Source organism: Brachyhypopomus gauderio, chromosome 10, assembly GCF_052324685.1.
Source record: "Brachyhypopomus gauderio isolate BG-103 chromosome 10, BGAUD_0.2, whole genome shotgun sequence".
Lineage (NCBI taxonomy): Eukaryota > Metazoa > Chordata > Actinopteri > Gymnotiformes > Hypopomidae > Brachyhypopomus > Brachyhypopomus gauderio.
In genome coordinates this window covers 25,191,647-25,260,884 of record NC_135220.1, presented here as the reverse complement: position 1 = coordinate 25,260,884, position 69,238 = coordinate 25,191,647, and the positions used below count along the sequence as shown (strand labels likewise).

Here is a 69,238-nt window from a genome sequence, read left to right as displayed (position 1 = left end):
CAGATCCTTATGAGCATTCATTATTTTCAAGTACAAATTGGTAATGATCGTTCAGGTAGGATTTGAACCAGGACAGTGATTGACCTCAGACCTCTTTATCTGAGAATATTAAGAGATTGTTAACTACTTTAGACGGTTTCAGTGCCGTGGTGGGTCTAAGCACGTTAGGTCTTGCAGTGCCTACAGCCATGTAGCCAGGTCAGATGGGAGACAGTAGGAAGCATGAGTGTAGTTCCTATTAGATGTTCTGCTCCGCTGTGCTGTAGGAGGTGAGTGAGCTGGAGAAGCTGAGGGAGACGGTCCAGAAGGACCACACGCTCCTGAGAAAGAAGGAGGAGAGACTCGGCCAGCTGGAGACCTCACTGGCAGAGGAGGTAACACACACACACACACACACGTATGCCTGCACCCACACACTTACGTACAAACCCACATTAATACCTACCTGGGCTTTACAATGTTTTTCTCAGCTGTCATGTGATGAAGGCGAGCGGCTGGTGGGAGATCGGAGAGTCTCATTTGATGTCAGAGACTCAGAGACGAGCAGAGACGAGTATGGCCAAGAGGAGACGAGTGAGAGACACACTCCATGTGCATGCACAAAACACACACACGGGCAGACATTTTGAGAAGGCACTAATTTTGGTTTTCACAAAGTCATTCCCTGTCATGAAAATGATTTTCTCACAAAAATTACTGCATTCCAGCTTCTCCATTTCAGCCCTACAAAGAGGCATAAGATAATTTCAGTGTTGATCTCGTTAGTTCAGGAGAAAAAAGTTAATGAGGATAAGACAGCTTGACATCAATCTGTCATGATGATTAGAAGAGAAGACTGGTTGCTTTAAAAGGGTAGTGGTGCTTTTACGTTTTCTCCTATTAACTATGGTCACCTCCAAGGAAACACGTTCAGTCATCATTGCATCAAAAGGGTTTCACAGGCAAGGACAGTGTGGCCTTGTACGATGCACCCAAATCAACCATTTATCCAGTCACTAAGGACTTTGGGGAGAGTGCTTCAGTTGCATGAAGGAGGCTTCAGGGAGCATCTCCTACAGGAGTGTCTCCTACAGAGGAGGCTGCTATGAGCCTCCTCACACCATCAAAGTGTGGGGTCACTCCCAATGTTGCCTAAGCAAAGCACAGCCATGAATAAGGGAAGGTATCAAAACATCCTTCCAGAACAACTTCTCCCAACGATTCAGGAGCAGTTTAGTAATTTTAATTTTAAAAATTTAACTGCAGTTTAGCAGTTAATAATTGTACTTCATTATATCACATAAACATTTGACAAAAGTTTCTTAAAAAAATAAACTGAGGAAGCAAACTGTGAAAACTAAAAATTTGCCCACAACTGTAAGCAGCTCTAGAGTCCACTCTGGTCTTGTTGGTTCATAGTTGTCTGATGTTTTTATCTCTCTAGCAGTAATACACCCAAACCCTGGTCTTCCTCTCTGTTTCAGCACATGCAGTGCCAGTGAAAGTGCAGCAGTTAGCAGAGTCCCTGCAGCAGATCTCTGGCCAGCTGAACACGGTGCTGGGTGCACTGGGATCTCTCACTGGGAGGACCGTCCAGCCCCTCCCTCAGCCACCTCCGTCCTCCTCCTTCCCTCCTGCCCCGTCCTGGGCATGGACACCAAGCCCCGCCTCCTCTTCATTGGCCAATCAGAACAGTTTCTTACACTGTTCTGTCCCAAAAACACACGGGTCTGACCTTCATTTGAACTCCCACTGGAGCAAACTCTTCCCTGGTACGTAGAGACAGACACACCCCAAACATTAGCAGTGATGAGCAGTGGTCACCTCAGTGGGCTGCAGTGATTTTCACTAATGCTTCATTTCTTCATCACTCGTAAAACCTTTGAATACAAATAGAAACTTCTGCCTCTCCCTCAAGCACAAACCAGTCACTGCTGGATTTATAGCCTTTTTTGCATAGTTGATGACCTCCATTGATTTTCTGTGCTAGGATAATGCCGATCTTTTCCAGTGCAAGTGTGGTGCAGTGTAGAGACCTGCTGTGTCAAATTAGCTTCAGAAATCTAAACCGCACTACCTGTATTAAGACTGCTCTGATTTTAGGAGTTTCCATGGATGCCAGTGCCCGCTATCCCATGAGGGCTACCAGAGCATATAGTGGATACACTCCAGCAAGGTGACTACACACACTTGCACACCTGTGCAGGCTCGGTCACAATCTCTCACTCTCACTCACAGGATCAGTACTGCTGTTGATTTTGAAAGGAAAATTGATGAACTCATACAGTGCTTTTCCATTATGTGTGTGTGTGTGGGTGTGTAGTCACTCCTCTGAGCTAGATGGCCAGAGGCTGCAGAGACTGATTGAAGACAACAAAAGGTGGCTGGAATCACAACGCAAAGACCCAAATGTGTATCCTTTCACAATCTCTCTCTCCCCCTCAGCTTATACACATGTACGTATCACACACAAACCAGTACGGGAACAGAATGCATCATATTTTCACACACACTCTCTTGCACCCTTGTACTCTCCTGAACCTCTGCCCAGGCCTCTCTTCACACGCTACCCAGCTGCCCCACCCACCAATGGGCTGGTCCAGCTCGGCCTGGACGAGAACAATCAGATCAAGGTCTACCATTACCGAAGAGGCACAACCCACTGATGTCCATGTATGTCCAGTGCAAACATCAGTGGATAGACAGAATACAAACATGCCATCAGCATGTACACATTACAGGTGATGTTGCTGACAAAGTCAAGTCAGATTTAGCATAGTACTTTGAAATTCCTTTTTGATAAAAACATTATCTAATTGAAATTCAGATGGTATATCTAACTGTAATTAGTGATTAAGGTATTTCCGCCTACATAACACATTGCAGTGGAGGATTATACTTATTACGATGGCGGTGGCAGTGTTGGATGTGACTAAAACGAGCTTGAACGTCGTCTTTCCTGCAGGTGCTGAACCTGCGCTCTGGCGTGTCCCGCATGGCGGTGGTGTCCTTGAGGGAGTTGTACTCCAGCCTGCAGAAAGGGATGGACCAGGAAGTGGAGGTTACAGCTAAGGTCCTCCTCCACAAAGCAGCGGAGTCCAATGGCTTCATCAGGCAGGACGTGGACACAGCTCTGGACAGCACGGTGCAGAACTGCACCCCCATTCGGAGCATGAACGCCCTTCTCGCTGGAGGACTCTGGTCAGTTAGCCTGCAGTGAGCTTTAAACTGTGGCTTTCAGATAGCAACAACAGTCACAAGAAGCTAACACAGCACTAATTTTGGCTGCTGTTTTTTGCTGCTGTTTTTACCTCTTCATTGTTCTTTCAAAATATTGCCCTGGCCTATATCAATATTTTTAGTTATTTATCCTCTTATATATTATTTTTATTGCGTTCCATCTCCGCTCTGCTGATCCAAACTGCCCTTCACAATGCTTAAAAAATAGGCTAGTTAGCTAGCTCACAGAGGACATACAAACATTTTCTGTTTAAAAAATACAGGATGTACACTAACTGGTGCAAACTAAGCAATCGAATAGAATATGATCATTTTATTGTGCACTTAGATCATACATAAGGGTATTAAGTTTCTTTATAGAAGCTAAAAGTTGTACTGTATACATTGATTGGATGGATTAATAGTTATTACCTTATTTTTTTGAATGCCCTAATTTTTTTCCTTCTGTTTTCCTTAAAAGTCTGAATGCTGCAGTAAGAAAGTGTACTGCTCGGCACTTGGCTACTTTGGTAGAGAAGATTGGTGCTGGCCAGTTATTGTCTGGGGCGAAAGACGTCACACCGCGAATTATTCCTGTCAGTCTCCAAGTTGGCACAGGACTCTTCACAAGAAACCAGGTTAGTACTGGGATCAGAACGAGAATTCTACAAAGCTTATTCAGTTTCCCAGATAGTAATCTTTTACTGATTCTTTTAGTCTCCTAGTGTGATACTCTGAAGTCAGCAAATGCTGCTAAATTGTAGAGTAATAGAAGCACTATCGTGTCTTCTAGACACAGACAGCTTTGTAAAATTGTGCCCTGGTAAGATAAATGGTTGGTGTGCTGTGAGTTACGGGTCTCTCACTCTCGGTTCTCTCCTGTTTTGGGGTCTGTTCCTCGTCTCAGGCGCTTGGGCCGGCGTATCCTGCTGTTCCTGTCCTCCCACCATGACTTTGATAAGATGGTGGAAAAGTACATCCCTGCCAAAGACCTGGCAACCATCAGGGACACTGTCCACACTCTGAAATCCAAGGTAGCGATTCATGTTTGGATACATGATGAGGATTTTTTATCCCATCCACTATGCCCCATGTTTACTCACTAAACAAACTTATTCACAAAACTTTTAGGTGAAACAGACTGCAATAAAAAACCATCTAAACTGTGATGGTAGACATATATTGTAAACAAATACTCGAGTACAGGGCAGTGTGTGGCACCACACATTGTATTTACAGTAGGGCATGCACAGTGTAGTCCCAGACCCAGTAGTTAAAGGACAGAGCATGGTTCAAAATGAACCGGCTTGAATTTCAAATACATTTATCAAAAAACTATTCTTTCAGAAAGTCATTCCACTGATATGCTAAGAGATGCCAGAGATAAAAAAGATAAAAGATTTACCAGAAATACTATAATTCCTATATTAATTAATAATATTTATAATATTGATAATAATCATTCCAGAGAGTTACCATAGTTACCAAATATTGTCACTTTAATTGAATGAAATCTTTCTAGGTTAAGAAAATGCTTCTGTAATAACCCAGTGCTGTCCAGGGTTGATTTATTGATCATTGTTCCTTTTAAATGTTCTTTTTATAGAGCTGGTTAGGGAACTCTACCCCCGCAAGCCACAACTGGTTGAGCAGAAGGTGCTCCCTCTGCTCTGGTAGCTCCTGGGGACCTCCAGCAACAGTGGTACGGTCCACGGGAGGGGTGGAATGTGAGGGGGCCACTGTCCACCTGTGCCAAGCCCTTCATGCCCACATGGGCCCGGCGCTGCTGGACTGCGCTGCTTCCCAACCTTCCAATATCCGCAAGAGACTAAGAGAGTTTGTGAAGAACCTCCCGATCACCTGAGAGCTGCCAGCCAGACCTCCAGACCAAAATAAAGCCCAACATGGATTCTACTTGAAGATGGAGATGTTTGTGCATTTCTTACTGTGCCTGCACTCTAAATGAAAGAGAGAGGAAGAAAGTCAAACGTTTTTAACATTTTGAATTAGCAGAAAGCTAAATCCTTAAACTCAGAAGTCCTTTTAAATAAGGAGCACAGATTTTAGTGAATCACATCAGGTTTAACACGCCTAGGAGCTCTGCTCTGTTTGCACTTTGAAATACTAACACTTATCATGATAACTGTTGTCATGGTGACTATAGATATATATTGTTCTATGATTGTTATTTTCTGTTGACATATCCTGAGGTAACTGTGCAGAATGTAATTTATCACATGCACAAGGAACAAGGATCTATAGTCTTTTTGTTTGGTATGCGCAATGTGACTTTTCAATGAAGAGTCTTAAATGGTTGTTTTTAAAAAAGAAAAAGCTATGATTCACAGAATTACTTTTGTACTGTATTGCTAATAAGTGTAATGGCACAGTATTAGCTTAATATATGCTGTATGATGTTGCAGTATGTAATGTACATTTTGCAGATAGATGAACACTCCTTTAATGAGGTACTAACTAATTGATTATGGTCTATGTTATAAGTGGGACCTGTCCTAGACTTTTGCATGACCAGGTATATTGGTGGAGTAAACAGAATATGTTTGTACTTTAGATGTATTTTCATGCACAGATGTTTGAATAACTTTGCATGTAAAACAGATGTATTTTTGGTGAATTGTAACAAACAAAACATTTGCTGAAATCTAGCATCACACTAACATACAGTAAATAGTAAATAAAGTCATGCCCAGAGCTGTAATTCTCATTCCGTATTGTGCCAGTCTTAGCTATTTCCATATCTAATGTTCAGTTATATGGAATGTTTTTCAAGAAGGGGTAAGACAGAGATTGATTTTATATATATAATACAATGTTTATTTCTGTAAGCTCTAATGATTACATTTGAACACACACATACACAAGAAGATTCCAGGTGTGTAACAAGTGTACTAAAGAAAGATATAGAGACTAATAAAAACCTTCACTACCTAAATTGCAGTGAAGTACTCAAGGCTTTCCAGAGTGTTCAACAAATCAATAAGTAAGCCTTCTCTCAATAATCTCTTGCAAGTAATATAGGATCCTGCATGAGTAACAGTGTGTAGTAAAAGAAAGTTCTGATTTCTCTGTTTGAGAAAAGTTCAGATTTTTTATTTCATAAATTTGTGAGCAACATCTAGAGCGTTTGCAGTGCCAGTAATTTTCCAAATGATCATTTATCTCATGCATAATGAGCATATCTTTGATGGTTTTGTCTCATCTTAGTGGAGGATTCTTGATGAGGCGTGTGGTCTCTGTATCATCCTGGAGAGTTCTCAAGTGTTCAGTATTAGCCACTTTTATTTCTAGGATGGCAAAAGAGAGCCAAAGGAATTCTTGTTGTTTGAACAGGTCAAACGAGCAAAATCATGTATAACTTCCTTATGAATTCTGTTCCCATACTTAAGGAATTTTTAAGTGCATAAGTCTTAATGACTGGTTAAGGATGTTTTTCAGGTCTTCATATTAAAAGTTGTGCTGTAAATAAGTGAGTCTGCAGGTATTTGATGATTAGTATTTAGTATTTACACATGTCTCTATGTTCAACAGGGGCTGCATTAGTAAGGAGCGTATAATTTTGGCAGTACTGTTACAACGCCTGCTGAAATCCTACCCCCTCATGATCTCAGGTTTGCAATGTCTGACTGACATGACTGACATGTCTTTTGTTTTGGTGACTTATCTAGATATGTAGCTTGTAAAGCACATGTCTCTTTTCAGACAACCAAAATATTTTATATAACCAAAATATAATTTTCTTCCGAAACATTTTTTTCAAGCTATGATGAATGAAGCAACAGTTGCAAATGCAAATATAGCTGCAAGCGGCGATTGGCGGGTTCACACACGACTAGGCATTTTGGCCTCAATAGGCAAAAAGAAGCCCAAAAGGTCCTTTAGACCCAAAAGTGAAAAGAAGCTGTTTCAGTGGAAAAAATGCTTAAATAAATCAATGTGCAAAAAAAGATTCCATTGATGCACTAAAGGCCCAAAAGTTTCAAAATTATTTTTGTATTGGCAAAATGATTTAGATCACAGAACTAAATCACATGCTGAGATCGGCTTTGTGGTGTGTTTGTGTGGTATTTCATGTGAGCAATAGTTTTCAGTCAGTTCTGGAATTTGGCCACTAGATGGAGCCCAAGTACAACCATACTGATATCTCATTAATCTCAGAAATGAAATAGGACATTTTGGTGAATTAAAAGGTTCATTTCTGGTCAGGCAGTGCACTTTTTGTTATGAGATGTAATTTCAATGTTATAGAACTCATTGATCTGAATCATACATGACCCATTACTTGTCTGTATTCTGCATAACAAGATTGCAGCATGAGTTTAAATGATTTCTAAGGTTTTTGGGTACTGTAGCGCCCCCGATAGGCCAATTTGAAACAGACTTGGCATACCTCACAAGGACCTCAGGCTATAAAAGGCTTTCAAATTGGGAGTTGATCGCTTACATGGTTTATGAGTTCTAGCAATATAGGTCATATATGGCATGGCCACAATGATATAGTGGGAAACTTTAGAGTCTACAGTTTATGCTCATACCATAATTGGATAACATTCCTAGGAGTTCCTGATTCCTGAGTTCAAACTCCTCCAAACCACCCCTGATACAACATCTACAAAGAAGAAACCAGGAGCTGAAGTGACATTAACACAGTTGTTCTGTAGACGTGTTTCTCCACTTTTTTTCCCCATCTGCGTTTACGAGCACAGTGTGCGCGTTGCATCATCTCCTCCACCCGTCTAACTACACTTCTCCATCCCGGTGGTGGAGCTCACAGTGTTGGTCAGGGCGGAGTGTCTGATGGTGCAGGTGTAGCTGTGTGCAGAATTCCAGCGTTCGGCGCTGAGATTCAGGAAGCTGCTCCGTGAGAACGTGCCATCGGTCTGGCGCCGAGACGCCGTCTGGACCTCAGGACCCGCCATGGTGGTGGCGTCCTCGGACCAGGACAGGGTGGCGTCGCCACGCCCCCAGAGGGTAGAGCCTGGGAGGGAGCCAGGACCAATAGGGACGGGGGAGACGCGGGACGAGCTGGAGAAAAGGATGAGTGAGTGAGACAGGGAGAGAGATGAGAGAGAGAGAGAGATTAGAGAGGGAGATGAGAGAGGGTTTGAAATAAAATGAACCTTTATTGTCATTACACACTGTACGTGTACATTTGCGCAACGAAATTGGCTTACAGCCCCTCCCCCCTCGGTGCAAATAGAAAAGTTTTAAATATAAACAGTTTAAATAACAGATTAAGAGCTATGATTAACTATACAGGGCATGAGCATAAATTATCTAAGCTCTCCTGTATACACACTAAGCTCTGCTATTAACATTTGCAGCATCAATTATTGCACATTGTATTTTAGCAGCATCGGTTATTGCACTTGTCCCTGTAGGCAGACAAAACATCTGCCTACCGATGAACTCTATAGTGTTTGTTTAATAGGGATATGGCCCTGTTATAAAAACTCTATAGTGTTTGTTTAATAGGGATATGGCCCTGTTATAAAAACTCTCTCAAACCGTTTGTTCTTGTTTTGAGGTGTAACGTCTGTCCGAGGGCAGCAGTTCAAACATCTTATGTCCTGGTACTGTACTTGATCATTTGGGTTTGGGTTTTTGGCCGCTATCATATTTTACTCTTAGTTCAGGAGCAACCACAACTCTAAATAAACAAGTAATTTATCATGATTTATTAGCTCTCAATAAAGTCACTTTATTGTTGTGAAGATTTAATATGTTTTGCTTTAAGCTGTTTAAACATTTGCTGATTACAGTTATGATTTTATGTTGACAGTTGTGACGTCGGGTGCAGCGTGAAGGACGAGACACAAATCCTTGCTTGACAACAGGCGGCACGTTTAATGGACAACAGATGGCGCTGTATGCGCACGTACAAACTCAACTGGCATTGAATCACGTAATGTCATCTGAGATACACAAGAGGCAAAATTTAATATCTTGAAAAGAAGACTTCAGCAATGTCAATAGGCGCAATATCTGTCCCATCATGTTGTTAGTGGTGAATGTCACTTGTCCATTGTCTCATGTAACGTTTGTGCTGTTTTGCATCACTCTTAAAACACTTGGCTATACTGTCTTTCTATTCTACAGTGCTGTGCATGGTTCAATCTACTAGTTCACTGAGCAACTATAAACTGAATATATTTTAGATTTAAACTTCATTTTCACTCCAGATGAAATGCTTACACATAGGAGTGAAACAGGCCTACTTATATTTATATTATGTTGTTGTTTCCACCACCAACAACAGAACAGTGCAGGTTTTACTTCAACTGCTTCTTGAAGAGTGTTATCAGAATATCTTAATAGGTGTAAGTGTTGCAGCCATATGTTAATAAAGAAGTTAAGATGAAAGATTTGAAAGACAGGTTGACAGATTTTAGAAAATGCAGTTTGAAGAATAGCTGAGGTGGACTATATTCTGCTTTTGAGTCATAGAGGTAGATAACAATAGCTCGAACTGTAAAATAAACTCCCATTTGTTTACTATAGGCAAAACAGACTGCTAATGATTCCCACTCAGCTACTCTGCATTTGGCTACCATTGTAAGCTTTGAAAACCAATGCCTATGGTTATCACAGCTTACGTGAAGTAAGAGCAAGGATAAAAGATTGAACTTGTGCTGAACTAACTTTTGAACTTGTTCAACAGAACTTTGAACGTGACACTGAACAGAACTCGTGTCATTTTAACCAGTCCTACTCTCAGCTGGTGTGGCGTATCTGTTTTCTTCATAGATCTGTAGCAGTGAGCCCTCACTGTTATCTCGTTAGCCTTACTTTTGCCTGATACTTCCATCAGAAATACAAACATGTTTTTAAAAGGCATTTCTAGTACTAGGACAGGTTGGTTCGTTACTAAAAACATCACTTCATTAGACTGCCACCTCAGGCTAGCTAGCTAACTAGCGTCAGCCACTTACCTTCAAAATTGCAGAGGTAGGATGAAACGTAGAACTTGAAACCCTTTTCAAGTTTACTCTGTGGCGTTGTACTTACGACAATACGACAATACGACGCACATCGTTGACGGGAACTCCAAGAGGCACCTTGTCAATTTAGGCTCGGCCATAGGCTTCCGCATACCAACCGGAAATATAGTAACATCCCTACACCAAACAGTTTCAAATGACAGTAAAATTGACCAATCATATCTTCCCTCTTAGTGGGCGGGCTTAACTGTATGATCATTTCCGCCCGCTGTGGTGACGCTAGCCGACATTAGCTGACGTGCGCGTTGTTTACAAGGACGAACAAGGAGTTGTGGACCTTATTTTGTTGGAACCTTATTTTGCTTAAAAAGTTATCTAGTACATATATTATTGTTTATTGCGTTTCTAAAGCTGTACTGTCTCAGTTTTTTTATTTTTTATTTATTGCAGTTAATTAGGAAAGGGGTGTGGGGGAGCGGGCCCACTTTTAATGGTCACGGTTCGCTACTGATATATTATATATATGGTCTCTGGTATGAACCCTTTGGGTACAAGCCAGGCTGCATCAGGTTATTGTAGCAGCCTGGCTGATTTGGTGTTTTGGTTTTAAAAAATAGGAAATTGTGATATGACTTGCTACTCAACTTTGGAACGTTTGGATTAGAATGTTTGGTTGGGAAGGTGGAATGTTTGGATTCAGTTTTGATGCTGAAAAGCTCAGAACAAGTCGCAAGACATTTTGCTCTGTGGATTACTATCAATACAAAACTAACAAATCTCTCTATTTTTTCTAGATCTTTCTCTCTTTCTATTCTTTCTATTTTTCAGGTGGAGAATGAGTTTTTACTCTAGGAGAACCGACCAGCCTAGGCCTAGGCAGGAACAGAACCACTTCATAGACACACCAGGTTTTACCACTCATGGTGAGAAAAATACATTTTCATATACTGTACATAATTTTATACTTCTATGTAAGACAGTATATTAGTTATTATGAGTATGGATTCCATAGGCTTATTCATAATAATTAAAAGTTAAATATACACATTTATATAGTAGGTTTCTAAGGTTCAGAAAAATAACATGTATATTTATTCTACTGATGACTGTCAAGCTCTGTATTTCATGTGTACATGATAATATAATTAATGGAGCATGGGTTACTTCTTTGATTTCTTTGACTCAGCACAATTTTCATAAATCTTAACATTGTCCATGTGGCCATGGAAAAAGCAAATAAAAATAAACACTTTTAAAAAGAAACAGATTTCTAACATGACATCACAAATTCTTAAACATTCTCCCCACATTCTAATGACATCACATGGCACCATAGCCCTTGTTATAATCACTTGTTCATTGGGAAACACGTACAAGGCATTTGAGCCTCACTGGGAGGCGTGCTGGGTTTCACTTTACCTACTGTGGGATTTTCAGGTGTGCCCTACAACCCCCAAGAGACAGTGATCCACGCGGATCCCTGTGGACCAGCACCCTTCCCTCACAGAAGGACGGCGGGACCCTCAGATGTCGGCCATGTTAACATCCCTGTAGAAGGACCACTCCACACTGGTACTGTGTAACACTGAAGATTACATGCGTATTCAACAAACCAAATAACCATGCATGATGAAGTAGAAAAAAAACATTTATTACATTTGTTTGTAAGGTCTGGCAGAGGTGCAGAACCATCAGCTTTCTGCACATGACCTGACCAGTTTTATCAGAAAATATGACATGACATATTCTTCAACATTGTAATGAATTCAAATGGCACTGTAGCCCTTCTTATAGACCTGATGATCTTAACAGTACACATTCCTCTGTGCCCTGGGTTGGTGTTTTGCATTTAGGCCCTGACATGGAGAGGCAGAGACACCTTGCTCAGCCCCATGTTCAAGGCGAGGTCCTGAAACAGATGGATCCAGTCAACCTCCAGCCTGCTGGTGGGTATTTGCGTATTTTGGGTATAACGTTGCTTTGTGTGGAATGCTACGGTTGCTATGGACGCTATTATTGCTATGGAATTCTATTATCGGCTAGTTAGTTAGGTTAGCCTAGCGAAAGGTACCACGGAGAGTTTAGAGACAATATGGCGAGGTGATCTGTCTACTGCACTGTTATTCGTATAGTACATAATCTTTTTCTTAATGTTCATTCAACATGACAGCAGATGCCCTTCGGGGACCAGTTGGAGAGCAGTTGATCCTGGAAGAGGATTGCGATGAGAATTATATCCCATCTGAACAAGGTACATTAGCTGTCGCATACTACCTGTTACAGTTTAGGACCCCGGATAAAACTTTACCAGAGCCGGAGTGGCTAATCGGGAGATTCGGGAGGATTCTCGATGGGCCGGCTCATGTCAATCTCTAGTTTGGGCCGATTGGGATGGAAAAATAATTTTGGGCCGGATTTGGGCATGAAACTCCCGGGCTGAAAAAGTGGCCCACTCCGGCCCTGAACTTTAATATATGTTACTGAAATGGTATAATTTAATATCCACCATTGATAAAGTCTACAAGCTACAACAGTTCCATCATTTAAAAACTAAATTATAACACTGACATAATAACTTAATAATATATAATAATATTATAATATATAATAATTATTATATTAACAACACAGTTCCAGTTGGGACTCCTGTATGTTCGTCCAAGCTATAGCTACACTTTATAACATAGATTCAATCTCCATGCATTATGGACTTAAATATTTGAATTTGTGGGATTTTGTCTTGATTTGAAAATATCATACTTCTTGTCGGTATATTCTTCTTATCTGTATTGCTCCTCAGATATCCATGATTTTGCCAGACAAATTGGCATTGACCCTGAGAGGGAGCCAGAGCTCCTATGGCTGGCCAGAGAGGTGGCTGTAGCCCCACTACCTCCTGAATGGAAACCCTGGTAGGACAAGCTCATTCTCATACAGTCACCCATAATGAAACAGTTTTCTTATCCTTACACACAGAGCAGTGAGCGTTGGTGTGAGTGTTGGTTCCTTTTAGAAAAATCCAAGCATACTCTAATGTGCCCTTAATTGAGGAATGGCTTCCATTCCAAGAACTCTACGTCTCATTCATGCTGGCTCGTTCATTCAGGTTCTTGATTACCTGACGTACCAAGGCCCTTTGTCCCCTATAACTCAGTTATAATTTTAAGTACCATTTATAAAAGTAGGATGCATCAGGACTTTATTGTGAGTGTCATAATGTCACACTGACTCTCTGGAAGCTTGCAAGAAGTGGGCATTAAATCACTTATGACCTAGGTGATTAGATGAGCAAATTAGACAGCCCAACTTTTTTTTAAAGACCATGGAACTGCAAGTCTGGAGAAGACTGAATAATTTGACTGGGAAATAAGATTGGGCAAGAGAAAATATAACAGGCAGAAGAGGATTGTTTTTGAAGTTGGGGAGTTTGATGTGACATGAAAGATCAGACACATTTTAACATATGAAATCATTTTTGGATTCTGTATTCAAATGGTTTGGGGGAAAGTATGTTATAACCTTATTGTCAGGTGTAATAGTGGTGTTTTTATATGAGTCAGTACCTTTATAGATAAAACACACAAAGACAAGATCCAGGAGATATTTAATGTTAGTTGTCCCCGAAACTAACAATTGCAAAGTATATAATTAATATTTCATCACTCTATGCAGCAGATTTGCTTGTAGACTTGCCTTCTGGCACTATTAATCTGAGCAATGAGACCCAGAGCACCACTCAGTGTTTCAGATGTTGTCCTGTTGACACCTTTGTGGACAGTCCTGTGCTGGAGAACCTGGGCTTGTCTACATGTCATGTGTTTTTATGTGTGTTTATCTGATGAGCTTGTCTCCCTTTCCTACTCCAGTCAGGATGTGACTGGAGAAGTTTATTACTTCAACTTCTCCACGGGCCAGTCCACCTGGGAACACCCCTGTGATGAGCACTACCGCCAGCTAGTGGCCCAGGAGCGGGAGCGTGCTCACCACGGCCGGACTGCCTCTGCCATCTCAGGCTCCGCCTCCACAGGAACCAGAAAGAACAAGGAGAAGAAGAAGAAGAAGAAAGAGAAGAAGGAGAAAAAAAAGAAGGAACCAGAGGGACTGAAGGCCCCAAGAGTGAGTTTGGATCTGTGTACCCTAAAATGTATTTTGTCACACAGCAGTTATATTTGTCACACTTTCTCTTCCATTCTACACATTCTTGACTGCTGTGTTTCTAATAACACTGAAATGAATTGAACAATTATTTGCTCATCGAAGTATATCAAAAGATTTAGGATAGCAGTCGCCTAAAGTTGAGCAGAAAGGAAAAAGAAAGCTAATTTGTGTGTGCCATTCTGCTAAAGCTCTCTCTCTCTCTCTCTCTCTCACTCACACACACACACTCACTCACTCACTCTATCACTGTCTCTCAGCTGCTGGCTCCTCTGGCTCCACTGAGAGGAATGTGTGACCTTTCAGTTCCAGGACTGCGAGGTTCCCTGGGCAACTTCACAGACCTTCATCCTTTAAAGTCCTCACTAGGGGTAAATGTACTGTCTATATCCTCTAGTAGGGGTGAACATGTACAGTCTATATCCTCTAGTAGGGGAATGAAACCTCATTGTATACTTTTATAAGGTGGTGTAAGAACAAACCCTACATACGTCACTGGAAGTAAAAGAACACGTCACTCCTCTGCAAAGTTTAGCTTTTACCAAATTGACTTTGAAGTGATGGAGGTCTGAGTTCATGGCAGAGGTGTAGAGCGTATGATGATCTGTATCTTAGGATGTATCCGGAGCAAATTTGCATTCGCTAAGAGGACGACAGCTGGAGAGTCTGGCTCCGCCCATATTTAATTCAGATCTGGAGGTGGATGAAGAGGAGGAGGAGGAAGAGCAGAAGAAGGCGTCTGTCCATGAGGTGAAAACACCCGCTAGAATATAATGCTCTGATTTTTAGCTCACTGTCACCTTTGTAGTCTTTACACTGCAGTAAAGTATGAGGAATGATTTTCTGTATCCGTGTTGCGGTGTGTGTTTGTGTGTACGTAGAGTCTGCTAGAGTCATCAGACCTGTTGCAGAACCTACACGTGGACCTGGACGTCCTGAAAGGGGGACTGCAGTATGAGGTGGCCACGATGTTCTTCATTCTCCCTCACTCACACATTATGTTCCCAGCTTTTCACACACATTTAAACAGCGCCACTAACATCACTGTGTGTGCTCACGTGATCTTGGTGTTACTGTAGCACCTTGCTCTACCTTTCACAAACACACACACACACACACACACACACACACACACACACACACACATTATGATCTTGTGAATGTCTGTACATGCATGTTCATGCATATGTGTTTGCATGTGTTGGTGTGTTTGTCTGTGTATGAGCAGGACAGTGAAGTCAGTGGCAGTGCTCCTGTGGAGGAGAGATCCGAACCAGAACGCCAAGATCTCGCTCCGTTAAGAGACCACAGCCCTGACCCACCCTTGCAGGTACTCATTAACACTCACACTGCCTCTCTTCCTATATGTCTCTCCCTCCCTCCCTCCCTCCCTCTCTCTGTCTGTCTGTCTGTCTTTCTCTACAAACACTATAGCAGTGGTATAAGTGAGGGGACCTCAAAGTTTATTTGAGGTTAGGGTTTTATTTGAGGTCATGCGCCAGTGTTTTTCTTTCAGTGTTTCTTTTTGTCTTCTTCCTTTCCGTCCATCCATCCATTTATCCATTCGTCTGTTAGTCATATACATCCACACATCCTCTTGTTTATCCATCCATCTGTCTATCCATCTATATATGTCATTTCCATTACCTCATTCATTTGTATTGTGCACTAGGCCCCTGGCTCTCTGAGGGTCATGCACACTTCATACAGAAAAGACGAACCATATGTGGGTTCTATAAAACACCCTTTGGTTTCAGTTAAGGTGATGGCAATAAATTAAAGACTAAATAAATAAATTAAAGGCAGGGAGAATTCATTTACTCACAGCTCAGTGATCACCTAAGAGGCCGAGCCAATGTGTGTTCATCACACGGTGTGTGTGCAGGAGAGCGTGGAGAGGGAGCGCTTGTTGAGGGCTCATCTGGAGGAGAGAGAGAGGATGCAGGCTTCACACACATCCCAGCTGGAGCAGCTCAGATTACAGCTCGACTCTCAGCTCCAAGACACCCACAAAATACACAAGCAGAAAGTAAGATCCCACACCCACACGATACGCACACGCAAAAATGCCTCTTCTGCCGTACCCAGTCGGGTGTTTATGTGTATAAAGATGGTGAGAGTTGTTTGTATTTGTTTGTTTTTCTTGTGTGTGTGTTTAGGAGTTAGAAGTGCAGAAGATGATGGAGCAACTGGACATGAAATCCAAAGAGCTCAAAACTCAGGAACTGCTACTCCAAACTCAGGTACTTTACCTGCGTTATTTGAGTGTGTGTGGGTGTGTGTGTGTGTGTGTGTGTGTGTGTGGGTGTGTGTGTGTGTGGGTGTGCTACTCCAAACTCAGGTACTTTACCTGCGTTATTTGAGTGTGTGTGTGGTTGTGTGTGTGTGTGTGTGCTACTCCAAACTCAGGTATTTTACCTGCTTTATTTGAGTGTGTGTGTGGGTGTGTGTGTGTGTATGTGGGTGTGCTACTCCAAACTCAGGTACTTTACCTGCGTTATTTGAGTGTGTGGGTGTGTGTGTGTATGTAGGTGTGCTACTCCATGCTCAGGTACTTTACCTGCTTTATTTGAGTGTGTGTAGGTGTGTGTGTGCTACTCCGTGCTCAGGTACTTTACCTGCTTTATTTGAGTGTGTGTAGGTGTGTGTGTGCTACTCCAAACTCAGGTACTTTAGCTGCTTTATTTGAGTGTGTGTAGGTGTGTGTGTGCTACTCCAAACTCAGGTACTTTACCTGCTTTATTTGAGTGTGTGTAGGTGTGTGTGTGCTACTCCGTGCTCAGGTACTTTACCTGCTTTATTTGAGTGTGTGTAGGTGTGTGTGTGCTACTCCAAACTCAGGTACTTTACCTGCTTTATTTGAGTGTGTGTAGGTGTGCGTGTGCTACTCCAAACTCAGGTACTTTAGCTGCTTTATTTGAGTGTGTGTAGGTGTGTGTGTGCTACTCCAAACTCAGGTACTTTAGCTACTTTGAGCGTGTATGTGCAAATGGTACACTGAGCTCCATTGTATTAGGTGCCCTTATAGCTTTACTTATAAGTTACTAATCATTCGTCAGTCAGTTCTTTGTGCTGAGAAGTTAACTGAGTCAATGACCTGTTTTGAAGGAAAAAAATGAATAGGTCATGTCTGGAGTGTGCGTGTGCGTGCATGCATGTGTGTGTATCTTCAGTCCAGTCACTCAACTGCCTGATAAAATGATCTGTGTGTGTTCGTACTGTTGGTCTGTAGGCTGCAGATTTGAAGAAGAGGAGACAACAGCTGAGTGACGAAGAAGATGAAGTTGAGAAGGGGATAGAGGTGCGTGTGAGTGTGTGTGTGACCAGGTGTATGTGTGTGTGTGTGCGTGTGTATCTGAGAGTGTGTGGCCAGGTGTGTGTGTGTGTGTGTATCTGAGAGTGTATGACCAGGTGTGTGTGTGTGTGTGTGTGTGTGTGTGTGTGTGTGTGTGTGTTTGTCATTGTGAACTGTTATGCTAGGTTGTGTGTGTCCCCCAGGTGTGTGTGTGTGTGTGTGTGTGTGTGTGTGTGTCATTGTGAACTATTATGCTAGGTTGTGTGTGTCCCCCAGGGGTGTGTGTGTGTGTGTGTGTGTGTGTGTGTGTGTGTGTGTGTGTGTGTCATTGTGAACTGTTATACTAGGTTGTGTGTCTGTGTGTCCCCCAGGCTCTCTCACGTGTCCTGAGAGAACGGGACAGTCTGCGTGCGGAGCTGGACAGACTAAGAGATGAGAGGAGGAGAGAAAGGGAGGAGCTGGAAAAAGAGAGAGAGGGAAGGAGGAGGGAGAGGGAGGAGAGCAGAAGGATGATGGAGGAGAGAGAGAAGCTACTGAGCAATACAGTGCTTCTACAGGATAGATGTGATGAACTCCACAGAAGGCTCAGGTAATACACACACACACACACACACACACACACACCCCCACACCCCCATATACACACAAACATGCTATAATACACATCCTGAAGACTTGGGTAATGTATACGTATACCAACTTCTGTCGATGTGCTGGAGGTTTAGATAATATATACACGCATACGCATGTGCGGGCACACACACACACACACACACACACCCCTGGGGGACACACACAACCTAGCATAATAGTTCACAATGACACACACACACACACACACACACACACACACACACACACACACACACACACACACACACACCCCTGGGGGACACACACAACCTAGCATAACAGTTCACAATGACAAACACACACACACATTAGCTTTGACAGAGTCAGTACTGGTCTCTGGTGACACAAATGCACGGTACACAGAGTGTGTACAATGTACAGATCTGTGTTGGTGTGGTTTGTGTCTGTCAGCGAGGTGGAGCAGAGAGAGCATGGAGACGATAACCTGGAGAGAAAGAAACAGGAGGAGGGCAAGGAGAAGAGCAGAGAGAAGGAGGGCTCCCTCGGAGTGGAGGAAATGGAACCTCCTCTCTCCCCTGTGCCCACCTCCCACAACAACCACAGCAGCATAGACGAGTATGTGGGGGGTGTGTGTGTGGGTGGGGAGGGAGGCTGTCCGATTGTATGTATTTATCATATGTTTATATACTCGTTTGTAATCTCCTCTCTCTCTCTCTCTCTCTCTAGCTTGCGGGAGTATATCTCGTGTGAAGGTGTCTCTCTGCAGAGAGCACGACGGTTCTTGGAGAAAGAGACCCGCTGTCTGAGAGCGAGACAGGCAGCACTAAGGACGGCCCACCCCAGCCCGCAGAGGTCCGCTGCAAGAGGTTCTGCTCAGCCTCTCTGCCAGGTCCGTCAAGTCTAGTCAGTTTTATTTATAAAGCGCTTTTTACAAAACATGGTGTCACAAAGCAGCTTCACGAGCGCATGGGTCCAGATCCCTAATGAGCAAGACGGGGGCGAGTGTGGCAGAGACAAACTCCCTAGGTGGATTAGGAAGAAACCTTGGGAGGACCAAGACCCCAAAGGGAAGCCATGCTCCATTGGCCCAGCAACTTTAAGTTCATATTTATAGTCCTGTGTCTATCTGAGCAGTCACAGTCTCTCCAATAGGGATGCTGGGCCTCAGGTAGGATGCTGGCCGTATTGGCACATGCATCCACGGCATCAGCACATCCACTGGCAACCCAGAGCATCTTCTAGCTGCTTTATGGAATTGTCTTTGTAGAAACATGTAGTCAAGATACAGAATGCAGGTTAAATATGTAAAATCAAATTAAACTTCCATATATATAGTACACGTGCCAGTGATTTAGCATGTGGCTCCAGCAGGCTTATCCCTAGCAGTATAACTAAAGGGAGGGGCCTGGAGGTGACCACAGGCATGAGGGTACTGAGACATTACTCTGCCTTCGGCTGTAATCTTGTCGTTTTCGGAGCTGAGCGCAATCCTGCGCTTTGAGAGAGCAGCAGGTGAGATGGATTATGGTATGCAGTGAGTTCACTCGGATATTGTGGAGGACTATTTAATGCTTTATAGGCCAACAGAAGAATTTTAAAATCAGTTTGATATTTAACCAGGAGCCAGTGCAACGCTGAGAGAGTAGGACTAATGTGATGCACTTCTCAAGGCCTAGTTAGGACTCTGGCTCTTGGATTCAAGTTGGAATGCAGCAAGTTGGACTTTCTTTAGGGACTGTTTAGAGCATCCAGTTAAAAGACAGTTACAGTAGTCCAATCTTGATGAGAGAGTGGGCCAGTTTCTCTGCATCTGATACCGAACGTACATGTCTCAGCTTGGCAATATTACATGAAGTTGCAAAGGCAGCATTAGTGACATTGCATATGTGTGTGAAAAATGAAAGATGCAAATCACTAGAGACACCTAAACTTTTAGCAGGAGATTCAGGTGTTACTGAAAAGCCATCTAGTGTAATAAGAAGATTTGACCAATTGCTTCTTGCAATCCAAGAAGTAACACCTCAGTCTTATCAGAATTTAGAAGAAGAAAATTAGACACCATCCAGTTCTTTATTTCTTGGATGCAGTTCTCAGTTTTGGTAGTAGTATTGACATCATCCAAATTAGAAGATATATATAACTGAGTATCATCTGCATAGCAATGGAAGCTAATACCATGACTACAAATCCTTGCTAGCATATATAATAGAATAACATGGGACCCAATACAGATCCTTATGAGCATTCATTATTTTCAAGTACAAATTGGTAACGATCGTTCAGGTAGGATTTGAACCAGGACAGTGATTGACCTCAGACCTCTTTATCTGAGAATATTAAGAGATTGTTAACTACTTTAGACGGTTTCAGTGCCGTGGTGGGTCTAAGCACATTAGGTCTTGCAGTGCCTACAGCCATGTAGCCAGGTCAGATAGGAGACAGTAGGAAGCATGAGTGTAGTTCCTATTAGATGTTCTGCTCCGCTGTGCTGTAGGAGGTGAGTGAGCTGGAGAAGCTGAGGGAGACGGTCCAGAAGGACCACACGCTCCTGAGAAAGAAGGAGGAGAGACTCGGCCAGCTGGAGACCTCACTGGCAGAGGAGGTAACACACACACACACACACACACACGTATGCCTGCACCCACACACTTACGTACAAACCCACATTAATACCTACCTGGGCTTTACAATGTTTTTCTCAGCTGTCATGTGATGAAGGCGAGCGGCTGGTGGGAGATCGGAGAGTCTCATTTGATGTCAGAGACTCAGAGACGAGCAGAGACGAGTATGGCCAAGAGGAGACGAGTGAGAGACACACTCCATGTGCATGCACAAAACACACACACGGGCAGACATTTTGAGAAGGCACTAATTTTGGTTTTCACAAAGTTTACTACCACAGTTTTTTTATGGTGGCAATGTGTATTGATTCTAGATTGTGATTAGATGAATTGCAATTAATTGCAAAGTCATTCCCTGTGATGAAAATGACTTTCTCACAAAAATTACTGCATTCCAGCTTCTCCATTTCAGCCCTACAAAATGGCATAAGATAATTTCAGTGTTGATCTCGTTAGTTCAGGAGAAAAAAAGTTAATGAGGATAAGACAGCTTGACATCAATCTGTCATGATGATTAGAAGAGAAGACTGGTTGCTTTAAAAGGGTAGTGGTGCTTTTACGTTTTCTCCTGTGAACTATGGTCACCTCCAAGGAAACACGTTCAGTCATCATTGCATCAAAAGTGTTTCACAGGCAAGGACAGTGTGGCCTTGTACGATGCACCCCAATCAACCATTTATCCAGTCACTAAGGACTTTGGGGAGAGTGCTTCAGTTGCATGAAGGAGGCTTCAGGGAGCGTCTCCTACAGTAGTGTCTCCTACAGTAGTGTCTCCTACAGGAGCGTCTCCTACAGAGGAGGCAGCTATGAGCCTCCTCACACCATCAAAGTGTGGGGTCACTCCCAATGTTGCCTAAGCAAAGCACAGCCATGAATAAGGGAAGGTATCAAAACATCCTTCCAGAACAACTTCTCCCAACGATTCAGGAGCAGTTTAGCAGCAATTAACAATTATGGACTGTTAATAATTGTACTTCATTATATCACATAAACATTTGACAAAAGGTTCTTAAAAAAATAAACTGAGGAAGCAAACTGTGAAAACTAAAAATTTGCCCACAACTGTAAGCAGCTCTAGAGTCCACTCTGGTCTTGTTGGTTCATAGTTGTCTGATGTTTTTATCTCTCTAGCAGTAATACACCCAAACCCTGGTCTTCCTCTCTGTTTCAGCACATGCAGTGCCAGTGAAAGTGCAGCAGTTAGCAGAGTCCCTGCAGCTGATCTCTGGCCAGCTGAACACGGTGCTGGGTGCACTGGGATCTCTCACTGGGAGGACCGTCCAGCCCCTCCCTCAGCCACCTCCGTCCTCCTCCTTCCCTCCTGCCCCGTCCTGGGCATGGACACCAAGCCCCGCCTCCTCTTCATTGGCCAATCAGAACAGTTTCTTACACTGTTCTGTCCCAAAAACACACGGGTCTGACCTTCATTTGAACTCCCACTGGAGCAAACTCTTCCCTGGTACGTAGAGACAGACACACCCCAAACATTAGCAGTGATGAGCAGTGGTCACCTCAGTGGGCTGCAGTGATTTTCACTAATGCTTCATTTCTTCATCACTCGTAAAACCTTTGAATACAAATAGAAACTTCTGCCTCTCCCTCAAGCACAAACCAGTCACTGCTGGAGTTATAGCCTTTTTTGCATAGTTGATGACCTCCATTGATTTTCTGTGCTTGGATAATGCCGATCTTTTCCAGTGCAAGTGTGGTGCAGTGTAGAGACCTGCTGTGTCAAATTAGCTTCAGAAATCTAAATCGCACTACCTGTATTAAGACTGCTCTGATTTTAGGAGTTTCCATGGATACCAGTGCCCGCTATCCCATGAGGGCTACCAGAGCATATTGTGGATACACTCCAGCAAGGTGACTACACACACTTGCACACCAGTGCAGGCTCGGTCACAATCTCTCACTCTCACTCACAGGGTCAGTGCTGCTGTTGATTTTGAAAGGAAAATTGATGAACTCATACAGTGCTTTTCCATTATGTGTGTGTGTGTGGGTGTGTAGTCACTCCTCTGAGCTAGATGGCCAGAGGCTGCAGAGACTGATTGAAGACAACAAAAGGTGGCTGGAATCACAACGCAAAGACCCAAATGTGTATCCTTTCACAATCTCTCTCTCCCCCTCAGCTTATACACATGTATGTATCACACACAAACCAGTACGGGAACAGAATGCATCATATTTTCACACACACTCTCTTGCACCCTTGTACTCTCCTGAACCTCTGCCCAGGCCTCTCTTCACACGCTACCCAGCTGCCCCACCCACCAATGGGCTGGTCCAGCTCGGCCTGGACGAGAACAATCAGATCAAGGTCTACCATTACCGAAGAGGCACAACCCACTGATGTCCATGTATGTCCAGTGCAAACATCAGTGGATAGACAGAATACAAACATGCCATCAGCATGTACACATTACAGGTGATGTTGCTGACAAAGTCAAGTCAGATTTAGCATAGTACTTTGAAATTCCTTTTTGATAAAAACATTATCTAATTGAAATTCAGATGGTATATCTAACTGTAATTAGTGATTAAGGTATTTCCGCCTACATAACACATTGCAGTGGAGGATTATACTTATTACGATGGCGGTGGCAGTGTTGGATGTGACTAAAACGAGCTTGAACGTCGTCTTTCCTGCAGGTGCTGAACCTGCGCTCTGGCGTGTCCCGCATGGCGGTGGTGTCCTTGAGGGAGTTGTACTCCAACCTGCAGAAAGGGATGGACCAGGAAGTGGAGGTTACAGCTAAGGTCCTCCTCCACAAAGCAGCGGAGTCCAATGGCTTCATCAGGCAGGACGTGGACACAGCTCTGGACAGCATGGTGCAGAACTGCACCCCCATTCGGAGCATGAACGCCCTTCTCGCTGGAGGACTCTGGTCAGTTAGTCTGCAGTGAGCTTTAAACTGTGGCTTTCAGATAGCAACAACAGTCACAAGAAGCTAACACAGCACTAATTTTGGCTGCTGTTTTTTGCTGCTGTTTTTACCTCTTCATTGTTCTTTCAAAATATTGCCCTGGCCTATATCAATATTTTTAGTTATTTATCCTCTTATATATTATTTTTATTGCGTTCCATCTCCGCTCTGCTGATCCAAACTGCCCTTCACAATGCTTAAAAAATAGGCTAGTTAGCTAGCTCACAGAGGACATACAAACATTTTCTGTTTAAAAAATACAGGATGTACACTAACTGGTGCAAACTAAGCAATCGAATAGAATATGATCATTTTATTGTGCACTTAGATCATACATAAGGGTATTAAGTTTCTTTATAGAAGCTAAAAGTTGTACTGTATACATTGATTGGATGGATTAATAGTTATTACCTTATTTTTTTGAATGCCCTAATTTTTTTCCTTCTGTTTTCCTTAAAAGTCTGAATGCTGCAGTAAGAAAGTGTACTGCTCGGCACTTGGCTACTTTGGTAGAGAAGATTGGTGCTGGCCAGTTATTGTCTGGGGCGAAAGACGTCACACCGCGAATTATTCCTGTCAGTCTCCAAGTTGGCACAGGACTCTTCACAAGAAACCAGGTTAGTACTGGGATCAGAACGAGAATTCTACAAAGCTTATTCAGTTTCCCAGATAGTAATCTTTTACTGATTCTTTTAGTCTCCTAGTGTGATACTCTGAAGTCAGCAAATGCTGCTAAATTGTAGAGTAATAGAAGCACTATCGTGTCTTCTAGACACAGACAGCCTTGTAAACTTGTGCCCTGGTAAGATAAATGGTTGGTGTGCTGCGAGTTACGGGTCTCTCACTCTCGGTTCTCTCCTGTTTTGGGGTCTGTTCCTCGTCTCAGGCGCTTGGGCCGGCGTATCCTGCTGTTCCTGTCCTCCCACCATGACTTTGATAAGATGGTGGAAAAGTACATCCCTGCCAAAGACCTGGCAACCATCAGGGACACTGTCCACACTCTGAAATCCAAGGTAGCGATTCATGTTTGGATACATGATGAGGATTTTTTATCCCATCCACTATGCCCCATGTTTACTCACTAAACAAACTTATTCACAAAACTTTTAGGTGAAACAGACTGCAATAAAAAACCATCTAAACTGTGATGGTAGACATATATTGTAAACAAATACTCGAGTACAGGGCAGTGTGTGGCACCACACATTGTATTTACAGTAGGGCATGCACAGTGTAGTCCCAGACCCAGTAGTTAAAGGACAGAGCATGGTTCAAAATGAACCGGCTTGAATTTCAAATACATTTATCAAAAAACTATTCTTTCAGAAAGTCATTCCACTGATATGCTAAGAGATGCCAGAGATAAAAAAGATAAAAGATTGACCAGAAATACTATAATTCCTATATTAATTAATAATATTTATAATATTGATAATAATCATTCCAGAGAGTTACCATAGTTACCAAATATTGTCACTTTAATTGAATGAAATCTTTCTAGGTTAAGAAAATGCTTCTGTAATAACCCAGTGCTGTCCAGGGTTGATTTATTGATCATTGTTCCTTTTAAATGTTCTTTTTATAGAGCTGGTTAGGGAACTCTACCCCCGCAAGCCACAACTGGTTGAGCAGAAGGTGCTCCCTCTGCTCTGGTAGCTCCTGGGGACCTCCAGCAACAGTGGTACGGTCCACGGGAGGGGTGGAAGCGTGACGGGGCCACTGTCCACCTATGCCAAGCCCTTCATGCCCACATGGGTCCGGCGCTGCTGGACTGTGCTGCTTCCCAACCTTCCAATATCCGCAAGAGACTAAGAGAGTTTGTGAAGAACCTCCCGATCACCTGAGAGCTGCCAGCCAGACCTCCAGACCAAAATAAAGCCCAACATGGATTCTACTTGAAGATGGAGATGTTTGTGCATTTCTTACTGTGCCTGCACTCTAAATGAAAGAGAGAGGAAGAAAGTCAAACGTTTTTAACATTTTGAATGAGCAGAAAGCTAAATCCTTAAACTCAGAAGTCCTTTTAAATAAGGAGCACAGATTTTAGTGAATCACATCAGGTTTAACACGCCTAGGAGCTCTGCTCTGTTTGCACTTTGAAATACTAACACTTATCATGATAACTGTTGTCATGGTGACTATAGATATATATTGTTCTATGATTGTTATTTTCTTTTCTTTTTTTTGGCCCACCTCCACCCCCCCCCCCCCCCCCATCTTTGGAGGACAACTTTGTTTTAATATCAAATAATAGATCAAATAATAACAATTCTGTATAATAAAGTGATGACAATTATTGGGGTTAGGTGGACCATGAGAGGATAGAATATAGAAAGGAAAGAAGGGAGAGAGAGAAAAAGAGAAAAGACAGGAGGGCGGGGAAGAAAAAAAAAACATACATACATATATACAAATATATACATATATATACACACGCATATATAAAAAAAAGATATATATAAAAATAAATAATAAAAAAAAACCAACCAGCTCAAATGACCACTGCAAAGTAGAGCAGAAAGTGTACCCAAGACATACAGCACAAATGACTGATGTATATATATGTGTGAATGTGTGTTTATGTGCAACACAAAAGTGCAACATAGGATAAATGTACAGAATGTACTTGCCAGCGAGGGTAGAGAGCTGCGAAAACTTCCCCCCCAGAGGCCAGAGGTAGGCAGAGAAAGGCCCGGGAATCCCACCCGCCCACGGCCCCCCAGGAGCTGTGGAGTCCCAGGGCTGCACTTGCCTGTTGACATATCCTGAGGTAACTGTGCAGAATGTAATTTATCACATGCACAAGGAACAACGATCTATAGTCTTTTTGTTTGGTATACGCAATGTGACTTTTCAATGAAGAGTCTTAAATGGTTGTTTTTAAAAAAGAAAAAGCTATGATTCACAGAATTACTTTTGTACTGTATTGCTAATAAGTGTAATGGCACAGTATTAGCTTAATATATGCTGTATGATGTTGCAGTATGTAATGTACATTTTGCAGATAGATGAACACTCCTTTAATGAGGTACTAACTAATTGATTATGGTCTATGTTATAAGTGGGACCTGTCCTAGACTTTTGCATGACCAGGTATATTGGTGGAGTAAACAGAATATGTTTGTACTTTAGATGTATTTTCATGCACAGATGTTTGAATAACTTTGCATGTAAAACAGATGTATTTTTGGTGAATTGTAACAAACAAAACATTTGCTGAAATCTAGCATCACACTAACATACAGTAAATAGTAAATAGTCATGCCCAGAGCTGTAATTCTCATTCCGTATTGTGCCAGTCTTAGCTATTTCCATATCTAATGTTCAGTTATATGGAATGTTTTTCAAGAAGGGGTAAGACAGAGATTGATTTTATATATATAATACAATGTTTATTTCTGTAAGCTCTAATGATTACATTTGAACACACACATACACAAGAAGATTCCAGGTGTGTAACAAGTGTACTAAAGAAAAAGATATAGAGACTAATAAAAACCTTCACTACCTAAATTGCAGTGAAGTACTCAAGGCTTTCCAGAGTGTTCAACAAATCAATAAGTAAGCCTTCTCTCAATAATCTCTTGCAAGTAATATAGGATCCTGCATGAGTAACAGTGTGTAGTAAAAGAAAGTTCTGATTTCTCTGTTTGAGAAAAGTTCAGATTTTTTATTTCATAAATTTGTGAGCAACATCTAGAGCGTTTGCAGTGCCAGTAATTTTCCAAATGATCATTTATCTCATGCATAATGAGCATATCTTTGATGGTTTTGTCTCATCTTAGTGGAGGATTCTTGATGAGGCGTGTGGTCTCTGTATCATCCTGGAGAGTTCTCAAGTGTTCAGTATTAGCCACTTTTATTTCTAGGATGGCAAAAGAGAGCCAAAGGAATTCTTGTTGTTTGAACAGGTCAAACGAGCAAAATCATGTATAACTTCCTTATGAATTCTGTTCCCATACTTAAGGAATTTTTAAGTGCATAAGTCTTAATGACTGGTTAAGGATGTTTTTCAGGTCTTCATATTAAAAGTTGTGCTGTAAATAAGTGAGTCTGCAGGTATTTGATGATTAGTATTTAGTATTTACACATGTCTCTATGTTCAACAGGGGCTGCATTAGTAAGGAGCGTATAATTTTGGCAGTACTGTTACAACGCCTGCTGAAATCCTACCCCCTCATGATCTCAGGTTTGCAATGTCTGACTGACATGACTGACATGTCTTTTGTTTTGGTGACTTATCTAGATATGTAGCTTGTAAAGCACATGTCTCTTTTCAGACAACCAAAATATTTTATATAACCAAAATATAATTTTCTTCCGAAACATTTTTTTCAAGCTATGATGAATGAAGCAACAGTTGCAAATGCAAATATAGCTGCAAGCGGCGATTGGCGGGTTCACACACGACTAGGCATTTTGGCCTCAATAGGCAAAAAGAAGCCCAAAATGTCCTTTAGACCCAAAAGTGAAAAGAAGCTGTTTCAGTGGAAAAAATGCTTAAATAAATCAATGTGCAAAAAAAGATTCCATTGATGCACTAAAAGCCCAAAAGGTTCAAAATTATTTTTGTATTGGCAAAATGATTTAGATCACAGAACTAAATCACATGCTGAGATCGGCTTTGTGGTGTGTTTGTGTGGTATTTCATGTGAGCAATAGTTTTCAGTCAGTTCTGGAATTTGGCCACTAGATGGAGCCCAAGTACAACCATACTGATATCTCATTAATCTCAGAAATGAAATAGGACATTTTGGTGAATTAAAAGGTTCATTTCTGGTCAGGCAGTGCACTTTTTGTTATGAGATGTAATTTCAATGTTATAGAACTCATTGATCTGAATCATACATGACCCATTACTTGTCTGTATTCTGCATAACAAGATTGCAGCATGAGTTTAAATGATTTCTAAGGTTTTTGGGTACTGTAGCGCCCCCGATAGGCCAATTTGAAACAGACTTGGCATACCTCACAAGGACCTCAGGCTATAAAAGGCTTTCAAATTGGGAGTTGATCGCTTACATGGTTTATGAGTTCTAGCAATATAGGTCATATATGGCATGGCCACAATGATATAGTGGGAAACTTTAGAGTCTACAGTTTATGCTCATACCATAATTGGATAACATTCCTAGGAGTTCCTGATTCCTGAGTTCAAACTCCTCCAAACCCCCCTGATACAACATCTACAAAGAAGAAACCAGGAGCTGAAGTGACATTAACACAGTTGTTCTGTAGACGTGTTTCTCCACTTTTTTTCCCCATCTGCGTTTACGAGCACAGTGTGAGCGTTGCATCATCTCCTCCACCCGTCTAACTACACTTCTCCATCCCGGTGGTGGAGCTCACAGTGTTGGTCAGGGCGGAGTGTCTGATGGTGCAGGTGTAGCTGTGTCCAGAATTCCAGCGTTCGGCGCTGAGATTCAGGAAGCTGCTCCGTGAGAACGTGCCATCGGTCTGGCGCCGAGACGCCGTCTGGACCTCAGGACCCGCCATGGTGGTGGTGTCCTCGGACCAGGACAGGGTGGCGTCGCCACGCCCCCAGAGGGTAGAGCCTGGGAGGGAGCCAGGACCAATAGGGACGGGGGAGACGCGGGACGAGCTGGAGAAAAGGATGAGTGAGTGAGACAGGGAGAGAGATGAGAGAGAGAGAGATTAGAGAGGGAGATGAGAGAGGGTTTGAAATAAAATGAACCTTTATTGTCATTACACACTGTACGTGTACATTTGCGCAACGAAATTGGCTTACAGCCCCTCCCCCCTCCCCCCTTGGTGCAAATAGAAAAGTTTTAAATATAAACAGTTTAAATAACAGATTAAGAGCTATGATTAACTATACAGGGCATGAGCATAAATTATCTAAGCTCTCCTGTATACACACTAAGCTCTGCTATTAACATTTGCAGCATCAATTATTGCACATTGTATTTTAGCAGCATCGGTTATTGCACTTGTCCCTGTAGGCAGACAAAACATCTGCCTACCGATGAACTCTATAGTGTTTGTTTAATAGGGATATGGCCCTGTTATAAAAACTCTATAGTGTTTGTTTAATAGGGATATGGCCCTGTTATAAAAACTCTCTCAAACCGTTTGTTCTTGTTTTGAGGTGTAACGTCTGTCCGAGGGCAGCAGTTCAAACATCTTATGTCCTGGTACTGTACTTGATCATTTGGGTTTGGGTTTTTGGCCGCTATCATATTTTACTCTTAGTTCAGGAGCAACCACAACTCTAAATAAACAAGTAATTTATCATGATTTATTAGCTCTCAATAAAGTCACTTTATTGTTGTGAAGGTTTAATATGTTTTGCTTTAAGCTGTTTAAACATTTGCTGATTACAGTTATGATTTTATGTTGACAGTTGTGACGTCGGGTGCAGCGTGAATGACGAGACACAAATCCTTGCTTGACAACAGGCAGCACGTTTAATGGACAACAGATGGCGCTGTATGCGCACGTACAAACTCAACTGGCATTGAATCACGTAATGTCATCTGAGATACACAAGAGGCAAAATTTAATATCTTGAAAAGAAGACTTCAGCAATGTCAATAGGCGCAATATCTGTCCCATCATGTTGTTAGTGGTGAATGTCACTTGTCCATTGTCTCATGTAACGTTTGTGCTGTTTTGCATCACTCTTAAAACACTTGGCTATACTGTCTTTCTATTCTACAGTGCTGTGCATGGTTCAATCTACTAGTTCACTGAGCAACTATAAACTGAATATATTTTAGATTTAAACTTCATTTTCACTCCAGATGAAATGCTTACACATAGGAGTGAAACAGGCCTACTTATATTTATATTATGTTGTTGTTTCCACCACCAACAACAGAACAGTGCAGGTTTTACTTCAACTGCTTCTTGAAGAGTGTTATCAGAATATCTTAATAGGTGTAAGTGTTGCAGCCATATGTTAATAAAGAAGTTAAGATGAAAGATTTGAAAGACAGGTTGACAGATTTTAGAAAATGCAGTTTGAAGAATAGCTGAGGTGGACTATATTCTGCTTTTGAGTCATAGAGGTAGATAACAATAGCTCGAACTGTAAAATAAACTCCCATTTGTTTACTATAGGCAAAATAGACTGCTAATGATTCCCACTCAGCTACTCTGCATTTGGCTACCATTGTAAGCTTTGAAAACCAATGCCTATGGTTATCACAGCTTACGTGAAGTAAGAGCAAGGATAAAAGATTGAACTTGTGCTGAACTAACTTTTGAACTTGTTCAACAGAACTTTGAACGTGACACTGAACAGAACTCGTGTCATTTTAACCAGTCCTACTCTCAGCTGGTGTGGCGTATCTGTTTTCTTCATAGATCTGTAGCAGTGAGCCCTCACTGTTATCTCGTTAGCCTTACTTTTGCCTGATACTTTCATCAGAAATACAAACATGTTTTTAAAAGGCATTTCTAGTACTAGGACAGGTTGGTTCGTTACTAAAAAACAACATCACTTCATTAGACTGCCACCTCAGGCTAGCTAGCTAACTAGCGTCAGCCACTTACCTTCAAAATTTCAGAGGTAGGATGAAACGTAGAACTTGAAACCCTTTTCAAGTTTACTCTGTGGCGTTGTACTTGATGCTCGGACAATACGACGCACATCGTTGACGGTAAACTTCGGTAACTCCAACCGGATATACCAACCGGAAATATAGTAACATCCCTACGCCAAACAGTTTCAAATGACAGTAAAATTGACCAATCATATCTTCCCTCTTAGTGGGCGGGCTTAACTGTATGATAATTTCCGCCCGCTGTGGTGACGCTAGCTGACGTTAGCTGACGTGCGCGTTGTTTACAAGGACGAACAAGGAGTTGTGGACCTTATTTTGTTGGAACCTTATTTTGCTTAAAAAGTTATCTAGTACATATATTATTGTTTATTGCGTTTCTAAAGCTGTACTGTCTCAGTTTTTTTATTTTTTATTTATTGCAGTTAATTAGGAAAGGGGGGTGGGGGAGCGGGCCCACTTTTAATGGTCACGGTTCGCTACTGATATATATACGGTCTCTGGTATGAACCCTTTGGGTACAAGCCAGGCTGCATCAGGTTATTGTAGCAGCCTGGCTGATTTGGTGTTTTGGTTTTAAAAAATAGGAAATTGTGATATGACTTGCTACTCAACTTTGGAACGTTTGGATTAGAATGTTTGGTTGGGAAGGTGGAATGTTTGGATTCAGTTTTGATGCTGAAAAGCTCAGAACAAGTCGCAAGACATTTTGCTCTGTGGATTACTATCAATACAAAACTAACAAATCTCTCTATTTTTTCTAGATCTTTCTCTCTTTCTATTCTTTCTATTTTTCAGGTGGAGAATGAGTTTTTACTCTAGGAGAACCGACCAGCCTAGGCCTAGGCAGGAAGAGAACCACTTCATAGACACACCAGGTTTTACCACTCATGGTGAGAAAAATACATTTTCATATACTGTACATAATTTTATACTTCTATGTAAGACAGTATATTAGTTATTATGAGTATGGATTCCATAGGCTTATTCATAATAATTAAAAGTTAAATATACACATTTATATAGTAGGTTTCTAAGGTTCAGAAAAATAACATGTATATTTATTCTACTGATGACTGTCAAGCTCTGTATTTCATGTGTACATGATAATATAATTAATGGAGCATGGGTTATTTCTTTGATTTCTTTGACTCAGCACAATTTTCATAAATCTTAACATTGTCCATGTGGCCATGGAAAAAGCAAATAAAAATAAACACTTTTAAAAAGAAACAGATTTCTAACATGACATCACAAATTCTTAGGGATTCTCCCCACATTCTAATGACATCACATGGCACCATAGCCCTTGTTATAATCACTTGTTCATTGGGAAACACGTACAAGGCATTTGAGCCTCACTGGGAGGCGTGCTGGGTTTCACTTTACCTGCTGTGGGATTTTCAGGTGTGCCCTACAACCCCCAAGCGACAGTGATCCACACGGATCCCTGTGGACCAGCACCCTTCCCTCACAGAAGGACGGCGGGACCCTCAGATGTCGGCCATGTTAACATCCCTGTAGAAGGACCAGTCCACACTGGTACTGTGTAACACTGAAGATTACATGCGTATTCAACAAACCAAATAACCATGCATGATGAAGTAGAAAAAAAACATTTATTACATTTGTTTGTAAGGTCTGGCAGAGGTGCAGAACCATCAGCTTTCTGCACATGACCTGACCAGTAAAACATCAGTTTTATCAGAAAATATGACATGACATATTCTTCAACATTGTAATGAATTCAAAAGGCACTGTAGCCCTTCTTATAGACCTGATGATCTTAACAGTACACATTCCTCTGTGCCCTGGGTTGGTGTTTTGCATTTAGGCCCTGACATGGAGAGGCAGAGACACCTTGCTCAGCCCCATGTTCAAGGCGAGGTCCTGAAACAGATGGATCCAGTCAACCTCCAGCCTGCTGGTGGGTATTTGGGTATTTTGGGTATAACGTTGCTTTGTGTGGAATGCTACGGTTGCTATGGACGCTATTATTGCTATGGAATTCTATTATCGGCTAGTTAGTTAGGTTAGCCTAGCGAACGGTACCACGGAGAGTTTAGAGACAATATGGCGAGGTGATCTGTCTACTGCACTGTTATTCGTATAGTACATAATCTTTTTCTTAATGTTCATTCAACATGACAGCAGATGCCCTTCGGGGACCAGTTGGAGAGCAGTTGATCCTGGAAGAGGATTGCGATGAGAATTATATCCCATCTGAACAAGGTACATTAGCTGTCGCATACTACCTGTTACAGTTTAGGACCCCGGATAAAACTTTACCAGAGCCGGAGTGGCTAATCGGGAGATTCCGGAGGATTCTCGATGGGCCGGCTCATGTCAATCTCTAGTTTGGGCCGATTGGGATGGAAAAATAATTTTGGGCCGGATTTGGGCATGAAACTCCCGGGCTGAAAAAGTGGCCCACTCCGGCCCTGAACTTTAATATATGTTACTGAAATGGTATAATTTAATATCCACCATTGATAAAGTCTACAAGCTACAACAGTTCCATCATTTAAAAACTAAATTATAACACTGACATAATAACTTAATAATATATAATAATATTATAATATATAAAAATTATAATATTAACAACACAGTTCCAGTTTGGACTCCTGTATGTTCGTCCAAGCTATAGCTACACTTTATAACATAGAATCAATCTCCATGCATTATGGACTTAAATATTTGAATTTGTGGGATTTTGTCTTGATTTGAAAATATCATACTTCTTGTCGGTATATTCTTCTTATCTGTATTGCTCCTCAGATATCCATGATTTTGCCAGACAAATTGGCATTGACCCTGAGAGGGAGCCAGAGCTCCTATGGCTGGCCAGAGAGGTGGCTGTAGCCCCACTACCTCCTGAATGGAAACCCTGGTAGGACAAGCTCATTCTCATACAGTCACCCATAATGAAACAGTTTTCTTATCCTTACACACAGAGCAGTGAGCGTTGGTGTGAGTGTTGGTTCCTTTTAGAAAAATCCAAGCATACTCTAATGTGCCCTTAATTGAGGAATGGCTTCCATTCCAAGAACTCTACGTCTCATTCATGCTGGCTCGTTCATTCAGGTTCTTGATTACCTGACGTACCAAGGCCCTTTGTCCCCTATAACTCAGTTATAATTTTAAGTACCATTTATAAAAGTAGGATGCATCAGGACTTTATTGTGAGTGTCATAATGTCACACGGACTCTCTGGAAGCTTGCAAGAAGTGGGCATTAAATCACTTATGACCTAGGTGATTAGATGAGCAAATTAGACAGCCCAACTTTTTTTTTAAAGACCATGGAAGTGCAAGTCTGGAGAAGACTGAATAATTTGACTGGGAAATAAGATTGGGCAAGAGAAAATATAACAGGCAGAAGAGGATTGTTTTTGAAGTTGGGGAGTTTGATGTGACATGAAAGATCAGACACATTTTAACATATGAAATCATTTTTGGATTCTGTATTCAAATGGTTTGGGGGAAAGTATGTTATAACCTTATTGTCAGGTGTAACAGTGGTGTATTTATATGAGTCAGTACCTTTATAGATAAAACACACAAAGACAAGATCCAGGAGATATTTAATGTTAGTTGTCCCCGAAACTAACAATTGCAAAGTATATAATTAATATTTCATCACTCTATGCAGCAGATTTGCTTGTAGACTTGCCTTCTGGCACTATTAATCTGAGCAATGAGACCAAGAGCACCACTCAGTGTTTCAGATGTTGTCCTGTTGACACCTTTGTGGACAGTCCTGTGCTGGAGAACCTAGGCTTGTCTACATGTCATGTGTTTTTATGTGTGTTTATCTGATGAGCTTGTCTCCCTTTCCTACTCCAGTCAGGATGTGACTGGAGAAGTTTATTACTTCAACTTCTCCACGGGCCAGTCCACCTGGGACCATCCCTGTGATGAGCACTACCGCCAACTAGTGGCCCAGGAGCGGGAGCGTGCTCACCACGGCCGGACTGCCTCTGCCATCTCAGGCTCCGCCTCCACAGGAACCAGAAAGAACAAGGAGAAGAAGAAGAAGAAGAAAGAGAAGAAGGAGAAAAAAAAGAAGGAACCAGAGGGACTGAAGGCCCCAAGAGTGAGTTTGGATCTGTGTACCCTAAAATGTATTTTGTCACACAGCAGTTATATTTGTCACACTTTCTCTTCCATTCTACACATTCTTGACTGCTGTGTTTCTAATAACACTGAAATGAATTGAACAATTATTTGCTCATCGAAGTATATCAAAAGATTTAGGATAGCAGTCGCCTAAAGTTGAGCAGAAAGGAAAAAGAAAGCTAATTTGTGTGTGCCATTCTGCTAAAGCTCTCTCTCTCTCTCTCTCTCTCACTCACACACACACACTCACTCACTCACTCTATCACTGTCTCTCAGCTGCTGGCTCCTCTGGCTCCACTGAGAGGAATGTGTGACCTTTCAGTTCCAGGACTGCGAGGTTCCCTGGGCAACTTCACAGACCTTCATCCTTTAAAGTCCTCACTAGGGGTAAATGTACTGTCTATATCCTCTAGTAGGGGTGAACATGTACAGTCTATATCCTCTAGTAGGGGAATGAAACCTCATTGTATACTTTTATAAGGTGGTGTAAGAACAAACCCTACATACGTCACTGGAAGTAAAAGAACACGTCACTCCTCTGCAAAGTTTAGCTTTTACCAAATTGACTTTGAAGTGATGGAGGTCTGAGTTCATGGCAGAGGTGTAGAGCGTATGATGATCTGTATCTTAGGATGTATCCGGAGCAAATTTGCATTCGCTAAGAGGACGACAGCTGGAGAGTCTGGCTCCGCCCATATTTAATTCAGATCTGGAGGTGGATGAAGAGGAGGAGGAGGAAGAGCAGAAGAAGGCGTCTGTCCATGAGGTGAAAACACCCGCTAGAATATAATGCTCTGATTTTTAGCTCACTGTCACCTTTGTAGTCTTTACACTGCAGTAAAGTATGAGGAATGATTTTCTGTATCCGTGTTGCGGTGTGTGTTTGTGTGTACGTAGAGTCTGCTAGAGTCATCAGACCTGTTGCAGAACCTACACGTGGACCTGGACGTCCTGAAAGGGGGACTGCAGTATGAGGTGGCCACGATGTTCTTCATTCTCCCTCACTCACACATTATGTTCCCAGCTTTTCACACACATTTAAACAGCGCCACTAACATCACTGTGTGTGCTCACGTGATCTTGGTGTTACTGTAGCACCTTGCTCTACCTTTCACAAACACACACACACACACACACACACACACACACACACACACACACACACACACACATTATGATCTTGTGAATGTCTGTACATGCATGTTCATGCATATGTGTTTGCATGTGTTGGTGTGTTTGTCTGTGTATGAGCAGGACAGTGAAGTCAGTGGCAGTGCTCCTGTGGAGGAGAGATCCGAACCAGAACGCCAAGATCTCGCTCCGTTAAGAGACCACAGCCCTGACCCACCCTTGCAGGTACTCATTAACACTCACACTGCCTCTCTTCCTATATGTCTCTCCCTCCCTCCCTCCCTCCCTCTCTCTGTCTGTCTGTCTGTCTTTCTCTACAAACACTATAGCAGTGGTATAAGTGAGGGGACCTCAAAGTTTATTTGAGGTTAGGGTTTTATTTGAGGTCATGCGCCAGTGTTTTTCTTTCAGTGTTTCTTTTTGTCTTCTTCCTTTCCGTCCATCCATCCATTTATCCATTCGTCTGTTAGTCATATACATCCACACATCCTCTTGTTTATCCATCCATCTGTCTATCCATCTATATATGTCATTTCCATTACCTCATTCATTTGTATTGTGCACTAGGCCCCTGGCTCTCTGAGGGTCATGCACACTTCATACAGAAAAGACGAACCATATGTGGGTTCTATAAAACACCCTTTGGTTTCAGTTAAGGTGATGGCAATAAATTAAAGACTAAATAAATAAATTAAAGGCAGGGAGAATTCATTTACTCACAGCTCAGTGATCACCTAAGACAGTGGTTCCCAAACTTTTTCTGCCGTGCCCCCCTTTAGTAGATGAGAATATTTTTGCGCCCCCCCCCATATTGATTAGGGATGTACCGATTCACGTTTTTCACTTCCGATACCGATTCAGATATCTGAGGCTTAGTATCGGCGATAGAGTAAAACTGTGCTGAATCGACTTAAAACATTTTTTTTTTAAACACAGACATACTGAATTACAAGTTTATTGAAAACTCTGTACCAGTATAGCACACTTAAACACACACAAAAACATGTAAAAACAACACAACTTGCATTTGTTCAGTCAGTGCAATTATGAATATAACATTGAATGTAAAATAAATAATACCAAAGAACCTGAAACTTACAAAAACAATAGGTTCACAACTTTGGTCAAACATGAAAAAAATAAACTGCAAGAAACCTTTTAAATGGTTCAAGAATTCTAAATATAATTTAAAATAAATAAGGAGATGAAATAAGAGAAACAGCAATTCATATGCGGCTAGTTTGCAAGCGCAGACATCACGCAGAGCACAAAGCATGTAACGGCCAGAAATATGTGTACTGTCTCTTTAAGGGAGCGAGTTGAGTGCGCATGGAATATTGTTGACTCAGACCACTGCTCTTTATTTTATCATTATTTCATTTCTGTAAGTAACGCATTCAATGAGCTTTGGGCAACTCACCAGTTCATGTATGAACAGTCAAGTAGTGCTGGAGCCCAGGTTTAATTTGGTCAACCAGCAAATAAACGGACTAAGTGGAATAGCACCAGCGCGAGTACGAGTCAGTGATTCACCTCTCCTCTGTGTGCTTCGCGTTTCACTGTTAACTGTTCACTGTTAACTGTCCAGGTTCACTTCTATCCGGGACAGAGTGGATATTTAAGGTTGAACTAACTCCGAAAAGCAAGCAATACAAGCATAGAATTAGACTGAATAGATCTGTTTTTATGGATCGGTCACATTGTCACCGATACCCGATCTAGAATTGTTTCAGATATTAATATCGGAATCGGTGCATCCCTAAATTGACACATGTGCACGTTTTACTTCCAAGCTCCGCGCCCCCCCTGCAATAGCTCCGCGCCCCACCTAGGGGGCGCGCCCCCCACTTTGGGAACCACTGACCTAAGAGGCCGAGCCAATGTGTGTTCATCACACGGTGTGTGTGCAGGAGAGCGTGGAGAGGGAGCGCTTGTTGAGGGCTCATCTGGAGGAGAGAGAGAGGATGCAGGCTTCACACACATCCCAGCTGGAGCAGCTCAGATTACAGCTCGACTCTCAGCTCCAAGACACCCACAAAATACACAAGCAGAAAGTAAGATCCCACACCCACACGATACGCACACGCAAAAATGCCTCTTCTGCCGTACCCAGTCGGGTGTTTATGTGTATAAAGATGGTGAGAGTTGTTTGTATTTGTTTGTTTTTCTTGTGTGTGTGTTTAGGAGTTAGAAGTGCAGAAGATGATGGAGCAACTGGACATGAAATCCAAAGAGCTCAAAACTCAGGAACTGCTACTCCAAACTCAGGTACTTTACCTGCGTTATTTGAGTGTGTGTGGGTGTGTGTGTGTGTGTGTGTGTGTGTGTGTGGGTGTGTGTGTGTGTGGGTGTGCTACTCCAAACTCAGGTACTTTACCTGCGTTATTTGAGTGTGTGTGTGGTTGTGTGTGTGTGTGTGTGCTACTCCAAACTCAGGTATTTTACCTGCTTTATTTGAGTGTGTGTGTGGGTGTGTGTGTGTGTATGTGGGTGTGCTACTCCAAACTCAGGTACTTTACCTGCGTTATTTGAGTGTGTGGGTGTGTGTGTGTATGTAGGTGTGCTACTCCATGCTCAGGTACTTTACCTGCTTTATTTGAGTGTGTGTAGGTGTGTGTGTGCTACTCCGTGCTCAGGTACTTTACCTGCTTTATTTGAGTGTGTGTAGGTGTGTGTGTGCTACTCCAAACTCAGGTACTTTAGCTGCTTTATTTGAGTGTGTGTAGGTGTGTGTGTGCTACTCCAAACTCAGGTACTTTACCTGCTTTATTTGAGTGTGTGTAGGTGTGTGTGTGCTACTCCGTGCTCAGGTACTTTACCTGCTTTATTTGAGTGTGTGTAGGTGTGTGTGTGCTACTCCAAACTCAGGTACTTTACCTGCTTTATTTGAGTGTGTGTAGGTGTGCGTGTGCTACTCCAAACTCAGGTACTTTAGCTGCTTTATTTGAGTGTGTGTAGGTGTGTGTGTGCTACTCCAAACTCAGGTACTTTAGCTACTTTGAGCGTGTATGTGCAAATGGTACACTGAGCTCCATTGTATTAGGTGCCCTTATAGCTTTACTTATAAGTTACTAATCATTCGTCAGTCAGTTCTTTGTGCTGAGAAGTTAACTGAGTCAATGACCTGTTTTGAAGGAAAAAAATGAATAGGTCATGTCTGGAGTGTGCGTGTGCGTGCATGCATGTGTGTGTATCTTCAGTCCAGTCACTCAACTGCCTGATAAAATGATCTGTGTGTGTTCGTACTGTTGGTCTGTAGGCTGCAGATTTGAAGAAGAGGAGACAACAGCTGAGTGACGAAGAAGATGAAGTTGAGAAGGGGATAGAGGTGCGTGTGAGTGTGTGTGTGACCAGGTGTATGTGTGTGTGTGTGCGTGTGTATCTGAGAGTGTGTGGCCAGGTGTGTGTGTGTGTGTGTATCTGAGAGTGTATGACCAGGTGTGTGTGTGTGTGTGTGTGTGTGTGTGTGTGTGTGTGTGTTTGTCATTGTGAACTGTTATGCTAGGTTGTGTGTGTCCCCCAGGTGTGTGTGTGTGTGTGTGTGTGTGTGTGTGTCATTGTGAACTATTATGCTAGGTTGTGTGTGTCCCCCAGGGGTGTGTGTGTGTGTGTGTGTGTGTGTGTGTGTGTGTGTGTCATTGTGAACTGTTATACTAGGTTGTGTGTCTGTGTGTCCCCCAGGCTCTCTCACGTGTCCTGAGAGAACGGGACAGTCTGCGTGCGGAGCTGGACAGACTAAGAGATGAGAGGAGGAGAGAAAGGGAGGAGCTGGAAAAAGAGAGAGAGGGAAGGAGGAGGGAGAGGGAGGAGAGCAGAAGGATGATGGAGGAGAGAGAGAAGCTACTGAGCAATACAGTGCTTCTACAGGATAGATGTGATGAACTCCACAGAAGGCTCAGGTAATACACACACACACACACACACACACACACACACCCCCACACCCCCATATACACACAAACATGCTATAATACACATCCTGAAGACTTGGGTAATGTATACGTATACCAACTTCTGTCGATGTGCTGGAGGTTTAGATAATATATACACGCATACGCATGTGCGGGCACACACACACACACACACACACACCCCTGGGGGACACACACAACCTAGCATAATAGTTCACAATGACACACACACACACACACACACACACACACACACACACACACACCCCTGGGGGACACACACAACCTAGCATAACAGTTCACAATGACAAACACACACACACATTAGCTTTGACAGAGTCAGTACTGGTCTCTGGTGACACAAATGCACGGTACACAGAGTGTGTACAATGTACAGATCTGTGTTGGTGTGGTTTGTGTCTGTCAGCGAGGTGGAGCAGAGAGAGCATGGAGACGATAACCTGGAGAGAAAGAAACAGGAGGAGGGCAAGGAGAAGAGCAGAGAGAAGGAGGGCTCCCTCGGAGTGGAGGAAATGGAACCTCCTCTCTCCCCTGTGCCCACCTCCCACAACAACCACAGCAGCATAGACGAGTATGTGGGGGGTGTGTGTGTGGGTGGGGAGGGAGGCTGTCCGATTGTATGTATTTATCATATGTTTATATACTCGTTTGTAATCTCCTCTCTCTCTCTCTCTCTCTCTAGCTTGCGGGAGTATATCTCGTGTGAAGGTGTCTCTCTGCAGAGAGCACGACGGTTCTTGGAGAAAGAGACCCGCTGTCTGAGAGCGAGACAGGCAGCACTAAGGACGGCCCACCCCAGCCCGCAGAGGTCCGCTGCAAGAGGTTCTGCTCAGCCTCTCTGCCAGGTCCGTCAAGTCTAGTCAGTTTTATTTATAAAGCGCTTTTTACAAAACATGGTGTCACAAAGCAGCTTCACGAGCGCATGGGTCCAGATCCCTAATGAGCAAGACGGGGGCGAGTGTGGCAGAGACAAACTCCCTAGGTGGATTAGGAAGAAACCTTGGGAGGACCAAGACCCCAAAGGGAAGCCATGCTCCATTGGCCCAGCAACTTTAAGTTCATATTTATAGTCCTGTGTCTATCTGAGCAGTCACAGTCTCTCCAATAGGGATGCTGGGCCTCAGGTAGGATGCTGGCCGTATTGGCACATGCATCCACGGCATCAGCACATCCACTGGCAACCCAGAGCATCTTCTAGCTGCTTTATGGAATTGTCTTTGTAGAAACATGTAGTCAAGATACAGAATGCAGGTTAAATATGTAAAATCAAATTAAACTTCCATATATATAGTACACGTGCCAGTGATTTAGCATGTGGCTCCAGCAGGCTTATCCCTAGCAGTATAACTAAAGGGAGGGGCCTGGAGGTGACCACAGGCATGAGGGTACTGAGACATTACTCTGCCTTCGGCTGTAATCTTGTCGTTTTCGGAGCTGAGCGCAATCCTGCGCTTTGAGAGAGCAGCAGGTGAGATGGATTATGGTATGCAGTGAGTTCACTCGGATATTGTGGAGGACTATTTAATGCTTTATAGGCCAACAGAAGAATTTTAAAATCAGTTTGATATTTAACCAGGAGCCAGTGCAACGCTGAGAGAGTAGGACTAATGTGATGCACTTCTCAAGGCCTAGTTAGGACTCTGGCTCTTGGATTCAAGTTGGAATGCAGCAAGTTGGACTTTCTTTAGGGACTGTTTAGAGCATCCAGTTAAAAGACAGTTACAGTAGTCCAATCTTGATGAGAGAGTGGGCCAGTTTCTCTGCATCTGATACCGAACGTACATGTCTCAGCTTGGCAATATTACATGAAGTTGCAAAGGCAGCATTAGTGACATTGCATATGTGTGTGAAAAATGAAAGATGCAAATCACTAGAGACACCTAAACTTTTAGCAGGAGATTCAGGTGTTACTGAAAAGCCATCTAGTGTAATAAGAAGATTTGACCAATTGCTTCTTGCAATCCAAGAAGTAACACCTCAGTCTTATCAGAATTTAGAAGAAGAAAATTAGACACCATCCAGTTCTTTATTTCTTGGATGCAGTTCTCAGTTTTGGTAGTAGTATTGACATCATCCAAATTAGAAGATATATATAACTGAGTATCATCTGCATAGCAATGGAAGCTAATACCATGACTACAAATCCTTGCTAGCATATATAATAGAATAACATGGGACCCAATACAGATCCTTATGAGCATTCATTATTTTCAAGTACAAATTGGTAACGATCGTTCAGGTAGGATTTGAACCAGCACAGTGATTGACCTCAGACCTCTTTATCTGAGAATATTAAGAGATTGTTAACTACTTTAGACGGTTTCAGTGCCGTGGTGGGTCTAAGCACATTAGGTCTTGCAGTGCCTACAGCCATGTAGCCAGGTCAGATAGGAGACAGTAGGAAGCATGAGTGTAGTTCCTATTAGATGTTCTGCTCCGCTGTGCTGTAGGAGGTGAGTGAGCTGGAGAAGCTGAGGGAGACGGTCCAGAAGGACCACACGCTCCTGAGAAAGAAGGAGGAGAGACTCGGCCAGCTGGAGACCTCACTGGCAGAGGAGGTAACACACACACACACACACACACACGTATGCCTGCACCCACACACTTACGTACAAACCCACATTAATACCTACCTGGGCTTTACAATGTTTTTCTCAGCTGTCATGTGATGAAGGCGAGCGGCTGGTGGGAGATCGGAGAGTCTCATTTGATGTCAGAGACTCAGAGACGAGCAGAGACGAGTATGGCCAAGAGGAGACGAGTGAGAGACACACTCCATGTGCATGCACAAAACACACACACGGGCAGACATTTTGAGAAGGCACTAATTTTGGTTTTCACAAAGTTTACTACCACAGTTTTTTTATGGTGGCAATGTGTATTGATTCTAGATTGTGATTAGATGAATTGCAATTAATTGCAAAGTCATTCCCTGTGATGAAAATGACTTTCTCACAAAAATTACTGCATTCCAGCTTCTCCATTTCAGCCCTACAAAATGGCATAAGATAATTTCAGTGTTGATCTCGTTAGTTCAGGAGAAAAAAAGTTAATGAGGATAAGACAGCTTGACATCAATCTGTCATGATGATTAGAAGAGAAGACTGGTTGCTTTAAAAGGGTAGTGGTGCTTTTACGTTTTCTCCTGTGAACTATGGTCACCTCCAAGGAAACACGTTCAGTCATCATTGCATCAAAAGTGTTTCACAGGCAAGGACAGTGTGGCCTTGTACGATGCACCCCAATCAACCATTTATCCAGTCACTAAGGACTTTGGGGAGAGTGCTTCAGTTGCATGAAGGAGGCTTCAGGGAGCGTCTCCTACAGTAGTGTCTCCTACAGTAGTGTCTCCTACAGGAGCGTCTCCTACAGAGGAGGCAGCTATGAGCCTCCTCACACCATCAAAGTGTGGGGTCACTCCCAATGTTGCCTAAGCAAAGCACAGCCATGAATAAGGGAAGGTATCAAAACATCCTTCCAGAACAACTTCTCCCAACGATTCAGGAGCAGTTTAGCAGCAATTAACAATTATGGACTGTTAATAATTGTACTTCATTATATCACATAAACATTTGACAAAAGGTTCTTAAAAAAATAAACTGAGGAAGCAAACTGTGAAAACTAAAAATTTGCCCACAACTGTAAGCAGCTCTAGAGTCCACTCTGGTCTTGTTGGTTCATAGTTGTCTGATGTTTTTATCTCTCTAGCAGTAATACACCCAAACCCTGGTCTTCCTCTCTGTTTCAGCACATGCAGTGCCAGTGAAAGTGCAGCAGTTAGCAGAGTCCCTGCAGCAGATCTCTGGCCAGCTGAACACGGTGCTGGGTGCACTGGGATCTCTCACTGGGAGGACCGTCCAGCCCCTCCCTCAGCCACCTCCGTCCTCCTCCTTCCCTCCTACCCCGTCCTGGGCATGGACACCAAGCCCCGCCTCCTCTTCATTGGCCAATCAGAACAGTTTCTTACACTGTTCTGTCCCAAAAACACACGGGTCTGACCTTCATTTGAACTCCCACTGGAGCAAACTCTTCCCTGGTACGTAGAGACAGACACACCCCAAACATTAGCAGTGATGAGCAGTGGTCACCTCAGTGGGCTGCAGTGATTTTCACTAATGCTTCATTTCTTCATCACTCGTAAAACCTTTGAATACAAATAGAAACTTCTGCCTCTCCCTCAAGCACAAACCAGTCACTGCTGGAGTTATAGCCTTTTTTGCATAGTTGATGACCTCCATTGATTTTCTGTGCTTGGATAATGCCGATCTTTTCCAGTGCAAGTGTGGTGCAGTGTAGAGACCTGCTGTGTCAAATTAGCTTCAGAAATCTAAATCGCACTACCTGTATTAAGACTGCTCTGATTTTAGGAGTTTCCATGGATACCAGTGCCCGCTATCCCATGAGGGCTACCAGAGCATATTGTGGATACACTCCAGCAAGGTGACTACACACACTTGCACACCAGTGCAGGCTCGGTCACAATCTCTCACTCTCACTCACAGGGTCAGTGCTGCTGTTGATTTTGAAAGGAAAATTGATGAACTCATACAGTGCTTTTCCATTATGTGTGTGTGTGTGGGTGTGTAGTCACTCCTCTGAGCTAGATGGCCAGAGGCTGCAGAGACTGATTGAAGACAACAAAAGGTGGCTGGAATCACAACGCAAAGACCCAAATGTGTATCCTTTCACAATCTCTCTCTCTCCCCCTCAGCTTATACACATGTATGTATCACACACAAACCAGTACGGGAACAGAATGCATCATATTTTCACACACACTCTCTTGCACCCTTGTACTCTCCTGAACCTCTGCCCAGGCCTCTCTTCACACGCTACCCAGCTGCCCCACCCACCAATGGGCTGGTCCAGCTCGGCCTGGACGAGAACAATCAGATCAAGGTCTACCATTACCGAAGAGGCACAACCCACTGATGTCCATGTATGTCCAGTGCAAACATCAGTGGATAGACAGAATACAAACATGCCATCAGCATGTACACATTACAGGTGATGTTGCTGACAAAGTCAAGTCAGATTTAGCATAGTACTTTGAAATTCCTTTTTGATAAAAACATTATCTAATTGAAATTCAGATGGTATATCTAACTGTAATTAGTGATTAAGGTATTTCCGCCTACATAACACATTGCAGTGGAGGATTATACTTATTACGATGGCGGTGGCAGTGTTGGATGTGACTAAAACGAGCTTGAACGTCGTCTTTCCTGCAGGTGCTGAACCTGCGCTCTGGCGTGTCCCGCATGGCGGTGGTGTCCTTGAGGGAGTTGTACTCCAACCTGCAGAAAGGGATGGACCAGGAAGTGGAGGTTACAGCTAAGGTCCTCCTCCACAAAGCAGCGGAGTCCAATGGCTTCATCAGGCAGGACGTGGACACAGCTCTGGACAGCATGGTGCAGAACTGCACCCCCATTCGGAGCATGAACGCCCTTCTCGCTGGAGGACTCTGGTCAGTTAGTCTGCAGTGAGCTTTAAACTGTGGCTTTCAGATAGCAACAACAGTCACAAGAAGCTAACACAGCACTAATTTTGGCTGCTGTTTTTTGCTGCTGTTTTTACCTCTTCATTGTTCTTTCAAAATATTGCCCTGGCCTATATCAATATTTTTAGTTATTTATCCTCTTATATATTATTTTTATTGCGTTCCATCTCCGCTCTGCTGATCCAAACTGCCCTTCACAATGCTTAAAAAATAGGCTAGTTAGCTAGCTCACAGAGGACATACAAACATTTTCTGTTTAAAAAATACAGGATGTACACTAACTGGTGCAAACTAAGCAATCGAATAGAATATGATCATTTTATTGTGCACTTAGATCATACATAAGGGTATTAAGTTTCTTTATAGAAGCTAAAAGTTGTACTGTATACATTGATTGGATGGATTAATAGTTATTACCTATTACCTTTTTTTGAATGCCCTAATTTTTTTCCTTCTGTTTTCCTTAAAAGTCTGAATGCTGCAGTAAGAAAGTGTACTGCTCTGCACTTGGCTACTTTGGTAGAGAAGATTGGTGCTGGCCAGTTATTGTCTGGGGCGAAAGACGTCACACCGCGAATTATTCCTGTCAGTCTCCAAGTTGGCACAGGACTCTTCACAAGAAACCAGGTTAGTACTGGGATCAGAACGAGAATTCTACAAAGCTTATTCAGTTTCCCAGATAGTAATCTTTTGCTGATTCTTTTAGTCTCCTAGTCTGATACTCTGAAGTCAGCAAATGCTGCTAAATTGTAGAGTAATAGAAGCACTATCGTGTCTTCTAGACACAGACAGCCTTGTAAAATTGTGCCCTGGTAAGATAAATGGTTGGTGTGCTGCGAGTTACGGGTCCCTCACTCTCGGTTCTCTCCTGTTTTGGGGTCTGTTCCTCGTCTCAGGCGCTTGGGCCGGCGTATGCTGCTGTTCCTGTCCTCCCACCACGACTTGGATAAGATGGTGGAAAAGTACATCCCTGCCAAAGACCTGGCAACCATCAGGGACACTGTCCACACTCTGAAATCCAAGGTAGTGATTCATGTTTGGATACATGATGAGGATTTTTTATCCCATCCACTATGCCCCATGTTTACTCACTAAACAAACTTATTCACAAAACTTTTAGGTGAAACAGACTGCAATAAAAAACCATCTAAACTGTGATGGTAGACATATATTGTAAACAAATACTCGAGTACAGGGCAGTGTGTGGCACCACACATTGTATTTACAGTAGGGCATGCACAGTGTAGTCCCAGACCCAGTAGTTAAAGGACAGAGCATGGTTCAAAATGAACCGGCTTGAATTTCAAATACATTTATCAAAAAACTATTCTTTCAGAAAGTCATTCCACTGATATGCTAAGAGATGCCAGAGATAAAAAAGATAAAAGATTTACCAGAAATACTATAATTCCTATATTAATTAATAATATTTATAATATTGATAATAATCATTCCAGAGAGTTACCATAGTTACCAAATATTGTCACTTTAATTGAATGAAATCTTTCTAGGTTAAGAAAATGCTTCTGTAATAACCCAGTGCTGTCCAGGGTTGATTTATTGATCATTGTTCCTTTTAAATGTTCTTTTTATAGAGCTGGTTAGGGAACTCTACCCCCGCAAGCCACAACTGGTTGAGCAGAAGGTGCTGCCTCTGCTCTGGTAGCTCCTGGGGACCTCCAGCAACAGTGGTACGGTCCACGGGAGGGGTGGAAGCGTGACGGGGCCACTGTCCACCTATGCCAAGCCCTTCATGTCCACATGGGTCCGGCGCTGCTGGACTGCGCTGCTTCCCAACCTTCCAATATCCGCAAGAGACTAAGAGAGTTTGTGAAGAACCTCCCGATCACCTGAGAGCTGCCAGCCAGACCTCCAGACCAAAATAAAGCCCAACATGGATTCTACTTGAAGATGGAGATGTTTGTGCATTTCTTACTGTGCCTGCACTCTAAATGAAAGAGAGAGGAAGAAAGTCAAACGTTTTTAACATTTTGAATGAGCAGAAAGCTAAATCCTTAAACTCAGAAGTCCTTTTAAATAAGGAGCACAGATTTTAGTGAATCACATCAGGTTTAACACGCTTAGGAGCTCTGCTCTGTTTGCACTTTGAAATACTAACACTTATCATGATAACTGTTGTCATGGTGACTATAGATATATATTGTTCTATGATTGTTATTTTCTTTTTTTTTTTTTGAAAAAGTGTACCCAAGACATACAGCACAAATGACTGATGTATATATATGTGTGAATGTGTGTTTATGTGCAACACAAAAGTGCAACATAGGATAAATGTACAGAATGTACTTGCCAGCGAGGGTAGAGAGCTGCGAAAACTTCCCCCCCAGAGGCCAGAGGTAGGCAGAGAAAGGCCCGGGAATCCCACCCGCCCACGGCCCCCCCAGGAGCTGTGGAGTCCCAGGGCTGCACTTGCCTGTTGACATATCCTGAGGTAACTGTGCAGAATGTAATTTATCACATGCACAAGGAACAACGATCTATAGTCTTTTTGTTTGGTATGCGCAATGTGACTTTTCAATGAAGAGTCTTAAATGGTTGTTTTTAAAAAGAAAAAGCTATGATTCACAGAATTACTTTTGTACTGTATTGCTAATAAGTGTAATGGCACAGTATTAGCTTAATATATGCTGTATGATGTTGCAGTATGTAATGTACATTTTGCAGATAGATGAACACTCCTTTAATGAGGTACTAACTAATTGATTATGGTCTATGTTATAAGTGGGACCTGTCCTAGACTTTTGCATGACCAGGTATATTGGTGGAGTAAACAGAATATGTTTGTACTTTAGATGTATTTTCATGCACAGATGTTTGAATAACTTTGCATGTAAAACAGATGTATTTTTGGTGAATTGTAACAAACAAAACATTTGCTGAAATCTAGCATCACACTAACATACAGTAAATAGTAAATAAAGTCATGCCCAGAGCTGTAATTCTCATTCCGTATTGTGCCAGTCTTAGCTATTTCCATATCTAATGTTCAGTTATATGGAATGTTTTTCAAGAAGGGGTAAGACAGAGATTGATTTTATATATATAATACAATGTTTATTTCTGTAAGCTCTAATGATTACATTTGAACACACACATACACAAGAAGATTCCAGGTGTGTAACAAGTGTACTAAAGAAAAAGATATAGAGACTAATAAAAACCTTCACTACCTAAATTGCAGTGAAGTACTCAAGGCTTTCCAGAGTGTTCAACAAATCAATAAGTAAGCCTTCTCTCAATAATCTCTTGCAAGTAATATAGGATCCTGCATGAGTAACAGTGTGTAGTAAAAGAAAGTTCTGATTTCTCTGTTTGAGAAAAGTTCAGATTTTTTATTTCATAAATTTGTGAGCAACATCTAGAGCGTTTGCAGTGCCAGTAATTTTCCAAATGATCATTTATCTCATGCATAATGAGCATATCTTTGATGGTTTTGTCTCATCTTAGTGGAGGATTCTTGATGAGGCGTGTGGTCTCTGTATCATCCTGGAGAGTTCTCAAGTGTTCAGTATTAGCCACTTTTATTTCTAGGATGGCAAAAGAGAGCCAAAGGAATTCTTGTTGTTTGAACAGGTCAAACGAGCAAAATCATGTATAACTTCCTTATGAATTCTGTTCCCATACTTAAGGAATTTTTAAGTGCATAAGTCTTAATGACTGGTTAAGGATGTTTTTCAGGTCTTCATATTAAAAGTTGTGCTGTAAATAAGTGAGTTTGCAGGTATTTGATGATTAGTATTTAGTATTTACACATGTCTCTATGTTCAACAGGGGCTGCATTAGTAAGGAGCGTATAATTTTGGCAGTACTGTTACAACGCCTGCTGAAATCCTACCCCCTCATGATCTCAGGTTTGCAATGTCTGACTGACATGACTGACATGTCTTTTGTTTTGGTGACTTATCTAGATATGTAGCTTGTAAAGCACATGTCTCTTTTCAGACAACCAAAATATTTTATATAACCAAAATATAATTTTCTTCCGAAACATTTTTTTCAAGCTATGATGAATGAAGCAACAGTTGCAAATGCAAATATAGCTGCAAGCGGCGATTGGCGGGTTCACACACGACTAGGCATTTTGGCCTCAATAGGCAAAAAGAAGCCCAAAAGGTCCTTTAGACCCAAAAGTGAAAAGAAGCTGTTTCAGTGGAAAAAATGCTTAAATAAATCAATGTGCAAAAAAAGATTCCATTGATGCACTAAAAGCCCAAAAGTTTCAAAATTATTTTTGTATTGGCAAAATGATTTAGATCACAGAACTAAATCACATGCTGAGATCGGCTTTGTGGTGTGTTTGTGTGGTATTTCATGTGAGCAATAGTTTTCAGTCAGTTCTGGAATTTGGCCACTAGATGGAGCCCAAGTACAACCATACTGATATCTCATTAATCTCAGAAATGAAATAGGACATTTTGGTGAATTAAAAGGTTCATTTCTGGTCAGGCAGTGCACTTTTTGTTATGAGATGTAATTTCAATGTTATAGAACTCATTGATCTGAATCATACATGACCCATTACTTGTCTGTATTCTGCATAACAAGATTGCAGCATGAGTTTAAATGATTTCTAAGGTTTTTGGGTACTGTAGCGCCCCCGATAGGCCAATTTGAAACAGACTTGGCATACCTCACAAGGACCTCAGGCTATAAAAGGCTTTCAAATTGGGAGTTGATCGCTTACATGGTTTATGAGTTCTAGCAATATAGGTCATATATGGCATGGCCACAATGATATAGTGGGAAACTTTAGAGTCTACAGTTTATGCTCATACCATAATTGGATAACATTCCTAGGAGTTCCTGATTCCTGAGTTCAAACTCCTCCAAACCCCCCTGATACAACATCTACAAAGAAGAAACCAGGAGCTGAAGTGACATTAACACAGTTGTTCTGTAGACGTGTTTCTCCACTTTTTTTCCCCATCTGCGTTTACGAGCACAGTGTGAGCGTTGCATCATCTCCTCCACCCGTCTAACTACACTTCTCCATCCCGGTGGTGGAGCTCACAGTGTTGGTCAGGGCGGAGTGTCTGATGGTGCAGGTGTAGCTGTGTCCAGAATTCCAGCGTTCGGCGCTGAGATTCAGGAAGCTGCTCCGTGAGAACGTGCCATCGGTCTGGCGCCGAGACGCCGTCTGGACCTCGGGACCCGCCATGGTGGTGGCGTCCTCGGACCAGGACAGGGTGGCGTCGCCACGCCCCCAGAGGGTAGAGCCTGGGAGGGAGCCAGGACCAATAGGGATGGGGGAGACGCGGGACGAGCTGGAGAAAAGGATGAGTGAGTGAGACAGGGAGAGAGATATTAGAGAGGGAGATGAGAGAGGGAGATGAGAGAGGGTTTGAAATAAAATGAACCTTTATTGTCATTACACACTGTACGTGTACATTTGCGCAACGAAATTGGCTTACAGCCCCTCCCCCCTCGGTGCAAATAGAAAAGTTTTAAATATAAACAGTTTAATTAACAGATTAAGAGCTATGATTAACTATACAGGGCATGAGCATAAATTATCTAAGCTCTCCTATATACACACTAAGCTCTGCTATTAACATTTGCAGCATCAATTATTGCACATTGTATTTTAGCAGCATCGGTTATTGCACTTGTCCCTGTAGGCAGACAAAACATCTGCCTACCGATGAACTCTATAGTGTTTGTTTAATAGGGATATGGCCCTGTTATAAAAACTCTATAGTGTTTGTTTAATAGGGATATGGCCCTGTTATAAAAACTCTCTCAAACCGTTTGTTCTTGTTTTGAGGTGTAACGTCTGTCCGAGGGCAGCAGTTCAAACATCTTATGTCCTGGTACTGTACTTGATCATTTGGGTTTGGGTTTTTGGCCGCTATCATATTTTACTCTTAGTTCAGGAGCAACCACAACTCTAAATAAACAAGTAATTTATCATGATTTATTAGCTCTCAATAAAGTCACTTTATTGTTGTGAAGATTTAATATGTTTTGCTTTAAGCTGTTTAAACATTTGCTGATTACAGTTATGATTTTATGTTGACAGTTGTGACGTCGGGTGCAGCGTGAAGGACGAGACACAAATCCTTGCTTGACAACAGGCAGCACGTTTAATGGACAACAGATGGCGCTGTATGCGCACGTACAAACTCAACTGGCATTGAATCACGTAATGTCATCTGAGATACACAAGAGGCAAAATTTAATATCTTGAAAAGAAGACTTCAGCAATGTCAATAGGCGCAATATCTGTCCCATCATGTTGTTAGTGGTGAATGTCACTTGTCCATTGTCTCATGTAACGTTTGTGCTGTTTTGCATCACTCTTAAAACACTTGGCTATACTGTCTTTCTATTCTACAGTGCTGTGCATGGTTCAATCTACTAGTTCACTGAGCAACTATAAACTGAATATATTTTAGATTTAAACTTCATTTTCACTCCAGATGAAATGCTTACACATAGGAGTGAAACAGGCCTACTTATATTTATATTATGTTGTTGTTTCCACCACCAACAACAGAACAGTGCAGGTTTTACTTCAACTGCTTCTTGAAGAGTGTTATCAGAATATCTTAATAGGTGTAAGTGTTGCAGCCATATGTTAATAAAGAAGTTAAGATGAAAGATTTGAAAGACAGGTTGACAGATTTTAGAAAATGCAGTTTGAAGAATAGCTGAGGTGGACTATATTCTGCTTTTGAGTCATAGAGGTAGATAACAATAGCTCGAACTGTAAAATAAACTCCCATTTGTTTACTATAGGCAAAATAGACTGCTAATGATTCCCACTCAGCTACTCTGCATTTGGCTACCATTGTAAGCTTTGAAAACCAATGCCTATGGTTATCACAGCTTAGGTGAAGTAAGAGCAAGGATAAAAGATTGAACTTGTGCTGAACTAACTTTTGAACTTGTTCAACAGAACTTTGAACGTGACACTGAACAGAACTCGTGTCATTTTAACCAGTCCTACTCTCAGCTGGTGTGGCGTATCTGTTTTCTTCATAGATCTGTAGCAGTGAGCCCTCACTGTTATCTCGTTAGCCTTACTTTTGCCTGATACTTCCATCAGAAATACAAACATGTTTTTAAAAGGCATTTCTAGTACTAGGACAGGTTGGTTCGTTACTAAAAAACAACATCACTTCATTAGACTGCCACCTCAGGCTAGCTAGCTAACTAGCGTCAGCCACTTACCTTCAAAATTTCAGAGGTAGGATGAAACGTAGAACTTGAAACCCTTTTCAAGTTTACTCTGTGGCGTTGTACTTGATGCTCTGACAATACGACGCACATCGTTGACGGTAAACTTCGGTAACTCCAACCGGATATACCAACCGGAAATATAGTAACATCCCTACGCCAAACAGTTTCAAATGACAGTAAAATTGACCAATCATATCTTCCCTCTTAGTGGGCGGGCTTAACTGTATGATAATTTCCGCCCGCTGTGGTGACGCTAGCTGACGTTAGCTGACGTGCGCGTTGTTTACAAGGACGAACAAGGAGTTGTGGACCTTATTTTGTTGGAACCTTATTTTGCTTAAAAAGTTATCTAGTACATATATTATTGTTTATTGCGTTTCTAAAGCTGTACTGTCTCAGTTTTTTTATTTTTTATTTATTGCAGTTAACCCTTATATGGTCCAAGGGTCTGTGGGACCCATTTTGAAAAAATCAGCTTAAAAAAATTCTACAATTTTTTTTTTTTCAAACTGAGATTCATTGGTCCTTGGCTCATTTTCCGTGAGCAACATAAGTCAGAAAATATTTTCAATGACCACCCCCCCGTACCCCCCCCTTCACATTTGTATTACATACAGGGTCCAGGGTCCACTGGGCCCTGGGCTAGTCAAAGTGGGCAATCAACATTGGGTTGGGTAGTTGATAGTCGTCTGTATGACTTTAAAGGATATACAAACAAAGGACAGAGATGTTTGGCATGCAAGGGTGGGCAACCATCAACACTTTTGATGGTTGTCACATCAGGGGTTGATTGCATATTGTCAGACAGTGGACGAAGAATCTCTATAGAGACAAAGGGGTGAGATCTGAAAGAAGCATCTTTTCTCTCAGCCCTCATTATCCCTCCCTCCTCTCTGGACCTGTATGTTTGTGTATGTATGTGTGTGTATGTGTGTGTGTGTGTGTGTATGTGTGTGTTTGTGTGTGTTTCACCCAATCATGGGGACATGATGCTAAAAATGCTAAAAATGCTATAAAAGATGGCAAAGCAATTCTCAGTTCAGACTGCCTTACAGCTGATATTGGAAGAGACAGAGGATTTTGATGATGATTCAGAAGAGGAAATTTCAGGATCACATTTCTGAAATATCAGAGTCTGATACTGATAATGAAAAGGAGGATGAGCAGCAGCCAGCTCCGTTAGCACCAGCCCGTGAGCAGCTAGCCATAGGACCAGCCTGTCAGCCAGCATGATTTATGATTGATTTCCTTATTGTGTTACATTTTAATAAAAAAGTAACTAATAAATAAATAAGAGAGCAAACTAATTTAACATATGTATTGTTTATTTTACTTGCAATTGGGCTGAATCTGCTGATTATTTTAACAAAAATTGCAATGGGTCCCCCACACCCAGCTGGACCCCAAGAATGTAGACCACGCCTGGATCTCATCAGGGTTAATTAGGAAAGGGGGGTGGGGGAGCGGGCCCACTTTTAATGGTCACGGTTCGCTACTGATATATTATATATATGGTCTCTGGTATGAACCCTTTGGGTACAAGCCAGGCTGCATCAGGTTATTGTAGCAGCCTGGCTGATTTGGTGTTTTGGTTTTAAAAAATAGGAAATTGTGATATGACTTGCTACTCAACTTTGGAACGTTTGGATTAGAATGTTTGGTTGGGAAGGTGGAATGTTTGGATTCAGTTTTGATGCTGAAAAGCTCAGAACAAGTCGCAAGACATTTTGCTCTGTGGATTACTATCAATACAAAACTAACAAATCTCTCTATTTTTTCTAGATCTTTCTCTCTTTCTATTCTTTCTATTTTTCAGGTGGAGAATGAGTTTTTACTCTAGGAGAACCGACCAGCCTAGGCCTAGGCAGGAAGAGAACCACTTCATAGACACACCAGGTTTTACCACTCATGGTGAGAAAAATACATTTTCATATACTGTACATAATTTTATACTTCTATGTAAGACAGTATATTAGTTATTATGAGTATGGATTCCATAGGCTTATTCATAATAATTAAAAGTTAAATATACACATTTATATAGTAGGTTTCTAAGGTTCAGAAAAATAACATGTATATTTATTCTACTGATGACTGTCAAGCTCTGTATTTCATGTGTACATGATAATATAATTAATGGAGCATGGGTTATTTCTTTGATTTCTTTGACTCAGCACAATTTTCATAAATCTTAACATTGTCCATGTGGCCATGGAAAAAGCAAATAAAAATAAACACTTTTAAAAAGAAACAGATTTCTAACATGACATCACAAATTCTTAGGCATTCTCCCCACATTCTAATGACATCACATGGCACCATAGCCCTTGTTATAATCACTTGTTCATTGGGAAACACGTACAAGGCATTTGAGCCTCACTGGGAGGCGTGCTGGGTTTCACTTTACCTGCTGTGGGATTTTCAGGTGTGCCCTACAACCCCCAAGCGACAGTGATCCACACGGATCCCTGTGGACCAGCACCCTTCCCTCACAGAAGGACGGCGGGACCCTCAGATGTCGGCCATGTTAACATCCCTGTAGAAGGACCAGTCCACACTGGTACTGTGTAACACTGAAGATTACATGCGTATTCAACAAACCAAATAACCATGCATGATGAAGTAGAAAAAAAACATTTATTACATTTGTTTGTAAGGTCTGGCAGAGGTGCAGAACCATCAGCTTTCTGCACATGACCTGACCAGTAAAACATCAGTTTTATCAGAAAATATGACATGACATATTCTTCAACATTGTAATGAATTCAAAAGGCACTGTAGCCCTTCTTATAGACCTGATGATCTTAACAGTACACATTCCTCTGTGCCCTGGGTTGGTGTTTTGCATTTAGGCCCTGACATGGAGAGGCAGAGACACCTTGCTCAGCCCCATGTTCAAGGCGAGGTCCTGAAACAGATGGATCCAGTCAACCTCCAGCCTGCTGGTGGGTATTTGGGTATTTTGGGTATAACGTTGCTTTGTGTGGAATGCTACAGTTGCTATGGACGCTATTATTGCTATGGAATTCTATTATCGGCTAGTTAGTTAGGTTAGCCTAGCGAACGGTACCACGGAGAGTTTAGAGACAATATGGCGAGGTGATCTGTCTACTGCACTGTTATTCGTATAGTACATAATCTTTTTCTTAATGTTCATTCAACATGACAGCAGATGCCCTTCGGGGACCAGTTGGAGAGCAGTTGATCCTGGAAGAGGATTGCGATGAGAATTATATCCCATCTGAACAAGGTACATTAGCTGTCGCATACTACCTGTTACAGTTTAGGACCCCGGATAAAACTTTACCAGAGCCGGAGTGGCTAATCGGGAGATTCCGGAGGATTCTCGGTGGGCCGGCTCATGTCAATCTCTAGTTTGGGCGGATTGGGATGGAAAAATAATTTTGGGCCGGATTTGGGCATGAAACTCCCGGGCTGAAAAAGTGGCCCACTCCGGCCCTGAACTTTAATATATGTTACTGAAATGGTATAATTTAATATCCACCATTGATAAAGTCTACAAGCTACAACAGTTCCATCATTTAAAAACTAAATTATAACACTGACATAATAACTTAATAATATATAATAATATTATAATATATAATAATTATAATATTAACAACACAGTTCCAGTTGGGACTCCTGTATGTTCGTCCAAGCTATAGCTACACTTTATAACATAGAATCAATCTCCATGCATTATGGACTTAAATATTTGAATTTGTGGGATTTTGTCTTGATTTGAAAATATCATACTTCTTGTCGGTATATTCTTCTTATCTGTATTGCTCCTCAGATATCCATGATTTTGCCAGACAAATTGGCATTGACCCTGAGAGGGAGCCAGAGCTCCTATGGCTGGCCAGAGAGGTGGCTGTAGCCCCACTACCTCCTGAATGGAAACCCTGGTAGGACAAGCTCATTCTCATACAGTCACCCATAATGAAACAGTTTTCTTATCCTTACACACAGAGCAGTGAGCGTTGGTGTGAGTGTTGGTTCCTTTTAGAAAAATCCAAGCATACTCTAATGTGCCCTTAATTGAGGAATGGCTTCCATTCCAAGAACTCTACGTCTCATTCATGCTGGCTCGTTCATTCAGGTTCTTGATTACCTGACGTACCAAGGCCCTTTGTCCCCTATAACTCAGTTATAATTTTAAGTACCATTTATAGAAGTAGGATGCATCAGGACTTTATTGTGAGTGTCATAATGTCACACGGACTCTCTGGAAGCTTGCAAGAAGTGGGCATTAAATCACTTATGACCTAGGTGATTAGATGAGCAAATTAGACAGCCCAACTTTTTTTTTAAAGACCATGGAAGTGCAAGTCTGGAGAAGACTGAATAATTTGACTGGGAAATAAGATTGGGCAAGAGAAAATATAACAGGCAGAAGAGGATTGTTTTTGAAGTTGGGGAGTTTGATGTGACATGAAAGATCAGACACATTTTAACATATGAAATCATTTTTGGATTCTGTATTCAAATGGTTTGGGGGAAAGTATGTTATAACCTTATTGTCAGGTGTAACAGTGGTTTATTTATATGAGTCAGTACCTTTATAGATAAAACACACAAAGACAAGATCCAGGAGATATTTAATGTTAGTTGTCCCCGAAACTAACAATTGCAAAGTATATAATTAATATTTCATCACTCTATGCAGCAGATTTGCTTGTAGACTTGCCTTCTGGCACTATTAATCTGAGCAATGAGACCCAGAGCACCACTCAGTGTTTCAGATGTTGTCCTGTTGACACCTTTGTGGACAGTCCTGTGCTGGAGAACCTGGGCTTGTCTACATGTCATGTGTTTTTATGTGTGTTTATCTGATGAGCTTGTCTCCCTTTCCTACTCCAGTCAGGATGTGACTGGAGAAGTTTATTACTTCAACTTCTCCACGGGCCAGTCCACCTGGGACCATCCCTGTGATGAGCACTACCGCCAACTAGTGGCCCAGGAGCGGGAGCGTGCTCACCACGGCCGGACTGCCTCTGCCATCTCAGGCTCCGCCTCCACAGGAACCAGAAAGAACAAGGAGAAGAAGAAGAAGAAGAAAGAGAAGAAGGAGAAAAAAAAGAAGGAACCAGAGGGACTGAAGGCCCCAAGAGTGAGTTTGGATCTGTGTACCCTAAAATGTATTTTGTCACACAGCAGTTATATTTGTCACACTTTCTCTTCCATTCTACACATTCTTGACTGCTGTGTTTCTAATAACACTGAAATGAATTGAACAATTATTTGCTCATCGAAGTATATCAAAAGATTTAGGATAGCAGTCGCCTAAAGTTGAGCAGAAAGGAAAAAGAAAGCTAATTTGTGTGTGCCATTCTGCTAAAGCTCTCTCTCTCTCTCTCTCTCTCTCTCTCTCTCACTCACACACACACACTCTCTCACTCACTCTATCACTGTCTCTCAGCTGCTGGCTCCTCTGGCTCCACTGAGAGGAATGTGTGACCTTTCAGTTCCAGGACTGCGAGGTTCCCTGGGCAACTTCACAGACCTTCATCCTTTAAAGTCCTCACTAGGGGTAAATGTACTGTCTATATCCTCTAGTAGGGGTGAACATGTACAGTCTATATCCTCTAGTAGGGGAATGAAACCTCATTGTATACTTTTATAAGGTGGTGTAAGAACAAACCCTACATACGTCACTGGAAGTAAAAGAACACGTCACTCCTCTGCAAAGTTTAGCTTTTACCAAATTGACTTTGAAGTGATGGAGGTCTGAGTTCATGGCAGAGGTGTAGAGCGTATGATGATCTGTATCTTAGGATATATCCGGAGCAAATTTGCATTCGCTAAGAGGACGACAGCTGGAGAGTCTGGCTCCGCCCATATTTAATTCAGATCTGGAGGTGGATGAAGAGGAGGAGGAGGAAGAGCAGAAGAAGGCGTCTGTCCATGAGGTGAAAACACCCGCTAGAATATAATGCTCTGATTTTTAGCTCACTGTCACCTTTGTAGTCTTTACACTGCAGTAAAGTATGAGGAATGATTTTCTGTATCCATGTTGCGGTGTGTGTTTGTGTGTACGTAGAGTCTGCTAGGGTCATCAGACCTGTTGCAGAACATACACTTGGACCTGGACATCCTGAAAGGGGGACTGCAGTATGAGGTGGCCACGATGTTCATCACTCTCCCTCACTCACACATTATGTTCCCAGCTTTTCACACACATTTATACAGCGCCACTAACATCACTGTGTGTGCTCACGTGATCTTGGTGTTACTGTAGCACCTTGCTCTACCTTTCACAAACACACACACACACACACACACACACACACACACACACACACTATGATCTTGTGAATGTCTGTACATGCATGTTCATGCATATGTGTTTGCATGTGTTGGTGTGTTTGTCTGTGTATGAGCAGGACAGTGAAGTCAGTGGCAGTGCTCCTGTGGAGGAGAGATCCGAACCAGAACGCCAAGATCTCGCTCCGTTAAGAGACCACAGCCCTGACCCACCCTTGCAGGTACTCATTAACACTCACACTGCCTCTCTTCCTATATGTCTCTCCCTCCCTCCCTCTCTCTGTCTGTCTTTCTCTACAAACACTATAGCAGTGGTATAAGTGAGGGGACCTCAAAGTTTATTTGAGGTTAGGGTTTTATTTGAGGTCATGCGCCAGTGTTTTTCTTTCAGTGTTTCTTTTTGTTTTCTTCCTTTCCGTCCATCCATCCATTTATCCATTCGTCTGTTAGTCATATACATCCACACATCCTCTTGTTTATCCATCCATCTGTCTATCCATCTATATATGTCATTTCCATTACCTCATTCATTTGTATTGTGCACTAAGCCCCTGGCTCTCTGAGGGTCATGCACACTTCATACAGAAAAGACGAACCATATGTGGGTTCTATAAAACACCCTTTGGTTTCAGTTAAGGTGATGGCAATAAATTAAAGACTAAATAAATAAATTAAAGGCAAGGAGAATTCATTTACTCACAGCTCAGTGATCACCTAAGAGGCCGAGCCAATGTGTGTTCATCACACGGTGTGTGTGCAGGAGAGCGTGGAGAGGGAGCGCTTGTTGAGGGCTCATCTGGAGGAGAAGGAGAGAATGCAGGCTTCACACACATCCCAGCTGGAGCAGCTCAGATTACAGCTCGACTCTCAGCTCCAAGACACCCACAAAATACACAAGCAGAAAGTAAGATCCCACACCCACACGATACGCACACGCAAAAATGCCTCTTCTGCCGTACCCAGTCGGGTGTTTATGTGTATAAAGACGGTGAGAGTTGTTTGTATTTGTTTGTTTTTCTTGTGTGTGTGTTTAGGAGTTAGAAGTGCAGAAGATGATGGAGCAACTGGACATGAAATCCAAAGAGCTCAAAACTCAGGAACTGCTACTCCAAACTCAGGTACTTTACCTGCGTTATTTGAGTGTATGTGTGTGTGTGTGTGTGTGTGCTACTCCAAACTCAGGTACTTTAGCTACTTTGAGTGTGTATGTGCAACTGGTACACTGAGCTCCATTGTATAAGGTGCCCTTATAGCTGTACTTATAAGTTACTAATCATTCGTCAGTCAGTTCTTTGTGCTGAGAAGTTAACTGAGTCAATGACCTGTTTTGAAGGAAAAAAATGAATAGGTCATGTCTGGAGTGTGCGTGTGTGTGCGTGCATGCATGTGTGTGTATCTTCAGTCCAGTCACTCAGCTGCCTGATAAAATGATCTGTGTGTGTTCGTACTGTTGGTCTGTAGGCTGCAGATTTGAAGAAGAGGAGACAACAGCTGAGTGAGGAAGAAGATGAAGTTGAGAAGGGGATAGAGGTGCGTGTGAGTGTGTGTGTGACCAGGTGTATGTGTGTGTGTGTGCGTGTGTATCTGAGAGTGTGTGGCCAGGTGTGTGTGTGTGTGTATCTGAGAGTGTATGACCAGGTGTGTGTGTGTGTGTGTGTGTGTGTGTGTGTGTGTGTGTGTGTGTGTTTGTCATTGTGAACTGTTATGCTAGGTTGTGTGTGTCCCCCAGGGGTGTGTGTGTGTGTGTGTCATTGTGAACTATTATGCTAGGTTGTGTGTGTCCCCCAGGGGTGTGTGTGTGTGTGTGTGTGTGTGTGTGTGTGTCATTGTGAACTGTTATACTAGGTTGTGTGTCTGTGTGTCCCCCAGGCTCTCTCACGTGTCCTGAGAGAACGGGACAGTCTGCGTGCGGAGCTGGACAGACTAAGAGATGAGAGGAGGAGAGAAAGGGAGGAGCTGGAAAAAGAGAGAGAGGGAAGGAGGAGGGAGAGGGAGGAGAGCAGAAGGATGATGGAGGAGAGAGAGAAGCTACTGAGCAATACAGTGCTTCTACAGGATAGATGTGATGAACTCCACAGAAGGCTCAGGTAATACACACACACACACACACACACACACACCCCCACACCCCCATATACACACAAACATGCTATAATACACATCCTGAAGACTTGGGTAATGTATACGTATACCAACTTCTGTCGATGTGCTGGAGGTTTAGATAATATACACACGCATACGCATGTGCGGGCACACACACACACACACACACACCCCTGGGGGACACACACAACCTAGCATAATAGTTCACAATGACAAACACACACACACACACACACACACACACACCCCTGGGGGACACACACAACCTAGCATAACAGTTCACAATGACAAACACACACACACACACACACACATTAGCTTTGACCGAGTCAGTACTGGTCTCTGGTGACACAAATGCACGGTACACAGAGTGTGTACAATGTACAGATCTGTGTTGGTGTTGTTTGTGTCTGTCAGCGAGGTGGAGCAGAGAGAGCATGGAGACGATAACCTGGAGAGAAAGAAACAGGAGGAGGGCAAGGAGAAGAGCAGACAGAAGGAGGGCTCCCTCGGAGTGGAGGAAATGGAACCTCCTCTCTCCCCTGTGCCCACCTCCCACAACAACCACAGCAGCATAGACGAGTATGTGGGGGGTGTGTGTGTGGGTGGGGAGGGAGGCTGTCCGATTGTATGTATTTATCATATGTTTATATACTCGTTTGTAATCTCCTCTCTCTCTCTCTCTCTAGCTTGCGGGAGTATATCTCGTGTGAAGGTGTCTCTCTGCAGAGAGCACGACGGTTCTTGGAGAAAGAGACCCGCTGTCTGAGAGCGAGACAGGCAGCACTAAGGACGGCCCACCCCAGCCCGCAGAGGTCCGCTGCAAGAGGTTCTGCTCAGCCTCTCTGCCAGGTCCGTCAAGTCTAGTCAGTTTTATTTATAAAGCGCTTTTTACAAAACATGGTGTCACAAAGCAGCTTCACGAGCGCATGGGTCCAGATCCCTAATGAGCAAGACGGGGGCGAGTGTGGCAGAGACAAACTCCCTAGGTGGATTAGGAAGAAACCTTGGGAGGACCAAGACCCCAAAGGGAAGCCATGCTCCATTGGCCCAGCAACTTTAAGTTCATATTTATAGTCCTGTGTCTATCTGAGCAGTCACAGTCTCTCCAATAGGGATGCTGGGCCTCAGGTAGGATGCTGGCCGTATTGGCACATGCATCCACGGCATCAGCACATCCACTGGCAACCCAGAGCATCTTCTAGCTGCTTTATGGAATTGTCTTTGTAGAAACATGTAGTCAAGATACAGAATGCAGGTTAAATATGTAAAATCAAATTAAACTTCCATATATATAGTACACGTGCCAGTGATTTAGCATGTGGCTCCAGCAGGCTTATCCCTAGCAGTATAACTAAAGGGAGGGGCCTGGAGGTGACCACAGGCATGAGGGTACTGAGACATTACTCTGCCTTCGGCTGTAATCTTGTCATTTTCGGAGCTGAGCGCAATCCTGCGCTTTGAGAGAGCAGCAGGTGAGATGGATTATGGTATGCAGTGAGTTCACTTGGATATTGTGGAGGACTATTTAATGCTTTATAGGCCAACAGAAGAATTTTAAAATCAGTTTGATATTTAACCAGGAGCCAGTGCAACGCTGAGAGAGTAGGACTAATGTGATGGACTTCTCAAGGCCTAGTTAGGACTCTGGCTCTTGGATTCAAGTTGGAATGCAGCAAGTTAGACTTTCTTTAGGGACTGTTTAGAGCATCCAGTTAAAAGACAGTTACAGTAGTCCAATCTTGATGAGATTGTGGACCAGTTTCTCTGCATCTGATACCGAACGTACATGTCTCAGCTTGGCAATATTACATGAAGTTGCAAAGGCAGCATTAGTGACATTGCATATGTGTGTGAAAAATGAAAGATCCAAATCACTAGAGACACCTAAACTTTTAGCAGGAGATTCAGGTGTTACTGAAAAGCCATCTAGTGTAATAAGAAGATTTGACCAATTGCTTCTTGCAATCCAAGAAGTAACACCTCAGTCTTATCAGAATTTAGAAGAAGAAAATTAGACACCATCCAGTTCTTTATTTCTTGGATGCAGTTCTCAGTTTTGGTAGTAGTATTGACATCATCCAAATTAGAAGATATATATAACTGAGTATCATCTGCATAGCAATGGAAGCTAATACCATGACTACAAATGCTTGCTAGCATATATAATAGAATAACATGGGACCCAATACAGATCCTTATGAGCATTCATTATTTTCAAGTACAAATTGGTAACGATCGTTCAGGTAGGATTTGAACCAGGACAGTGATTGACCTCAGACCTCTTTATCTGAGAATATTAAGAGATTGTTAACTACTTTAGACGGTTTCAGTGCCGTGGTGGGTCTAAGCACATTAGGTCTTGCAGTGCCTACAACCATGTAGCCAGGTCAGATAGGAGACAGTAGGAAGCATGAGTGTAGTTCCTATTAGATGTTCTGCTCCGCTGTGCTGTAGGAGGTGAGTGAGCTGGAGAAGCTGAGGGAGACGGTCCAGAAGGACCACACGCTCCTGAGAAAGAAGGAGGAGAGACTCGGCCAGCTGGAGACCTCACTGGCAGAGGAGGTAACACACACACACACACACACGTATGCCTGCACCCACACACTTACGTACAAACCCACATTAATACCTACCTGGGCTTTACAATGTTTTTCTCAGCTGTCATGTGATGAAGGCGAGCGGCTGGTGGGAGATCGGAGAGTCTCATTTGATGTCAGAGACTCAGAGACGAGCAGAGACGAGTATGGCCAAGAGGAGACGAGTGAGAGACACACTCCATGTGCATGCACAAAACACACACACGGGCAGACATTTTGAGAAGGCACTAATTTTGGTTTTCACAAAGTTTACTACCACAGTTTTTTTATGGTGGCAATGTGTATTGATTCTAGATTGTGATTAGATGAATTGCAATTAATTGCAAAGTCATTCCCTGTGATGAAAATGACTTTCTCACAAAAATTACTGCATTCCAGCTTCTCCATTTCAGCCCTACAAAATGGCATAAGATAATTTCAGTGTTGATCTCGTTAGTTCAGGAGAAAAAAGTTAATGAGGATAAGACAGCTTGACATCAATCTGTCATGATGATTAGAAGAGAAGACTGGTTGCTTTAAAAGGGTAGTGGTGCTTTTACGTTTTCTCCTGTGAACTATGGTCACCTCCAAGGAAACACGTTCAGTCATCATTGCATCAAAAGTGTTTCACAGGCAAGGACAGTGTGGCCTTGTACGATGCACCCCAATCAACCATTTATCCAGTCACTAAGGACTTTGGGGAGAGTGCTTCAGTTGCATGAAGGAGGCTTCAGGGAGCGTCTCCTACAGTAGTGTCTCCTACAGTAGTGTCTCCTACAGGAGCGTCTCCTACAGAGGAGGCAGCTATGAGCCTCCTCACACCATCAAAGTGTGGGGTCACTCCCAATGTTGCCTAAGCAAAGCACAGCCATGAATAAGGGAAGGTATCAAAACATCCTTCCAGAACAACTTCTCCCAACGATTCAGGAGCAGTTTAGCAGCAATTAACAATTATGGACTGTTAATAATTGTACTTCATTATATCACATAAACATTTGACAAAAGGTTCTTAAAAAAATAAACTGAGGAAGCAAACTGTGAAAACTAAAAATTTGCCCACAACTGTAAGCAGCTCTAGAGTCCACTCTGGTCTTGTTGGTTCATAGTTGTCTGATGTTTTTATCTCTCTAGCAGTAATACACCCAAACCCTGGTCTTCCTCTCTGTTTCAGCACATGCAGTGCCAGTGAAAGTGCAGCAGTTAGCAGAGTCCCTGCAGCAGATCTCTGGCCAGCTGAACACGGTGCTGGGTGCACTGGGATCTCTCACTGGGAGGACCGTCCAGCCCCTCCCTCAGCCACCTCCGTCCTCCTCCTTCCCTCCTGCCCCGTCCTGGGCATGGACACCAAGCCCCGCCTCCTCTTCATTGGCCAATCAGAACAGTTTCTTACACTGTTCTGTCCCAAAAACACACGGGTCTGACCTTCATTTGAACTCCCACTGGAGCAAACTCTTCCCTGGTACGTAGAGACAGACACACCCCAAACATTAGCAGTGATGAGCAGTGGTCACCTCAGTGGGCTGCAGTGATTTTCACTAATGCTTCATTTCTTCATCACTCGTAAAACCTTTGAATACAAATAGAAACTTCTGCCTCTCCCTCAAGCACAAACCAGTCACTGCTGGAGTTATAGCCTTTTTTGCATAGTTGATGACCTCCATTGATTTTCTGTGCTTGGATAATGCCGATCTTTTCCAGTGCAAGTGTGGTGCAGTGTAGAGACCTGCTGTGTCAAATTAGCTTCAGAAATCTAAATCGCACTACCTGTATTAAGACTGCTCTGATTTTAGGAGTTTCCATGGATACCAGTGCCCGCTATCCCATGAGGGCTACCAGAGCATATTGTGGATACACTCCAGCAAGGTGACTACACACACTTGCACACCAGTGCAGGCTCGGTCACAATCTCTCACTCTCACTCACAGGGTCAGTGCTGCTGTTGATTTTGAAAGGAAAATTGATGAACTCATACAGTGCTTTTCCATTATGTGTGTGTGTGTGGGTGTGTAGTCACTCCTCTGAGCTAGATGGCCAGAGGCTGCAGAGACTGATTGAAGACAACAAAAGGTGGCTGGAATCACAACGCAAAGACCCAAATGTGTATCCTTTCACAATCTCTCTCTCCCCCTCAGCTTATACACATGTATGTATCACACACAAACCAGTACGGGAACAGAATGCATCATATTTTCACACACACTCTCTTGCACCCTTGTACTCTCCTGAACCTCTGCCCAGGCCTCTCTTCACACGCTACCCAGCTGCCCCACCCACCAATGGGCTGGTCCAGCTCGGCCTGGACGAGAACAATCAGATCAAGGTCTACCATTACCGAAGAGGCACAACCCACTGATGTCCATGTATGTCCAGTGCAAACATCAGTGGATAGACAGAATACAAACATGCCATCAGCATGTACACATTACAGGTGATGTTGCTGACAAAGTCAAGTCAGATTTAGCATAGTACTTTGAAATTCCTTTTTGATAAAAACATTATCTAATTGAAATTCAGATGGTATATCTAACTGTAATTAGTGATTAAGGTATTTCCGCCTACACAACACATTGCAGTGGAGGATTATACTTATTACGATGGCGGTGGCAGTGTTGGATGTGACTAAAACGAGCTTGAACGTCGTCTTTCCTGCAGGTGCTGAACCTGCGCTCTGGCGTGTCCCGCATGGCGGTGGTGTCCTTGAGGGAGTTGTACTCCAACCTGCAGAAAGGGATGGACCAGGAAGTGGAGGTTACAGCTAAGGTCCTCCTCCACAAAGCAGCGGAGTCCAATGGCTTCATCAGGCAGGACGTGGACACAGCTCTGGACAGCATGGTGCAGAACTGCACCCCCATTCGGAGCATGAACGCCCTTCTCGCTGGAGGACTCTGGTCAGTTAGTCTGCAGTGAGCTTTAAACTGTGGCTTTCAGATAGCAACAACAGTCACAAGAAGCTAACACAGCACTAATTTTGGCTGCTGTTTTTTGCTGCTGTTTTTACCTCTTCATTGTTCTTTCAAAATATTGCCCTGGCCTATATCAATATTTTTAGTTATTTATCCTCTTATATATTATTTTTATTGCGTTCCATCTCCGCTCTGCTGATCCAAACTGCCCTTCACAATGCTTAAAAAATAGGCTAGTTAGCTAGCTCACAGAGGACATACAAACATTTTCTGTTTAAAAAATACAGGATGTACACTAACTGGTGCAAACTAAGCAATCGAATAGAATATGATCATTTTATTGTGCACTTAGATCATACATAAGGGTATCAAGTTTCTTTATAGAAGCTAAAAGTTGTACTGTATACATTGATTGGATGGATTAATAGTTATTACCTTATTTTTTTGAATGCCCTAATTTTTTTCCTTCTGTTTTCCTTAAAAGTCTGAATGCTGCAGTAAGAAAGTGTACTGCTCGGCACTTGGCTACTTTGGTAGAGAAGATTGGTGCTGGCCAGTTATTGTCTGGGGCGAAAGACGTCACACCGCGAATTATTCCTGTCAGTCTCCAAGTTGGCACAGGACTCTTCACAAGAAACCAGGTTAGTACTGGGATCAGAACGAGAATTCTACAAAGCTTATTCAGTTTCCCAGATAGTAATCTTTTACTGATTCTTTTAGTCTCCTAGTGTGATACTCTGAAGTCAGCAAATGCTGCTAAATTGTAGAGTAATAGAAGCACTATCGTGTCTTCTAGACACAGACAGCTTTGTAAAATTGTGCCCTGGTAAGATAAATGGTTGGTGTGCTGTGAGTTACGGGTCTCTCACTCTCGGTTCTCTCCTGTTTTGGGGTCTGTTCCTCGTCTCAGGCGCTTGGGCCGGCGTATCCTGCTGTTCCTGTCCTCGCACCATGACTTTGATAAGATGGTGGAAAAGTACATCCCTGCCAAAGACCTGGCAACCATCAGGGACACTGTCCACACTCTGAAATCCAAGGTAGCGATTCATGTTTGGATACATGATGAGGATTTTTTATCCCATCCACTATGCCCCATGTTTACTCACTAAACAAACTTATTCACAAAACTTTTAGGTGAAACAGACTGCAATAAAAAACCATCTAAACTGTGATGGTAGACATATATTGTAAACAAATACTCGAGTACAGGGCAGTGTGTGGCACCACACATTGTATTTACAGTAGGGCATGCACAGTGTAGTCCCAGACCCAGTAGTTAAAGGACAGAGCATGGTTCAAAATGAATTTCAAATACATTTATCAAAAAACTATTCTTTCAGAAAGTCATTCCACTGATATGCTAAGAGATGCCAGAGATAAAAAAGATAAAAGATTGACCAGAAATACTATAATTCCTATATTAATTAATAATATTTATAATATTGATAATAATCATTCCAGAGAGTTACCATAGTTACCAAATATTGTCACTTTAATTGAATGAAATCTTTCTAGGTTAAGAAAATGCTTCTGTAATAACCCAGTGCTGTCCAGGGTTGATTTATTGATCATTGTTCCTTTTAAATGTTCTTTTTATAGAGCTGGTTAGGGAACTCTACCCCTGCAAGCCACAACTGGTTGAGCAGAAGGTGCTCCCTCTGCTCTGGTAGCTCCTGGGGACCTCCAGCAACAGTGGTACGGTCCACGGGAGGGGTGGAAGCGTGACGGGGCCACTGTCCACCTATGCCAAGCCCTTCATGTCCACATGGGTCCGGCACTGCTGGACTGCGCTGCTTCCCAACCTTCCAATATCCGCAAGAGACTAAGAGAGTTTGTGAAGAACCTCCCGATCACCTGAGAGCTGCCAGCCAGACCTCCAGACCAAAATAAAGCCCAACATGGATTCTACTTGAAGATGGAGATGTTTGTGCATTTCTTACTGTGCCTGCACTCTAAATGAAAGAGAGAGGAAGTCAAACGTTTTTAACATTTTGAATTAGCAGAAAGCTAAATCCTTAAACTCAGAAGTCCTTTTAAATAACGAGCACAGATTTTAGTGAATCACATCAGGTTTAACATGCCTAGGAGCTCTGCTCTGTTTGCACTTTGAAATACTAACTGTAAGGCAGGTGGTGCGCACGGGCACACACTGCTTGGTGTTAGACTAAAGGGACCCAAAAGCCGAACCATAAACAAACAAAAACAAAGAACTGAAACCTCC

At 42.5% G+C, this 69,238-nt stretch overlaps 6 protein-coding genes and 1 long non-coding RNA gene across 8 annotated transcripts in view; all 7 read left to right on the top strand.

Moving 5' to 3' along the window:
- Positions 1–5,910, top strand: part of LOC143526226 (uncharacterized) — an 11,698-nt gene extending 5,788 nt beyond the window's left edge. The window contains exons 11-19 of the mRNA XM_077020871.1: positions 267–374; positions 471–573; positions 1,464–1,751; positions 2,083–2,155; positions 2,303–2,392; positions 2,531–3,180; positions 3,680–3,836; positions 4,106–4,232; positions 4,805–5,910. Coding sequence (XP_076876986.1) covers positions 267–374; positions 471–573; positions 1,464–1,751; positions 2,083–2,155; positions 2,303–2,392; positions 2,531–2,645 — 777 coding nt within the window. The 3' untranslated portion in view covers positions 2,646–3,180; positions 3,680–3,836; positions 4,106–4,232; positions 4,805–5,910. The remainder of the gene's footprint in view (positions 1–266; positions 375–470; positions 574–1,463; positions 1,752–2,082; positions 2,156–2,302; positions 2,393–2,530; positions 3,181–3,679; positions 3,837–4,105; positions 4,233–4,804) is intronic.
- A 4,544-nt stretch (positions 5,911–10,454) lies between these two features.
- Positions 10,455–27,000, top strand: LOC143526225 (uncharacterized). Its single transcript, XM_077020870.1, has 24 exons — positions 10,455–11,080; positions 11,595–11,729; positions 12,011–12,103; positions 12,328–12,408; positions 12,958–13,069; positions 14,024–14,273; positions 14,573–14,683; positions 14,928–15,062; positions 15,194–15,271; positions 15,541–15,642; positions 16,198–16,341; positions 16,472–16,555; positions 18,656–18,816; positions 18,928–19,090; positions 20,696–20,803; positions 20,904–21,006; positions 21,994–22,281; positions 22,613–22,685; positions 22,833–22,922; positions 23,061–23,250; positions 23,475–23,710; positions 24,210–24,366; positions 24,636–24,762; positions 25,335–27,000. Exons 1-20 carry the CDS (start codon positions 10,993–10,995, stop codon positions 23,173–23,175), a joined length of 2,514 nt encoding a protein of 837 aa, XP_076876985.1. The 5' UTR covers positions 10,455–10,992; the 3' UTR covers positions 23,176–23,250; positions 23,475–23,710; positions 24,210–24,366; positions 24,636–24,762; positions 25,335–27,000.
- Positions 27,001–31,547: 4,547 nt separating this feature from the next.
- Positions 31,548–35,550, top strand: LOC143526224 (uncharacterized). Its single transcript, XM_077020869.1, has 7 exons — positions 31,548–32,168; positions 32,683–32,817; positions 33,110–33,202; positions 33,427–33,507; positions 34,057–34,168; positions 35,124–35,373; positions 35,518–35,550. Exons 1-7 carry the CDS (start codon positions 32,081–32,083, stop codon positions 35,548–35,550), a joined length of 792 nt encoding a protein of 263 aa, XP_076876984.1. The 5' UTR covers positions 31,548–32,080.
- A 4,662-nt stretch (positions 35,551–40,212) lies between these two features.
- Positions 40,213–46,932, top strand: LOC143524956 (centrosomal protein of 164 kDa-like). Of its 2 annotated transcripts, XR_013133534.1 has the most exons (11): positions 40,213–40,426; positions 40,866–41,030; positions 41,142–41,304; positions 42,910–43,017; positions 43,118–43,220; positions 44,208–44,495; positions 44,827–44,899; positions 45,047–45,136; positions 45,277–45,926; positions 46,430–46,586; positions 46,856–46,932. XR_013133534.1 is itself a non-coding variant. In XM_077018356.1 (9 exons), the coding sequence occupies exons 1-9, from the start codon at positions 40,347–40,349 to the stop codon at positions 45,389–45,391; spliced, it is 1,185 nt and encodes a 394-aa protein (XP_076874471.1). In that variant the 5' UTR covers positions 40,213–40,346; the 3' UTR covers positions 45,392–46,063. The 2 variants fall into 2 exon arrangements, 1 of the variants encoding a protein (XP_076874471.1); XM_077018356.1 differs by lacking the exons at positions 46,430–46,586; positions 46,856–46,932 and having other exon boundaries at positions 45,277–46,063.
- A 7,696-nt stretch (positions 46,933–54,628) lies between these two features.
- Positions 54,629–58,455, top strand: LOC143526223 (uncharacterized). The gene is made up of 7 exons (XM_077020868.1): positions 54,629–55,073; positions 55,588–55,722; positions 56,015–56,107; positions 56,332–56,412; positions 56,962–57,073; positions 58,029–58,278; positions 58,423–58,455. The coding sequence occupies exons 1-7, from the start codon at positions 54,986–54,988 to the stop codon at positions 58,453–58,455; spliced, it is 792 nt and encodes a 263-aa protein (XP_076876983.1). The 5' UTR covers positions 54,629–54,985.
- Positions 58,456–58,587: 132 nt separating this feature from the next.
- LOC143524961 (uncharacterized) lies at positions 58,588–59,287 on the top strand. Its single transcript, XR_013133537.1, has 3 exons — positions 58,588–58,698; positions 58,943–59,077; positions 59,209–59,287. It is a non-coding gene; the product is annotated as an uncharacterized LOC143524961 (long non-coding RNA).
- Positions 59,288–59,509: 222 nt separating this feature from the next.
- On the top strand, positions 59,510–68,984 carry LOC143526222 (centrosomal protein of 164 kDa-like). The gene is made up of 17 exons (XM_077020867.1): positions 59,510–59,653; positions 60,193–60,336; positions 60,467–60,550; positions 60,894–60,962; positions 61,302–61,519; positions 61,953–62,117; positions 62,225–62,387; positions 63,993–64,100; positions 64,197–64,299; positions 65,286–65,573; positions 65,905–65,977; positions 66,125–66,214; positions 66,353–66,542; positions 66,767–67,002; positions 67,502–67,658; positions 67,928–68,054; positions 68,617–68,984. Exons 1-13 carry the CDS (start codon positions 59,510–59,512, stop codon positions 66,465–66,467), a joined length of 1,764 nt encoding a protein of 587 aa, XP_076876982.1. The 3' UTR covers positions 66,468–66,542; positions 66,767–67,002; positions 67,502–67,658; positions 67,928–68,054; positions 68,617–68,984.
- Positions 68,985–69,238: the final 254 nt, after the last annotated feature.

Coding starts and splice junctions, on each gene's coding strand:
- LOC143526222 (XM_077020867.1), top strand. CDS start 59,510: ATGTGTTTGCATGTGTTGGTGTGTTTGTCTGTGTATGAGCAGGACAGT. Junction 59,654..60,192: donor GCCCTGACCCACCCTTGCAG/GTACTCATTAAC, acceptor GTGTGTGTGCAG/GAGAGCGTGGAGAGGGAGCG. Junction 62,388..63,992: donor CTGCTCAGCCTCTCTGCCAG/GTCCGTCAAGTC, acceptor GCTGTGCTGTAG/GAGGTGAGTGAGCTGGAGAA.
- LOC143526225 (XM_077020870.1), top strand. CDS start 10,993: ATGAGTTTTTACTCTAGGAGAACCGACCAGCCTAGGCCTAGGCAGGAA. Junction 11,730..12,010: donor AGAAGGACCACTCCACACTG/GTACTGTGTAAC, acceptor TTTTGCATTTAG/GCCCTGACATGGAGAGGCAG. Junction 22,923..23,060: donor CAACGCAAAGACCCAAATGT/GTATCCTTTCAC, acceptor ACCTCTGCCCAG/GCCTCTCTTCACACGCTACC.
- LOC143526223 (XM_077020868.1), top strand. CDS start 54,986: ATGAGTTTTTACTCTAGGAGAACCGACCAGCCTAGGCCTAGGCAGGAA. Junction 55,723..56,014: donor AGAAGGACCAGTCCACACTG/GTACTGTGTAAC, acceptor TTTTGCATTTAG/GCCCTGACATGGAGAGGCAG. Junction 57,074..58,028: donor CCTCCTGAATGGAAACCCTG/GTAGGACAAGCT, acceptor TTCCTACTCCAG/TCAGGATGTGACTGGAGAAG.
- LOC143526224 (XM_077020869.1), top strand. CDS start 32,081: ATGAGTTTTTACTCTAGGAGAACCGACCAGCCTAGGCCTAGGCAGGAA. Junction 32,818..33,109: donor AGAAGGACCAGTCCACACTG/GTACTGTGTAAC, acceptor TTTTGCATTTAG/GCCCTGACATGGAGAGGCAG. Junction 35,374..35,517: donor AGGGACTGAAGGCCCCAAGA/GTGAGTTTGGAT, acceptor TGCTCATCGAAG/TATATCAAAAGATTTAGGAT.
- LOC143524956 (XM_077018356.1), top strand. CDS start 40,347: ATGATGGAGGAGAGAGAGAAGCTACTGAGCAATACAGTGCTTCTACAG. Junction 40,427..40,865: donor GAACTCCACAGAAGGCTCAG/GTAATACACACA, acceptor TGTGTCTGTCAG/CGAGGTGGAGCAGAGAGAGC. Junction 43,221..44,207: donor GTATGGCCAAGAGGAGACGA/GTGAGAGACACA, acceptor TCTCTGTTTCAG/CACATGCAGTGCCAGTGAAA.